General features: G+C 40.6%; 5 protein-coding genes across 8 annotated transcripts in view; 1 reads left to right on the forward strand and 4 right to left on the reverse strand.

Annotated features, from left to right (window-relative positions):
• Nucleotides 1-232: 232 nt before the first annotated feature.
• LOC148901230 (pre-mRNA-processing factor 39) lies at nucleotides 233-16,238 on the reverse strand. Its single transcript, XM_089021058.1, has 15 exons — nucleotides 16,096-16,238; nucleotides 12,583-12,728; nucleotides 11,517-11,642; nucleotides 11,323-11,441; nucleotides 9,960-10,127; nucleotides 9,712-9,892; nucleotides 9,519-9,623; nucleotides 5,810-5,927; nucleotides 5,593-5,732; nucleotides 4,278-4,401; nucleotides 3,901-4,172; nucleotides 2,657-2,838; nucleotides 2,492-2,566; nucleotides 854-1,031; nucleotides 233-773 (listed from the first exon to the last, which is right to left on the reverse strand). Exons 1-15 carry the CDS (start codon nucleotides 16,145-16,147, stop codon nucleotides 702-704), a joined length of 2,058 nt encoding a protein of 685 aa, XP_088877184.1. The 5' UTR covers nucleotides 16,148-16,238; the 3' UTR covers nucleotides 233-701.
• A 362-nt stretch (nucleotides 16,239-16,600) lies between these two features.
• Nucleotides 16,601-38,878, reverse strand: ganabb (glucosidase II alpha subunit b). 3 transcript variants are annotated; one of them, XM_089021035.1, is made up of 25 exons: nucleotides 38,827-38,878; nucleotides 37,535-37,636; nucleotides 37,312-37,420; nucleotides 35,599-35,726; nucleotides 34,190-34,369; nucleotides 33,975-34,040; nucleotides 32,030-32,072; nucleotides 29,895-29,970; nucleotides 28,309-28,405; nucleotides 28,023-28,203; nucleotides 27,770-27,890; nucleotides 26,733-26,968; nucleotides 26,229-26,355; nucleotides 26,038-26,117; nucleotides 24,529-24,669; nucleotides 24,261-24,357; nucleotides 24,051-24,152; nucleotides 22,655-22,898; nucleotides 21,221-21,285; nucleotides 21,001-21,077; nucleotides 20,834-20,908; nucleotides 19,659-19,772; nucleotides 19,476-19,585; nucleotides 17,824-17,924; nucleotides 16,601-17,742 (listed from the first exon to the last, which is right to left on the reverse strand). In XM_089021035.1, the coding sequence occupies exons 1-25, from the start codon at nucleotides 38,844-38,846 to the stop codon at nucleotides 17,633-17,635; spliced, it is 2,802 nt and encodes a 933-aa protein (XP_088877161.1). In that variant the 5' UTR covers nucleotides 38,847-38,878; the 3' UTR covers nucleotides 16,601-17,632. The 3 variants fall into 3 exon arrangements, with proteins under 3 accessions (XP_088877161.1, XP_088877152.1, XP_088877170.1); XM_089021026.1 differs by having other exon boundaries at nucleotides 27,770-27,923; nucleotides 38,827-38,877; XM_089021044.1 differs by lacking the exon at nucleotides 33,975-34,040 and having other exon boundaries at nucleotides 27,770-27,923.
• Nucleotides 38,879-40,941: 2,063 nt separating this feature from the next.
• Nucleotides 40,942-49,672, reverse strand: ints5 (integrator complex subunit 5). The gene is made up of 4 exons (XM_089021012.1): nucleotides 49,456-49,672; nucleotides 47,796-48,048; nucleotides 44,051-46,018; nucleotides 40,942-42,578 (listed from the first exon to the last, which is right to left on the reverse strand). Exons 1-4 carry the CDS (start codon nucleotides 49,530-49,532, stop codon nucleotides 41,871-41,873), a joined length of 3,006 nt encoding a protein of 1,001 aa, XP_088877138.1. The 5' UTR covers nucleotides 49,533-49,672; the 3' UTR covers nucleotides 40,942-41,870.
• A 1,637-nt stretch (nucleotides 49,673-51,309) lies between these two features.
• LOC148901233 (phospholipase A and acyltransferase 3-like) lies at nucleotides 51,310-56,767 on the forward strand. Its single transcript, XM_089021158.1, has 5 exons — nucleotides 51,310-51,380; nucleotides 51,842-51,877; nucleotides 53,210-53,318; nucleotides 55,997-56,265; nucleotides 56,496-56,767. Exons 2-5 carry the CDS (start codon nucleotides 51,857-51,859, stop codon nucleotides 56,607-56,609), a joined length of 513 nt encoding a protein of 170 aa, XP_088877284.1. The 5' UTR covers nucleotides 51,310-51,380; nucleotides 51,842-51,856; the 3' UTR covers nucleotides 56,610-56,767.
• Nucleotides 56,768-56,997: 230 nt separating this feature from the next.
• Nucleotides 56,998-70,478, reverse strand: part of scyl1 (SCY1-like, kinase-like 1) — a 16,099-nt gene continuing 2,618 nt past the window's right edge. The window contains exons 6-18 of one of the 2 annotated variants that reach the window (XM_089021114.1): nucleotides 70,011-70,166; nucleotides 69,719-69,877; nucleotides 68,682-68,789; nucleotides 67,714-67,827; nucleotides 67,462-67,617; nucleotides 65,854-66,042; nucleotides 65,687-65,762; nucleotides 65,357-65,551; nucleotides 62,837-62,976; nucleotides 62,672-62,761; nucleotides 62,292-62,591; nucleotides 60,912-60,990; nucleotides 56,998-59,590 (exon numbers count right to left, since the gene is read on the reverse strand). In XM_089021114.1, the coding sequence (XP_088877240.1) occupies nucleotides 59,466-59,590; nucleotides 60,912-60,990; nucleotides 62,292-62,591; nucleotides 62,672-62,761; nucleotides 62,837-62,976; nucleotides 65,357-65,551; nucleotides 65,687-65,762; nucleotides 65,854-66,042; nucleotides 67,462-67,617; nucleotides 67,714-67,827; nucleotides 68,682-68,789; nucleotides 69,719-69,877; nucleotides 70,011-70,166 (1,887 nt within the window). In that variant the 3' untranslated portion in view covers nucleotides 56,998-59,465. The remainder of the gene's footprint in view (nucleotides 59,591-60,911; nucleotides 60,991-62,291; nucleotides 62,592-62,671; nucleotides 62,762-62,836; nucleotides 62,977-65,356; nucleotides 65,552-65,686; nucleotides 65,763-65,853; nucleotides 66,043-67,461; nucleotides 67,618-67,713; nucleotides 67,828-68,681; nucleotides 68,790-69,718; nucleotides 69,878-70,010; nucleotides 70,167-70,478) is intronic. The other variant, XM_089021123.1, reaches the window with a different exon arrangement.

The raw sequence follows: 70,478 nt of genomic DNA on the forward strand, positions 1-70,478 counted from the left end.
CATTCAAAAAAGCCACATACATTTTGAATTTTATATATTGTATATTCTTTGCATTAGTAAATTCATTATAGATATTTCACATTATTTTTGGTAGGAAATTAATTGAAGCAAAACAAACAAACAAAAAAAAAAACGGAGGATTCTTTGAGAGCCGAAAGAGTCAATCTTTTGGTGAGCCAATCCAAAAGAATCGGGTGTCTATAAGTAGCCGTAATGCCCATCACTACAATACTCCTCGCCCGCTTATTCAAAAGGGGGAGTTTACCTGTTTTGACATCAACGGCCATCTAGTCAGTATCATCCAATCAAAATTGCGCTTTCAGCCAACTGCAGCCCAAACAGCTAATGAACAGCGAAAATACATACAGTATTTCATAGTTTTATCTGTGAGCCAGATGCAATCATCAAAAGAGCCATATATGGCTCGCGAGCCGTAGGTTCCCGACCCCTGCTCTAAGCAAATCTAAAAATAGTTCTGCCAAAAACAGGTCGACTTCTAACTAGCAACACACAGTTGTGTCAGGCTCCTCTGGCCGCTTTGCCACATGGAGCCTGACCCTTGTACCTTTGTGAGGAAAAAACTGAGATGCAGAGTGAATAGGGGGTGGGGGGATGATGGGTAACCTTTTGACTTGGGAGGACCGGCTCACTCAGTTTCTTTTTCCTGTCCTGGTGCCTCATTTGGTCGTCCATAGAAACTTTTAGCTGGGTGGATAGTATCCCTGGTTGTAGTTCCAGTTGTTTTGGTAGCCATAACTGTTGTAGTTTGGTTGCTGGCGGAAGGAAAAGCAAATTATTTACGCGACATTAGAAATCAGCTGAGATCCACTTTAGAGACGCAATTCATTCTAACCTGATACCAGTTGCTGTATCCGCCGTAGCCACCAGACTGGGCGTTACTATCCATGTTCATCGCTGGGGGAGGCGGTACAGTGACCGGGGCTTGGGGATCAGTGGGTGGGGTTTGTGCCGATGAGTCGTCTTTTGGGGCGTCATCATCGCTTTTGATCACCTTCCCTCGGTCTTCGTCTCTGTGGGGAACATAAGAAGAAGCGTGGTGGTGACCAGCGTACTGTGCTTCTTTATAATGAGGAAGGGCTGTGGAATCAGCAATTTTCAACCCAGAGACTGCAACTAAACAACTTTGGATTTAAACATTCAGTACAGCGTTAACAACCGTAGACTCTCTTCTTTTATCAGAAAAAAAAAGAGTTAATTCCTAAAGTATATAGGTTTGAAGTTATATGAGCTTGAAATGAGGGCGGCTGTCCAAAATACAATGCAATACATACATATTGGTTTATATAATTTATACATTAACAACAGCTGAAGCTGGAACAAATTGCCACCATGGAAAAAGGGAAAATGCTGCACCCTTGTGGAAAAGAAAACAAACATTGCCAGAAGCCATGGCTAGCGCTTTATCGGCACCCAAGCATGAAAAAACAAAACGGGAATGGCGCTCTTCTGCATATTTTCTATTCCCGAATAAATTTGCGAATGGCAGTGAATGAGTTAATAAAAATGAAGATGCTCGATAAAAGGCCTCTTCAAACACAAAATGGTTATCGGTACAGCAACGTTGAAATAAAGTAAAACTACTCACCATTTGATGACAATGCCCTGACCTTTCAGTGAAATGGGCATCTCTTTCCCCGAATCAATTATTCTTTTTGAGAATCGATTAATAAATTTGAGACCTACTTTAATTCAAAATTGTCGAAATCCTCAATTTCAGCCTCTCGACATTCTATTTTCTCTGATTTCTGCGGTTCTCAATCAGAGCGTGTGTGATTCCACTAAAATGTTTCGCGGGTGGGATTTTTGAAGATAACTTAAATCGATGTGTCCCAGCATTCGGAGGGTGGGATTGGAAATAATGAACAAAAAAGGATCAATTAATTAATCAAGGATCAATTGATGCATGTGTCGCTGCTTGGAATTGAAGCGGATTTACGTGGGAGAGGAGATGAAACAATATCTTTTCGTCAATGGATGCTACAACTTCGTGTTTGCTTTCAACAATTAGCTTGTAGCAGAAGTGCACCATTTCACCATGACGTCCCGGATCCATTGATGTAAAGGACGCTTTGATACTCTCCTTTTATTTTCTAGAACTGATTCATACAACAAAAAAGGTGCAGAAAGTACATGGAATGACTGTCTGTGTCTTTGTGTTGTCATATTTATTTTTTGGTTCATTTGTCTTCAAAATGGCGCCGTGAGAGTGGCTGCCTTTACAGCAGGTCCTGTATTTTGTTTTTCTACTTCTTTCTTTCCTTTCCTCCCATAACTTTGCTGCTGTGAGATGTAAATGTCTCCACTGCGAGACTAATAAAGGCTAATTTGGCAGATTCATTAATGATTATTGATTGCAAGAGAACTCTATAAACCGTTGGACCGGTGCATCCTGAAATTCCACACCTCTCTAATTTCCAGCAGTCTAAGTATTTAATGGTTGACTTCCTCTGTCTTATTACTCTATCCTTACCTGTTTTCTCCTTCTCGTTTTGTCCCGCCCAGCTCTTTTAGGAGTTTCTGGTGTTCTTCGTAAACAGACAGCACACTAAGTATGATACAGAGGCAGACTGTAAGCCATGACGACCATTAGGAATAAAAATAAAATCCCTTAAAAAAATGATGAGTGAGAATTGACCTCTTGACAGAGTTGCTGTACTCTTCCACAAACTGAAGGCAGCGCTGTGAGAGGATAAGTTTAGTGTGGGGCGCAATTGGCGCTGCCAGGGCTCGTGTCACACACTCATGTACAGCATCAGCCGAAGATGTATAGTTTGATGACTCCAACTCCAGCAGGTTCAGGTGCAACTTGTCATTACCCTGACAGGGAGAAGAACAATTGTAGAGCTCAGATATCATGTTTTCAGAGCACGACTGAGACTGGCTAGCGTTCTATAGGTCTTGCGCAAGTTAAGAGGCTAACCCGCATATTTTCCATTTGACAAATGTCGCTGCACATCACACAAATGCAACACAAAAAGTACTGTATATACACTATACACTTGACTAAAATAATCATAATCAGTGATAATCTTCATAATAATAATAATAATAATAATAATAATAATAATAATAATATTACATTTCTAAGCACCTTTCAAAACTCTCAAGGTCACTTTACAGTCACATGATACGTTTTTATTCTGCGGGTGAGCAGCGACAGCCACACGCGCCAGCGTTCACTCAACCCGGAAATAACTAAAATAGATATAAAGTTAGCTCGCTAGCTAATAGATAGCTAATAGATAGCCGGCGAGATAACCATCTAGCTAGATAGCCATATAGCTAATAGCTAGTTAGCTAGATCTAATGCAGGCTCTAAAAAGACCCGACTCAGTTGAAGTCCTGGACCCACAGAATATTAAGTTTTAGGACTACATAAACATTCAATAAAGCCTAAGAAACCTTAGACTCTCTTCTTTCATAAAAAAAAAAGAGTTAATTCCTAAATTATAAGCGTCTGCAGTTATGATTTTGAAATGAGGGCGGCTGTCCAAAAAACAGCCGAAGCTGGAACAAAGTGCTAACATGGAAAAAAAGGGAAATGCTGCTCCCCTTGTGGAAAAGAATTAACATTGCCATTGAGGCCATGGCCAGCGCTTTATCGGCACCCAAGCATTGAAAAACAAAAGCCGAACAAATTCGGGAATGGCGCTCAATGTCATATTTTGAATTCCCGAATAAATGTGAATGGTAGTGAATGAGTTTATTGTTGTATAACATTAGTCCATATAGATTAATAATCACTACAAAGGTTTGAGGAAGACATTTTTCTTCGACTTTTATGTATCATCGAAAATAGATTTGCGCTATTCCATGAATTGTTTCAGCTCTTAAAGCTGAAAAGTTCAGTAACTTACAGAACAAGTACTTGTCACTCACCGGACTGATCTCCAGTGCTTCCTGTAAAACGCTGCGAGCTCTACCGGGGTTTCTCCCAAGCTTCAGCAGCAGCCGAGCAAGCTTGACGGAGTAGAAGGCGTGCATGGTAGGCTTTTCTTTCGATTGGCTCACGGCCTCCTGGAGAAGAGCTTCCGCTTGCTCCAGTTTGCCCGCCCTCCTCTCTAAAGCGGCCCTGCGGAGACGAACTACGACCAATCCTGGCATGTTTTTATCCAGAGCCTCGAGTACCCGCCGAGCCTCAGCCAGGTCACCTGAGAGCCAAGATGAGACATGGTGAGAAAAGAGAGGACAAAGGAAAAAAAACAACAGTACTGAAAATGGACCAACGGGAGAAGTTAATGGGTTTTGCCGCATACCGTGTCTCTCCTCGAAGGTGGCCCTTCGCATGTGAAGATTCGGGCTGGAAGGCAGGTGAAGACAGGCTCGCTTGTAGACAGCCCGAATATCATCCACGCTGCGCGTCTCCAGGTATTGAACATACTGAACAAAAACACAAAGGGAAGGAAGTTTTATTGATATCGCACATTTCATACACATGATGAGGCTGGAACTACCAGGCAGGAGAACGAAAGGAAGGTTTAAAGAGGAGGTTTATGGATGTTGTCAAAGAGGACATGAAGGTGCAACAATGGCGCATGGGTGCGGCCCAGATGCATCCCTGCGCTTTGTAATACAGTGATACCTCAGCTTACGAAGGCTTTAGCTCACAAACCTTTCGCCTTACGAACATTAAGAATATAGTCTTGGCTGACAGTAGGTGGTAGACTAGTTTTCGTCAGCCTCTTTCTTTGAGTGCAGATGTGGTTTGTTATAGAATGGATACTTTTGCTATTATGGGACCGAAAAAGACTCATCCACATGCTAGTGTTAAGCCGAAGAGGACACAAAATAAAATTACAGTCAATCAGAAAAGGAGATCATCGAAAAACATGAATGAGGTGTGCGTTGGCGTGACTTAGCGTCCCAGTACCAGTACGCTAAGTCGACCATTGCTACGTGTGGCTAAGGGTGTTTCTGTGTTGTCTAAGCAACGGTCTCAGGCAACAGAAGAGGTTGAAAAACCTCTGTTGATTTTGATTAATGAAATGCAGCTAGCAGGGGACAGTGTGAGTGAGGGTATTATCGCCGAGAAAGCACGGCAAGTATCAAGGGGCAACTACATCCACAACCATCACAAAGGTAAATAAAACAACTACAGTACAGTATTATACAGTGTTTGTTGTTGTTAACTACAATACAATAGCACATTTATTATACATAAAATAAGGTATATTTGGTGTAGTTTTAAGGTTTATCTAATAGAAAATTATGTTTTATGGGGACCTGGGAACGGATTATTCTCGTTTTAATGGTTTCTTATGGGAAATAAATGTTTGGAAGACGAACTTTTCGCCTAACACACTTTCTGGGAACCAATTAAGTTTGTAAACTGAGGTATCACTGTATTGTTTTCTGGCTTGGTTTGGCATATTCTGTTGTCACCATGTGTTTGAAAAGTGAAACAAGTGACCAATCGCCATCCAAATTCAGAACCTCCCTGGGCTGAGGTTCCAAAAAAAAAAAACATCGAGAAAGAGCCCATTTTATAGAATGGATTTTAGTATTGATTCCTCTTAGAAATCAAGATGGTGCACCGAATGTTTTGGGAACTGAGTGTATTCATTCACTCACCCTAGTCCAGAATTCCTCATAGAGAGCACAGGTGATCAGACATCTCTCAAAGAGAACACGAACTCTGTGATCGTCAAGGGCGACATCTGTTTCCTCCATTCTTTGCTGCGGGCTCTCCGTGGTCTCGTTGATATCTGCGTCTGCACAAAGGCGCTAGTTTCAAAGAGGATGGTTCTGGTTTTACAGTTACAAGACAAGGCACGTGTTCGGGTATCACCTTTGCTACTGTGTACAGTGTCTTTGGTCAGTTGAGCGAGCTCCCAGTCCAGGTAGGAGTGCCAACCACGAAGCTGGATTTGATCAAGCGGCTTCACATGGAAATATGGACGTTTGATCTACATAAAAAAAATCGATACCAGACTATTTGAGCTCACTGAGACCATGTTTTTATCACTTTATTCCTGCTTCATGGTCAATGCGTATTTTTATAACAGGACTGACAGTTTTGAGTCTGTTTTGATTTGCACCGGGGAGTGTGGTAGCCATGTGAATTGGTGAGTGCTATCTGCATGCTAAATAATAGTATCAGTACAGTTGACAGTTGTTTTCTAGGACCCAGCTACGGTATCACTCTATGACACTCTTTGCCCGCTCCAGTAAGACAATAATCAAGGACATTAGTACAGAAATGTATTTTTAACAAAGAACAATCACATTGTACTTTATCAAAAGAATTAATACAGACGCTCCACAATTTCCGAACGAGATACGTTCCGAACTGAAGATGAATTTGTTCATAAGTTGCTTTAGTGCTATATGTTGTATGGAATGTATGTTTAAGGCTTATATCGGTATGTTTAAAGGATAACCGACGCCTCCGGACAAGTTGTGTCCATAATTTGTAAAATCACTTCAAATGACTTCTACTGAGCGTATTTTACAAAGATTCCGCGGCATATCGCGATATTTTATGTTTTAAGACTTGCGCTGAATATTCAGAAAGTTTTGTTTTCGAATTGACGACGATGCCTGACGTGATGTCACGTCTGGAACGCCTCTGACCGAAAAAGCGACACACAATGCATTTTTGCTTAATGGACACAGGTGGCGGTGCCTGACCTCTGCCATGATAGGTCTCTGCTCTAAGGTTGGGGGAGCAATACATTCTAGGACATATCCTAGACCAGGTATGGGCAAACTACGGCCCGCGGGCCACATACGGCCCGTTAGGCTTTTTAATCCGGCCCGCCGAACCTGCCCAAATTATAGTAAAAACAGCGTCTGAAACTCATGACAAAAAGTTAGCGGACAACAGGGCAGATAACTGAAAAGTTGCCTGCCCCATCTTTCACAACCTGAAGCACAATGAGACAACTAATCACATTAAAAACATTGTCACAAAGTATAACGTTTTCTTTTAAATCAAGAATGTACCTACTACAAATGCTACCTTGCTAATTTACGGTAAATGTGCATGGCTAGATTTTGCTGCAGTAGTCGATTGTCATTGTACGACGGTACACGTGTATTGTTTGCGCGTGAAGGCGAGGGCGTCAGTGAGGAGTTTGTTGAGCGCGCGGTCAGGACAAACCATCTATGATTTGACGGAATTTAACACAAGTAGGTATTATTGAGCTTGAATATTTCGTTGTGGAATAATATGTTTTGAATGTTGAAAGTGATTCCATTTTTCAATAAATGTTGATTTCTTTAACTTTGCCCCTTCAATGAAAACGTATTAAAAACAGACGCAATCTTGATGAATCACGTGCATATGTTATTTTAATCTATTTCCATTTCCTCCTCCAAGTATCTGCGAAATAGTATGTAAACGCCATATTCCTTGAGACAAATTTATTAACTGATCAGGGATATTTTTCACATTTGAAAGACAGTTAATAAATTGGGTTCTTACTGTGCTATGAGGTTTGTACACACTACATTTAAAGGACAATCGGCACCATTTTTTCGTGTTTCCCACTGACATTATAAAAACGTTTTATAGCGTCTATAATACCCAAAACAGGCAGGCTGATATTTTTAGTTAAATGAAAAACACCAATAAAAATGACTTCAAAATGAATCTGGAAATGGCCAGTTTCAGAAGGTCCCACCCCTTTGTTCGTGACGTCACGCCATGACGTCTTGCCTTGCTCGAGAATCAAAACAATGGCTTCAGATTCGGAGAAGTTGTTTTCTTGTTACTCATTCAGTTATGAATATGATTCAAATAGTTCTGAAGAGGAAAGCATAAATGTTTGCAATTGATTCAAGGAGTCCTCCTATATCAATTCGAGCCGCCAATGACAGCAATGTAGCACCCAGAAAATGCAGAAGATTGCTTAGAATATCTTGTTTTCTATCCTTTCACTCCCACCCCAACCCCATCCCTCTTCAATTGCTGCTGTGGACTGCAAATTTCCCCATTGCGGGACGAATAAAGGTATTCTGATTCTGATTCTGATTCTGAAGATTGCGCCCAAGCTCCGTTGGAAATGGGCTGATTTGTCAGCTGGGAATTTGTGTCAGCGAATATCAAATAGTTGTCTTGGTGCAACACACAACGATTCACCATGGCGTTATTTATGTGTTTTCCTTCTAATTTCGCCATCAACACGAAGTTTTCAGACCAAACAAAGTACCCAAAATGCATTGTGTGTCGCTTTCTCGGTCAGGGGCGGTCCAAACGTGACATCACATGGGGATCGTCATTAACTCGAAAACAAGACTTAGTGAATATTCAGCGCAAGTCTTAGAACGTAAACTATAGCTATATGCTGTGGAAAAATACGCTCAGTCAAAGTCATTTGAAGTGATTTTATAAATTATGGACATAACTTGTCGGGAGGCGTCGGTTGTCCTTTAATGCTTTAGGCTTAGTATTTCCGGCCCAAACACTCCCTCTAAATGCTCCTGGCCCGGCCCCTCTGTTAAATTTTAGAAGCCAATGCGGCCCGCGAGTCAAAAAGTTTGCCCACCCCTGTTCTAGACCATTAGAGGTCATCAGAGGTAACATTCTAGAACATGTACTTGAACATTAGGAGTCATCAGAGGTAACATTTTAGACCTGTTCTTGAACATTCGAGGTCATCAGAGGTAACTTATAGTACATGTTCTAGAACATTAGAGGTCACCTGAGGTACCATTCTAGATCTAGACAATGTTCTAGAACATTAGCGGTCATCGGAGGTAACGTTCTAGGACATTAGAGGTAATCAGAGGTAACATTGTAGAACATGTCCTAGAACATTAGAGGTCATCGGAGGTAACATTCTAGGACATGTACTTGAACATTAGAGGTCATCAGATGTGACATTCTAGAACATGTCTTAGAACATTAGGTGTTCTAGAGCATTAGACGTCATCGGAGGTAACATTCTAGGACATGTTCTAGAACATCCGGGGCCATCAGAGGTAACATTCTACTCCATGTTCTTGACTATTAGATGTCATCAGAGGAAACATTCTAGAACATGTACTTGAACATTAGAGGTCATCAGATGTGACATTCTAGAACATGTCTTCGAAAAATTAGGGGTCATCAGAGGTAACATTTTAGACATGTTCTTGAACATTAGAGGTCATCAGAGGTAACATTCTAGAACATGTTATAGGTCATTAGAGGGAATCAGACAGACCAAAAGAAGTAATCAGATTAGCTTCAGGGAATAGTCCACTGCTCTCCCAATCTTAGACCTATCAGAGCAGGGATATATATATATATATATATATATATATATATATATATATATATATATATATATATATATATATATATATATATATATAGGACCAGAGTCACCAGCACAACTTTAGATCGCTGACGAAGCTCTTCGGATGAGGAGCGAAACGTCTGACACGCTCAAAGAAGTACAGATAACAACTGAAGAAACCTTTTCATTGATCTTCAGGAACAATGGGCTTACCTATGAGTCAGGTTCCAATAAAGGTGTAAAAATCAAGATAACAGACCATGCATCACTCACAGTGTCTTCAAAGTCCCATCTCTTGCGAACTTCACTTTCATTCTTCTGGTAAATTTTATCCCGGCGAACCAACACCTGATCTCTTATCCTCTGCATCAGCTCCTCCTATGCAAAGTGAATGTGGACACAATCAAAGTCATTATGATCTCAGTTCAATGGGTTTTAAGTGTGACGTGATGAAAAAGTTCCTCACTGAGTCTGTGCCCTCAGGCGTGGCAGGTTCTTCCTCCCCGGGTGGCATCTCCTTTTCTTTCTCCTTGGCTTGTTCAGCACGCTCCACTTTCTGAGTCTCGCGACAAAAGGCCCTCACCTCCTCATACTCTTCCAGAGAAAGCACTTCTTTGGGCTCACTGCCGCTCAGATGGGCCTTGAACCTACGCCATGCAACAACAACAAAATTGATTTTTCTCAATCACGATTGTAAGCATCGATATGTCTTACTTTTCGTAGTGCGTGTTGTAGTGCTGGGTAGGAATTTGGAGGACTCGGTCTAGTACAGCTGTTGCATTTCTCAAGTTGCCTTGTTCCTTCTCCCATTCCACATACAGATCCCACAGCCGGTCTGAGTGGAAGTCCAGGCCTGCTGCTACAACCGCGTCCTCAAACACGCTGTAATTTGAAAATCAATATCAGGGAAGAAAAGGCAAATCCAAATAAAGGTACTGTGTTTTCCATGACAGCAGCAAAACATTTTTCCGTAATGAAAAGGTTTCTTCAGCCGTCATCTGCACTTCTTTGAAGGTGTCGGATGTTTTGCTTCCTCATCCGAAAAGCTTTGTCAGCGAACTAAAGTTTACCGGCACAACTTTATTAGTTTAGTTTTAGTTATCCTTTAAAGGACAACCGACACCATTTTTTTTGTTTCCCAACTGAGATCGGAAAAACGGTTCATCTAAACATTACCCAAACATACCCAAAACACGCAGGCTGCTATTTTTAGTCAAATGCAAAACACCAATAAAAATGACTTAAAGTGTCCTAAAACTGCCACAAAATGAGCTCAGAAGTGGCAAGATTCAGAAAGTCCCGCCCCCTTGTTCGTGACGTCACGCCAGGATACACAGTCACAAACTGCCCTGCTCGAGAATCAAAACAATGGCTTCAGAGTTCAGATTCGGAGAAGATGCTTTCTTGTTATTCATCCAGTTATGAATATGATTCAAATAGTTCTGAAGAGGAAAGCATAAATGTTTGAATCGATGAAAGAAGTCCTTCCGTATCAATTTGAGCTGTCTGGACTACAATGTAGCGTCCCAGAAAATGCACAAGATGGCGCACGAGCTCCGTTGGAAATGGGCTGATTTGTCTGCTGGGAATTTGTGTCAACTTAACACCTTCTTTATGCGTTTTACTGCAATCGGTAGTCTTGTTGCGACACACAACGATTCACCATTGTGTTATTTATGTCGTTTTCCTTCTAATTTTGCGATCAACACGGTTTTTTCTAATGAAAAAAAGGGCCCAAAATGCATTGGGTGTGGCTTTTTCGGTCAGGGGCGTTCCGAATGTGACGTCACTTCAGGCATCGTAATCAACTCGAAAACAAGACTTCCTGAATATTCAGCGCGAGTCTTAAAACGTAAAATATAGCTATATGTGGTGGAATCTTTGTAAAATGCGGTCAGTAGAAGTCATTTGAAGTGATTTTGAAAATTATGTACACAACTTGTCCGGGGGGCGTCGGTTGTCCTTTAACCCCTTATAAGAACCAAACCCTAACCTAATACATACATGATCCTCACCACATTTTATGAAATTAAAAGTACTAAATCAAAAACAACAGTAATTCTGAATGGACGCGTACCTGCGAACACGCTTGGGTGACTCGTGCTGGTTCATGTCCAGTGTTCCCAACAGGAGATTGATGTAGTGGATCCACAGATCAACACTCAAAGGGATTGACTGGAGGCCTTGAACACACACCTAACACAAAAAAAAAATCGAATTAGTACCATGGCTACACAACTTAGCCACACATACACGCATGCACACACGCACCTCCGCTGCTCTCTCATTATTCCCAGCACGACGCTCCAAATCAGCATATTTTTTCCAATAACCATAGCAGAGGGGATACCGTCCGAGGAAGGCCATTAGGGCTCTTTGGGATGCTGCATCATGGCCCTAACAAGAACCATGTGTTAACGTTCCATTACACTTGAAGGACAACCGACGCCTCCGGACAAATTGTGTCCATAATTTGTAAAATCACTTCAAATGACTTCTACTGAGCGAATTTTACAACGATTCCACGGCATATAGCTATATTTTACGTTTTAAGACTTGCACTGAATATTCAGGAAGTCTTGTTTTCGAGTTGAAGACGATGCCTGACGTCACGTCTGGAACGCCACTGACCGAGAAAGTGACACACACAATGCATTTTGCGGTAATTTATTTGGTCTGAAAACTTCGTGTTGATGGCGAAATTAAAAGGGAAAACACATCAATAACGCAATGGTGAATCGTTGTGTGTTGCACCAAGACTACTATTTGATACTAGTTGACACAAATTCCCAGCAGACAAATCAGCCCATTTCCAACGGAGCTTGGGCGCCATCTTGTGCATATTCGGGGACGCTACATATAAGTCCTGATGCCTCAAAATGACCCGTAAAGACTTCTTTAATCGATTGCAAACATTTATGCTTTCCTCTTCAGAAGTATTTGAATCATATTCATAACCGGATGAGTAACAAGAAAGCATTTTCTCCAAATCTGAAGCCATTGTTTTGATTCTAGAGCAAGGCAAGACATCCTGGCGTGACGTCACGAACAAGGGGGCCGGACCTTCTGAAACTGGCCATTTCCGGTTTCATTTTGAAGTCGTTTTTGGACACTTTAAGTCATTTTTATTGGTGTTTTTCATTTGACTAAAAATATCAGCCTGCGTGTTTTGGGTATTTTAGAAGCTATAAAACGTTTTTCCGATGACAGTTAGGAAACAAAAAAATGGTGTCGGTTGTCCTTTAATGCATATTCATGAATGCCTTCGGTCTTTGAGACCCAGACTGATATTAATCAACAATGTTTTTTTATTATTATTTAAACCTTAAGCTCTCACCTCTTGCTCACAGTATTGCAACAGGTCAGTCCAACTGGTGAAGTCTTGAGAGTTTTGATGTGCAGCATTCCACAGACGTTCAAAGTCTTCTGGCAAATCCCCAGCCTCATCTTCTGTGGTTGGAGGGAGTGAAATGGAAGCAGGGTCTGCATGCGCAAAGGTCACAGTTGCATTAACGGCCGCGTCTGTGTAGCCCAAAACTCATTTTTTTGGTGTGGGCCACATTGTAGTCACGGTTTCCTCCCGAGGGCCATGATGAATTTGGGGAAAGCATTAGAATGTTTCATCTCCTCCACATATTACAAACATAACACACAACAAATTAATGAATAACTAGTTTTCAAATCTGAAGTCAAGAATGATAACTGTTATTCTTCTTGTGGTTTACATACGACAGTTTGAAATTTTAGTTTGGACTTTGGCAAGCATCATGGTAGTTGTGTTAAGTTCATCCTGTCTACTTGATATCTAATTTACAACAGATTCTTTTCTTACAGTGTTTTTTTAGGTGTTCAATTATCTTACATGTTTTGGCGTGTTTCAGAGTGTCACTCTGACGAAGGCGGAAGTATACGCCGAAACATGTAAGGCAATTGAACACCTAAAAAACACTGTAAGAAAATAATCTGTTGTAAATTAAGCATCATGGTACTTGACATGCTCGATTTGGTTTCGCGGGCAGAATAAAATAATATTCACTGCAATGGCTGCCAACCTCAAACCGGACTACAACTCCCCCCCTGATGAACTTGTTTCCCAATACAACATGGACCTTGCACACATGCTCAACACCCTTGCTCCTGTTAAATCCCGGTCAGTCCAATTCACTCGATCCGCCCCTTGGTTCACCGCCCAACTCCGCTCCACCAAGGCGAAAACTCGGCAGCTGGAAAGACTTTACAGAAAGACCGGCCTCACCACCCACCAGGACATGTACACAGCTCACCTCACCCACTACAAGGACTCTATCACACGCGCAAAATCGGAATACTATTCTGGACTGATTGATGCTAACAGTGGGAATTCACGGACTCTGTTTTCCCTATACAACAAAATCATTCAACCCCCTATCTCTCTCCCCCCACACTTTCACTCCTCAGACACCTGCAACGCACTACTTCTGTTTTTCACTGAAAAGATCAACAAGATCCACCAGCACCTCGGCTCCTCTGTATCCCCCCCTCCCCCAACCTTCCTACTCCCTATCAACTGCTGTCGTCTTTTGAACTCCCTCATCCCTCCTTACTTTCTGACCTCATCACCAAGTCCAAGAATTCCACCTGTCAACTTGACCCCCTCCCTACTGTCCTCATCAAATCTCCTCCCTTTTATTTCAGCTATTATTCACTCCTCACTGCCCACTGGAATTGTTCCTGTCCCTCTTAAAACCGCAGCTGTAACACCAATCCTGAAAAAACTTGGTTCAGATCCCAATGATTTCAATAACCTACGTCCAATTTCGCATCTTCCATTTATCGCTAAAATTCTCGAAAAAAACGTCGCCTGTCAACTCCACTCTCACCTCACTCACAATAACCTCTACGAACAATTCCAGTCTGGTTTCCGTCCCCGCCACAGCACTGAATCAGCCCTCATAAAAATCACGAACGACCTTCTCATAGCAGCAGATACCGGCTCCCTCTCTATTCTCATCCTTCTTGATCTATCTGCGGCCTTTGACACCATTTCTCACCCCATCCTGCTCAACCGACTCTCCACTCTAGGCGTGACACACACCCCACTCAGTTGGTTTCACTCCTACCTCACTGGCCGCTCACAGTTTATCCAAATTACCTCATTCACTTCACGGTCCTCCCCTGTGTCTTCTGGTGTGCCCCAAGGTTCTGTCCTGGGGCCCCTTCTCTTTATTATATACCTTCTTCCCCTTGGTGATATCTTCCGCAAATTTGGAATTCATTTTCACTGCTTCGCGGATGACACCCAGCTCTACCTCTCCAGTAAACCCGACGCCTCTCTTCCACCTGCATCCCTTACACTTTGCCTCTCAGAAATCAAATCCTGGTTTTCTCATAACTTTCTCAAACTAAACAGCGAAAAAACTGAACTTCTCCTTGTCGGTACAAAATCCACCCTTCACAAAGCAAACAGTTTCTCTCTCACCATTGACAATTCTACCGTGTCCCCCGCCCTTCAGGTTAAGAGCCTGGGTGTCATCCTTGATAGCACACTATCTTTTCACTCCCACATAAATAACATAACCCGGTCTGCATATTTTCACCTCCGCAATATCAATCGTCTCCGTCCCTCTCTCACCCCTCACACCACTGCTATCCTCGTCCACAGTCTCGTCACCTCCCGTATCGATTATTGTAATTCACTTCTTTTCGGGGTCAATCAAAAATGTCTCCATAAACTCCAACTAGTCCAAAATTCCTCAGCCCGGATCATCACAAAAACCCCCTCATTTCACCACATCACTCCTGTCCTCCAACAGCTCCACTAGCTCCCTGTTAAACTCCGTATTGAATTCAAGATACTTCTGTTTACATTTAAAGCCATCCATAACCTTGCCCCCCCCTATCTGTCTGACCTAATTCAAATCTCCGTTCCGACTCGGGCCCTCAGATCCTCTTCCTCCCTCCACCTCTACACGCCCTCTGCCCGTCTCACAACGATGGGGTGCAGAGCTTTCAGCCGCTCCGCTCCTAAACTCTGGAACTCACTTCCACTCAACATCCGCAACATTGACTCCCTCCCTACTTTCAAATCTCACCTGAAAACCCATCTCTTTAAACTTGCTTACATGGTCTAATTTATTATCCTGTTTTATTATTTATTGCTTTATGCATGATTTTACTGTTTTGTGTGTTGTCTTTGTTGTAAAGTGTCCTTGAGTGTTCAGAAAGGCGCTTGTAAATTAAATGTATTATTATTATTATTAATATGACGGGACAGATTTTGCCTTGTCGTCTAACCATTCTCATCTGAAATCTTTGCAAGAGGTAGTGTGGGCCTTAGCAGCCTCCATTGCTCAAGAAAAGCGTCACAATAAATGGTAACATTTCATTTTTCCATCAACTTTATGTCTCTATTAGGTATCTGTTACTTTATTAGTTATTCAATTTCAAAACACATCAGCTTTAACCCGAGATGGAAAATAAGTCTATTGTGGCGGACAATAATACACAAGGAACACATATTTAAATATGTTGACCGCCCCCTCACTAACATGTTAAATTTGCGAGATACATAATTCAGAGCGAAGCAGAATGATTCCTCTCACTTGAGACCTCTGTAAAGAATTCATGGTAAACATAATCGTGATAACAAGCAAAAACCAAATGTAGCACTCTGTGTGAGGAGTTCATTAAAGTTAAGTCTTATTCCAATTGCCCATGAATGCATTTGAACCCAAGTTAGCCTAGCTTGCGCTCGTCACGGTTTTCTTCAAACCAAGCATCTCTTTCGCAGACGTTTCGCGTGTGGTCATGCAGAATAAACCATCGTTTCTAACATCACTTTGTGACTAGGATTCAGGTTTCTTCAAGGTACCTGATAGCTCTCCAAGCTTTTCTTTGCCGCTCCTCTCGCCTTCCGTCGCCATAATAGCAAGCCTTGCTCCTGCGTCATTAAATCGCGCCGCTGAAACGCACCTTGGAATGACGTCACCACGTACACCACGAATGTTGCAGGTAAAAATACCGAACAGTAAAAACTTCAGTCAAACGAAGGAACTTTAACTTAACTTTATGTGCAAAAAGTAAATACCTAAAAATATATAGTAAAGTACACACTTGGTAATATGTACTTCGTTCCTTCGCACCACTGCTCCCGGGTTTAAGTAACCTATCACGTGACCTAGAAGCGCGCCGACAAGAGCGACAAATTATCGACAATCCAATTTTTCAAAATAACATATTTTAGATTCCAAAATGAATAAAATTGATTCCGAAATAAATAAAACAGAAGTAATGAAAGTTATGAGTTCTTTCTCCAGTACCAATCCACGGCCCGGAGTTTGGGGCTCGATCAGATACATAACCAAACAATGATGGTCTTCTATCACAATTGGTCATTTTATTTTCACTTGGTCACATTTTTAAAGAATATCAGACAGCGAGTCTGTTGCTTCACTTCCACTGTATCAAGTTGAATCCCTGAACATTGCAGAAACATTTTACAATTATAAAAACAATACAAAATCTGATTGACACCGTTTGAAAGAACAGGACAAAAATCAAACTTAATGATCATTTAGTTTTGTGCACTGCAGCTGACATGGGGACACAACATTCTTTCTGGGGTGGATTTGGAAACAAAAATGTGTGTATCTTTCAAATTACAATTAAGATAATTGAGACATAAAATCTGGAAATGTTAGATTCAAGATGGAACTTCACAATCATGTTGTTACAAGCACATTAAAAATAGTCAACAAAAAAATAAAGACAACTTCAACATGATGACCCGAACAGGGCAGTGGTTCAGCAGCGAAAATTATTCCTATCACCAAGAAGTGCATTGTTTAAACGACCAACTTTTTGTGCATCATAAGATTGAAATGCTCCCTTACTATAGCAAATAAAATTACTTCCATGTACATAACTTCATATTTCAATCATGTATGAAAAGTCTGAAGAATGCTAACTGTAAACTGAAAAGGTAACAAGCAGGATTAATTGTCTTCATATTGTAAAACCTAAAAAAATCTAAATTACATATTGGACGAAAAAAAAAAATGTTTTTAACACATCAGCAGGCGGACCATTTTCTTTAACAATTGACTAGACTCCAAAGGCTTAATAGAGTATGAATTTACCTGTTCGTTATTAACATCAGAGGTTATCATTTATACAATATTACACAAAAAAAGAGGGCACCGTAGCCGTATGGACTTTCACTTCAGATAACAGTGTGCGGTGCATGCGGACACTTGACAAATGGAAGTGAAATATGTGTGTGAGTGTACGTGTAAATGTCTTTGGATGTGTTACACTTTTGTTCTAATTCACACAGTGGGGAATCCTGTTGCTTATTTCTCTTCAGTCACTTTTTCCCACCTGCTGCTACTCATCTGCTATCTCCACGGTTAATGTAGCATCACAGTCCAGTCAGTGCCAGCGTTCACACCAGGTTTACGAAGCGTCAAGACCGACATGGAGGCATCAAAGTCAAAATCAAGCTGGCTCGTCCGACCATCTATGAAAGGCACAACGAAAATCAAAGTGACCAAACAAAACGGATGCTAATAGCATATGAAAATGAAAGATAAGGACTCACCGGCTGTCTTCAGGGTTGCCTTGGTGGGCTTAGTGGCCCCCAGCATGACGATGCGTTCAATGGTGGAGTGGGTAGAGAAATGAGCCTCTGGAGCAAGGTTTCTGTCGGCCATGATAAATTATTTAAAGGACAACCGACGTCTCCGGACAAGTTGTGTCCATAATTTGTAAAATGGTTTTAAATGACTTCTACTGAGCGTATTTTACAAAGATTCAACCGCATATAGCTATATTTTACGTTTTAAGAATCGCGCTGAATACTCCGAAAGTCTTGTTTTTGAGTTGGTGACGAGTCCGCACGTGACGTCACTAAAGGACCGTAAAAAAGACGCATTCTCGCGGTCCTTCCATCACGTCAATGTATTTTGCTGTACTTGTTTGGTCTGGGGACCTCGTGTTGCACCCAAAAGCCGCCAAAAGGCCAGAAGAGGGTGTCCAAGCTCCATATAAGGAATTTATCAGCCTGTGGAAACGGAGGTGGCCACAGGGGGTCGCGATTTTGTGCCTCTTTTTTTGTGTGAGAGATTTCTCCCCAATGTTGCCTCAAAATGGCACAAATAAATTTTTTAATCGATTGCAAACATGTAAGCTTTCCTCTTCATAACTATTTGAATCATATTCATAACTGGATGTGTAACAAGAAAGCATATTATCAAAATCCGTCTTGGCGTGACGTCATGAACTGGGGGCGGGACTTTCTGAAAATGGCCAATTCGCAGCTCAATTTTTTTGCAGATTTTGGACACTGTCATTTTTATTGGTGTTTTGCATTTGACTAAAAATATCACTCTACGTGTTTTGAGTATTTTAGATGCTATAAAAGTTTTTCTGATGTCAGTTAAAAAACAAAAAAGTGACATCGGTTGTCCTTTAAAATAATATTTACATTCAGCAGTGTTCCAAAGCTTTTTCACAATTTGCAAATTCAAGTAATATCAGTCGGTTATCAATAGACGCACTGTACAGGGATAAGAATGACAAATGAGAAAAAAGTCTGGAAAAAAAGCTAAGCAATTTTAGCAATTTAATAACCACAAAACCAAGAATTTCATCACTGAAATTCAACTGTATTTGTGAAAATAAAGTCCCTTTTTTGGGTGGGCTACCACTATGGCAAAATTGTTATCAGTTTCATTTTTTGCCATGTTTCAAATATTGCATTTGTTCGTTGTAAAGTTTATGTAAGAGTTTCACCATTTGTCACACTTCATTCTTCAATATGTATTCATCATTATATTGTCAATTTAAAGGACAACCGACAACATTTTTTTGTTTCCTAACTGACATCAGAAAACCGTTTTATCGCATCTAAAATACCCAAAAGTCGCCTCCCCTCTCCCAGCAAATTGGCGTTTTCATGTTTATTATGTTTGTTAAAGTCATTATAAGTGCCTTGCATGCTGGGTCCGAGAGGACAGTAATTTCATCTGTGCTGTATGTCATGCATATTAGCACATTTGACAATAAAGCTGACTTTGAAAAACACAGGGTAATATTTTTAGTTAAATGCAAAACACCAATAAAAATAAGTTAGTGTCCCAAAACTCCTTCAAAATGACCCCGGAAATTGCGAGAAATTGCCATATTTTTCAAAACTAACAGCAAGTTTATAGTCTTCTAATATGTTGCTGTTTTTCCACTAGTGACACTCACACAGAGGAGAGGTTGTTGTTGGCAAATGACAGCCTCCTATGAATGAACTCGCTCTTCTCAAAGTTGAAAGTGTGTCCATCATCAATGTAGAGTTCACCCTCTGCCGCTCTCTGGGAAAACCGAGACACTTATTTGAATACAAAATGGCAACCCGTTTGGCGTGGTGTCAATGATTTGACGTACCTGATTGCTAAGAGCCACATACAAGGTGTATGGGTCGTTCTCCATACAGGTGGAAGATCGACGTACGCGAAGCTTTCTGGGAATAATGGAGCCACCACGCTGGAATACCGGAATCTGATGTGAAGACAGAAAACTGTCGGGAACTTGTGATGGAGGAACAAAATGCAGACTTTTTAACTCATTCACTGCCAGACGTGCAAAAATGTGTCCACTCCAGTGCCAGGGATTTTATCATTGTCACTTCAATTCCAGGACCCACAGAATATTGAGTTTTAGGATGCCATAAACATTTAATGCAGCGTAAGAAACCGTAGACTTTCCTCTTTCATCAGAAAAAAGTTACTTCCTAAACGAGAGAGAATTGACAGAAAAGAAGTAATCATATTTAAAAGTTTCATGCTGCCAAACACAAGGCCCACAATAGAAGCACAGAAAATCTGTGGTCAATCTGAGTTGAACAGACACAGCCTGTTAAAAATAATCATCTTCATGTAGGAGATCTGGCCTTAGACTAGTTTAGGACTTGGTCAACTTCACAGGAAGAGGTTATTAGCCGTGTTACAAATCTATTGGTTCATAGAAATAACAACCAATGAAAATGTCTATGTTCTGTTGTTTTATAGTTATTGGTGCTTGGGACGCCCAGGGGCATGGTATTCAAATCAAGAAGACTATGTTTTACGAATGTATCACTTCAATTTGCATATGCTCTCAATAAATAGTATGGCTGCGTCCCCTGCCGGCAGTAAAAGACAATCTTTCTGTGTTTGAGCCTTTGTTCACAGTGTCCGACCGAACATCTCTGACACTAAATTATATGGGTCTGGAGTTATACGAGCTTGAAATGAGGGCAACTGTCCAAACTACACACTACATTACATACGTATTGGTCTATTTAGCGATTGAACAACAGCTGAAGCTGGAACAAAGCGCTAACATGGAAAAAAAGGGAAATAATACCCCCTTGTGGAAGGGAAAAACATTGCCAGAGGCCATGGCCAGCGCTTTATCAGCACCCCAAAAAAGAAAAAAAACTAAACCCAAACCAATTTGGGAATGGCGCTCTACATCATATTTTCAATACCCAAATAAATTTGTGAATGATTTAAGAAGCAGTCACGGACAACGTTTATGAAGTATAAGTGTGTGTGTGTGTGTGTGTGTGAGTGACTTACAGAGCTCATAGTAACAGGAATGTAAAGGTTTTGGCCGCCGTTGTGCTTCTGGAAGGTGTGGACATCAAACCAAACCTGACGAGCACATGCTGCAGGTAAGACTATTTACATCACGGGTACTAACCAAGTTGACAGGAAGTGCTTGCAGGCTAAAAACGCTCTCGTACCTCTTCTTTTCCTGGCAGGTAAGCCGTTACACCGGTGGCTCCTTCTTCAGTGACAGGGTGCACCAACAAGTCTCTGCCTGCAGTAAATTAGGTATGATACAGCTAATTTTATAAGAATCCAGAAAGATTGACTGATTTGGGGTCAATATTAGGACAACCGGGTGAAAGATACTGACTTATTTTAATGTTTTTAAAATTAAGTTTTGCCATTTGGTCTCACCAATCAAGAATTCATCGTCCAGGCTATAAGTAGCAGGGTCCTGAGGATATTCCACCCAGAGTGGCCTGTAAAAAAAAAAAAAAAAAAGCGAGAATGTCAAGAGTCATCTCACACTACGGGTCCCATTGTCGTTTGGCTACACAGCAGAGAGCTGCATGCTCGATGCAGCTATTTGCATACCTGCCAACTTCTGAAACCATAAAAGTCCAGTATTATGCCAGGTTCCACAGGCCGCATGACATCGGTCCAAGACAAACGATTTTTAACATTATAGCTACTTAAAACGAGGTTTAAAGGACAACCGACGTCTCCGGACAAGTTGTGTCCATAATTTGTAAAATGGCTTCACATGACTTCTACTGGGCGTATTTTAATAAGATTCCACCGCATATAGATATATTTTACGTTTTAAGACTCGCGCTGAACATTCAGGAAGTCTTGTTTTTGAGTTGGTGACGAGTCCGTACGTGACGTCAGAAAAGGACCGCCTCCTCACCGTAAAAAAGACGCATTGTAGCGTCTTTCCATCACGTCAATGTATTTTGCTGTACTGTTTTTTTAACCATGTCTTATACCCAAAAGCCGCCAGCAGAGGGAGTCAAACTGACCACGATAAATTGATTTTGATATCAGCTAAGATCCACAAAATGAAGCTATCTAATGATATTAAAGACAAATGTTACAGTATTGATAAGCTCAAATATGTTTATTTTGAAGGAATTGTTTTGATCACTTTTTAAGCAGTATATACCGAACCTGAGTCCTTATTGAACCACATTTGGTCATTGAATAAAATATCTCACTATTTACAAAATAAAGTCTGTCGCTGATTCCTCCATGTCCAATAGAAAAATCTTGCTGACACGCACTGCGGTTCGCATCATTTTCCCCTTTTATTGAGCGAAGTATAACTCCTGGAAATGCTTGGGAGTATTCCCCATGAAACGACTAGTTTTATTTTACATATCACACTTTTTGTCACCTTTTCTCCGGGAGATGAAATTACGTGACAATGATAAAAATAATGCTAACTTTTGACTCTCGATTCCAGGAATGACCATAGCATGCGCTATTCACCTAAAGGAAGCTAACAGCTAGTATTGTGCCGATCGCCTGTTGTAAATTTAGGTATGAGCCTTATCGATCCCATGTTTTGTATGTTTTGTATCCCATGTTGGGTATTTACTATTTTGGAGATTTTCCACTTGTTGTTTTTATTGGAAATTGTAATTTTCATTAATATACCGTAACCCGGAATGGGATAATGAAAACCGTACTCATTACGGCAAAACCGGAGTAGTTGGCAGGTATGTATTTTGAAGAAGAGATGTTCAAAAAGTATATGCCTAACGCAATACCCAAACTAAGCCATGATGATAAATTAAAATGTAATCAGGTAGTGTATGAGTATTTAAAACCGTACTAAATGCTCACCTCATGACTGGATACCCAGTCTGATAGGTGTGGTAGAACTGCTGGTACCAATACGGCAGGAGGCTATAGCGCTGGCGCACAGCGTCTCGAATCAGAGCGGTGTTCTCTGGGCCGAAAAGCCACGGCTCACGACGGGTGGTGTCCAGGTGGGCGTGGGCCCTGAAGAAGGGCTGGTAGGCTCCTGTCTGGTACCAACGCACCAACAGCTCTGAGCTGGGAGACTTGAAGAACCCGCCAACATCAGCTATAGGGACAAGATGAGCAAAGATAAGTGAGACTGCGAGACTAATAAAGGCAAATCCAATCCAAAGTCATCATACAAGTTAATAATAATGTTGTGTGTGTCCAAGTTCATTTTTTTTCACTCACATTGTGGCTTCATTTACTTCCACTTCAGGTAACATTATTCCATTTCAAGGACAACCGACGCATCCGGACATCCATAATTTATAAAATCACTTCAAATGACTTCTACCGAGCGTATTTTACAAAGATTCCACGGCATACAGCTATATTTTACGTTTTAAGACTCGCGCTGAATATTCAGGAAGTCTTCTATTCGAGTTGATGACGATGCCTGACGTCATGTTTGGAACACCCCTGACCAAGAAAGCGACACACAATGCATTTTGCGGTACTTTGTTTGGTCTGAAAACTTTGTGTTGATGGCGAAATTAGAAGGAAAACAAATACGATGGTGAATCGTTGTGTGTTGCACCAAAAATACTACAGTAAAGTCTCGTTATATCGATATTCAAGGGAGTCCGAAAAAATATCGATATAACCGGGACTATCGATATATCCGACCCTGTTTGCATGTAATTTTCTCCGTGCGTGCATAGAAATAGTATCGATATAACCGGGACTATCGATATATCCGATATCAATATAACGAGACTTTACTGTATTTGATACTAGTTGACACAAATTCCTATCAGACAAATCTGCCCATTTCCAATGGAGCTTGGGCGCCATCTTGTGCATTTTCTGGGACGCTACATTGGAGTCTTGACCCTCGAATTGAGCGGGAGACTTCTTCATTCGATCGCAAACATTTATGATTACCTCTTCAGAACTATTTGAATCATATTCATAACTGGATGAGTAACAAGAAAGCATCTTCTCAGAATCTGAAGCCATTGTTTTGATTTAGAGCAAGGCAAGACATCCTGGCGTGATGTCACGAACAAGGGGGCGGGACCTTCTGAAACTCGGCATCTCCGGGGTCATTTTGAAGTAGTTTTGGGACACTTTCAGTCACTTTTTTTGGTGTTTTGCATTTGACTAAATATATCAACCTGCGTGTTTTGGGTATTTTAGATACTATAAAACGTTTATCTGATATCAGTTAGGAAACAAAAAAATGGTGTCGGTTGCCTGAGACGGAGGCACTTACCACCGCAAAAAGCGATTCCCACCAGACCCATACTCAGACACATCGGGATGGAGATTTTTAGATGGCCCCACTCAGCAGCATTATCTCCAGTCCACACAGCACCTACAGATGCATAAACAACATTGAAGCACACAAGCACTGACTCCTGTTGCCTCCGGAAACAGTCATAGACGATTTAGTTAAGGGCAATGAAAACAAATGAAGACTTACCGTAGCGCTGTGACCCAGCGAAGAAGGCGCGAGTCAAGACAAAAGGTCTTTCGACCCCTCCTGATCTGTAGATCAGGCCCTCCGCTGTGGCCTTGTGCTGCAACAAAATATTCAAACAGTCAAGATTAAAAACGTCACCTGCAAATCTTCAATCACAAGTGATGATCTTGCTCAATTAATATTCGATAAGCTTTAAAGTGATAATTTTGCTAAGCTAATGTTTGATAAGTCTTATTTGGAAGTCAATTATGCAAACAATGATGCTCACCACGTAAAAGCCATAAAGGTTGTGCAGGTCACGGTGCTCCCACTCTCCGTGCTTTGAGTCTTTGTGCATGGTGATCTCTGGCCCATTGAATACTGAAGGTTCATTCATGTCATTCCATGTATATAAATTCTCCATCGTGCCCTGCAGAGAACAGCGCCTCAGTAAACCCACTCATCAAAATACTTGACCTACGCAACCTTTATTATTAAATGTATAATGGTAACTTGACTCATTTACTACAACTACTATCTGTATACTTTGTTATTTCACATCACAACTAGTGGTAGCAGTTCAACAGATAATGAAGAATAAAATATATACGCCAGAGTCCAAGATGGCGCCCGAGTAGGCAGCCGTTGGCAAGTGCTCTCACATGCATTTATTTTGTTGTTGTTGTTTTGTGTTATTTTTGTGTTTTGTTTTGTCACTCTGTGTTTTGTTGCGTCATGAGGACTGAATGTAGATTGTTTTTCAGGATTTTTGGCCACGTCATTCATCAAGGATGCTTTTGTCAGAGATATAATAGACACTCTGGACAGAGACTCGGAACCAGAAAGATTGTCCCTACTGCCGGCAGGAAATGCAGTCATCAATGACATACGTCTGAATTCTGCGTTTCTCTGCCAAGCTATTTATTGAGAGTACATGCAGATTAAAATGATACATTAATAAAACATAGTTTTCTTGATTATAATGCCACGCCTCTGGACGTTCTGAGCACCAACAGCTGTAAACAATGAAACATTGTCCTTTAATTGGTTGTTTTCCATGAACTGATAAATAATTACCAAGGCCAGATGTTCTAAATGAAAATAACAGTTTAACTGGACTATGTCTGTTTCACTCTGATTTACTGTGGCCATCTGCGCCTTGACTGTGGGCCTATTGTTTAGTTGGCCAGCTAAGCACGCCACTTTTAAACATGATAACTTCTTATTCTCCATCAGCTTTCCTCTTCAGAACTATTTGAATCATATTCATAGCTGGATGAGTAACAAGAAAGCATCTTCTCCTAATCTGAACTCTCTGAAGCCATTGTTTTGATTCTGGAGCAAGGCAGTGTGTGACCAATAGTGACGTCACGAACAAGGGAGCAGGACTTTCTGAATCTGGCCAGTTCCGAGCTCATTTTGTGGCAGTTTTGGGACACTTTAAATCATTTTTATTGGTGTTTTGCATTTGACTAAAAATATCAGCCTGCATGTTTTGGGTATTTTAGATGCTATAAAATGTTTTTCTGATGTCAGTTAGGAAACAAAAAAATGGTGTCGGCTGTCCTTTCAGAGTTCGGTTAATTGTTCAGCCTTACGCTTATTGCTAACATATTGCTAAATTTTATTTACAGACTAATGAATCACATCTATGTCAGTGTTATAAACATATACACATTTAGGCAAACATAGTCATTGGTACTTGAGCTTTATGCCATGTAATAAATTGGGCTCATTTTACTGTCAAGACACCCCTGTTACAATTTGCCTACAGCGAGGTCACGGCCATGGGTCTTACCTCATACTGGTCGTAGGCAAACATGCTAGCCCACCAAGCCCTCATGTCTTCACGTGTAAAATCTGGATAACCGGCACTGCCTAAGCACAGTCATTTGAGTCAAAACAGGGCATGGTTAATTGGCAAGATTCATCACCAAATATCTTGTGTACCGCAGCCAATTTTCATTCAATTTCATTATTGTGTCTTACCAGGCCAACACCAGCCTTCATAGTCACCGCCATCTTTATTCTTTGTGTAGAAACCTTTAGACTTGATTTCATTGTGGATCTTGTAGCTGCTGTCCACCTTGATATGGGGGTCTACAATGGTTACCATCTATTACACAAAAAAAGAGGGAAATGATTGTTAAATGTTGAGCAAAATCACTGTACGATGCATTGAGATGATTGCAGTCTTTTTAACTCTTTCGCTGCCAGACGTGCAAAAATATGTCCACTCCAGTGCCAGGGTTCTTGGCATTGTCACTTGAATTCCAGGGAGCACAGAATATTGAGTTTTAGGCCTACATAAACATTTAATACAGCATTAGAAACCTTAGACTCTTTGTTTTCATCAGAAAAAAAGTGTTAATTCCTAAATTATATCGGTCTGGAGTTATTTGAGCTTGAAATGAGGGTGAATGGGGGAAATCACTAATATCTAATATACTCCAATAAGAGTTCCGATTGCCTTGTCGAGCCAATTACCCATACCTTGCGTTTCTTATCCATGAGACCCTGAAGCATTTCCTTGGGTGTGGGAAACTTGTTGGTGTCCCAGGTAAAGTAGCGTTTTCCATCTGTGTGCTCAATATCCAGCCAGATGAAATCATAAGGAATATCATGCTCGTCAAAGCCAGCATCCACTGACTCTACGTCTTCCTGATCGTTGTAGTTCCAGCGGCATTGGTGGTAGGCCAGGGCGGCGAGAGGAGGCAAGGCCTGGGTGCCTGACCAAAGTTACAACATATTGAGGATTCAAGTGAAAATGGATTAAAACATGATTGATACAGCAAGGATGCATCTGGGAAATTTAAAAAGGGGGCTAGGTGGCCCCCTTGTGTCTGAAAAGGGGGGCAAATTCTAAAATGGATGGGCCTGATTCAACTAGATTGTTGAAGTATACAAAACTGATTGACATAAACCAAAATTCATTCATTGGAGAATGATATTTCTAAATTACAAATAAAAAAACATTTGAGTAAAATCTATTTCTACGATGTCTACTTTAACAAATTTCTTTGCTTTTAAGATTTCCAACGTGCTGCAACAGCTCTAAAATCATCAACCACTAAATTCGAATCATTAGCAGCAGTTTGCTGAAAGGAATTGTCACTACCCTCTGTTGTTTCTTAAAAAAATGAAAATATGTTTGTTTGCTGCTTGTTTTAAAGTCTTTAAGAGTTTTACTCCTGTTTTCTCGCTCCATATTGCGACTGTCGATGTAAATATTGAAATGCACCATGGGAATAATCGATTATCTCTTTTGGGAGTTTCTGGCAGATCACAACGAGAGTTAAAACCTCTGAAGGAAAATGATCAGTTTTCAATTGCTATTTAACTACATTTGTTTCTTTAGCTATTGTTACAGAAGTATGGCACAGATCATGTAACAATATGCGGCAATCGTAATAGTCGTGCGCCGGTGCTAGCGCAGTGGAGTTACGAAATTCCACCAGTGGCTGTCAAAATGCGAAAATGGCGCAAGGGTGCGGCCCAGATGCATCCCTGTTGACATCATTTTACAGTACCTGTCAGGGAAGCGTATTGCGAGAAGACATCTTTTGGTGATGGCCCAAGCATTAAAAAGACGTCAATGATGCCGCTTTCAGAGAACCAATGCACATCAGTCTGCGGGGTCTCACTGGAGCCCTGCACGTAATCCAGCATTTTTCCAAATACAGTCTGAAGAAAACCAAATGAACGAATCTGGCTAAATTGGCAACGAGTTCATCAACATTCACCAACCAGTAAATTGAGTTAAGAAAAACCTCCAGTACAAACCTTCCCTGCAGTATTGGAGCTAATGTCAACCCAGGTTTCAGCAGCATTGAGCCAAAACATTCCTGTTGTCCGCTGTGTGTTGTGTGCCAACATAACAGGTACGGAACCATAAAGTGCCATAGGAATTTCCAGCTCATATTGAAAGACATCCAAATTATAGAGCCGGTATGGATCTCCATTACTGAGAAGTGGAGAAACAAAATATATTTAGCCCCCACAGGAATTCCAGTACTGAATAAGCAAAGCCAATTACATATTCAGATAGATTTTGTTTTCAACTCATCACCTTGTGGTTTTAAGTCGGAGGCTGTCTGCATGTTCTGGAATGCCGTAGACGTGCTCCACCCCGGGCAATGAAAAATCTAGACCGACAGCAGTTGGACCTGTAATATGATTGCAGAATAAAATAAATAAATACAACATTGAAAGAAGAAATATTTAAGAGGGTCAACTATAAAGTTTAACTTACTAGGGTTACTTTTTATTTCATTTAGATTTTTTTTTAGAATTGAATTTGTCTCAACTACTTTTTCAAGCATGTGTGTTGCCTCTTTTAGTTTTTTATTAATTGTAGTGTTATTTTAAAGGACAACCGACGTCTCCGGACAAGTTGTGTCCATAATTTGTAAAATGGCTTCAAATGACTTCTACTGAGCGTAATTTAAAAAGATTCCACCGCATATAGCTATATTTTACGTTTTAAGACTCGCACTGAATATTGTTTTTGAGTTTGTGACGAGTCCGTACGTGACGTCACTAAAGGAACGCCCCACACCGAAAAAAAAGACACATTGTAGCAGTCCTTCCATCACGTCAATGTATTTTGCTGTTTGGTCTGAAAACCTTGTGTTGCACCCAAAAGCTGCCAGAAGAGGGTGTCCAAGCTCCATATAAGGAATTCATCAGCCTGTGGAAACAGAAGTGGCCACAGGAGGTCGCCATTTTCTGCCTCTTTTCTGGTGATCCGTTTCTCCCCAATGTTGCCTCAAAATGGCATGGAAAAAATTCTTTAATCCATTACAAACATGTATGAACATGTCGAACTATCTGAATCATATTCATATCTGGAGGTGTAACAAGAAAGCATATATCTGAATCTGAAGCCATTGTTTTGATTCTCCAAAAATGCAAGACGTCTTGGCGTGATGTCACGAACTGGGGGCGGGACTTTCTGAAAATGCCAAATTCGCAGCTCAATTTTTTGCAGATTTTGGACACTAAGTCATTTTTATTGTTGTTTTGCATTTGAATAAAAATATACTGCGTGTTTTGGGTATCTTAGATGCTATAAAACGTTTTTCTGATGTCAGTTAAGAAACAAAAAGTGACATTGGTTGTCCTTTAATGGTGTTTGTTGAGTGTAAGATAACAAAAGGGTCACAATCAGCATTATGTGATAAACTTCAATGGCCCATTGACTGTTTGTCCTTTCTTCCCTATACAGCCTGACAGTAATACCCACCCCCCACCCAAAAAAAATCCAAATAAACCAAAGGACATTTTCATCATAATTGTAGTTCATTTTAGTTGCATTTATCAACACAAAATGCAGTTCATTTGGTTTCAGTTAGCCATCTTTATTTAAACACTTCTTTTGATTGCATTATGTTAGTGAAAAACGTGTTTTTAATTTGATTCGTATGTTTGTTTTGGCTACAATTTTACATTGGATGCCCTTCCTGACACAACACTCTCTCTGTATTTATCCAGTATTGGGACCAGCATAATCAGGTACTGCCTTGTGTACACTTGTGGCTACATCCAATTTTAATTTGCAATTTGATCTTTTTTTTTTTTAACTCTAGCGACATTTGTGTGTGAGTGTGTATATCGGTATGGTGCTCTGACTCACTACAACAATTTGACACTTACCATTTGGTTTGGTGTCTGTAAAAGATTTAAACGTTTCTTCCCACATGCCCTCTTCAACCTTTTCGTCCATCATAGCCTGTAAGGTGAGAGGAAAAACAAGTACCATCTTATTCAGATTTTTCCCCCCCAGATAAAATTGCAGGATGGGTCATTCCATGCTAAATTAGTTTTTAAAAATTATAACAATCGAAAGATAATCTAGATTTTAATTAAACTCTTGTTTAAAATGATGATGCAACTCTGAATCTAAAATTTGAGGTCAAAAGGAGCCGGAGTTTAAGAGTGACAACCGGCCCAATTTTGACATTTTCGGCAAAAAGGGAGGCAACCTCTTTCCTTTGATCCCTTTTACCATATGTCAGGACCTGGGTCAGGCGGTCTAATGCACTGGTCGGGAACCTATGGCTCGTGAGCCATATATGGCTCTTTTGATGAATGCATATGGCTCGCTGATAAAACTAAATACATATTCTCGTTTTTTTCACCGTTCATTTCCTGTTGGGGCTGCAGCTAGCGGAAAGCGCAATTTTGATTGGATGACACTGACTGAGGTTGGCGGAGAGCGCGATTTTGATTGGATGATACTGGCCGTCATGTTGAAACAGGTAAACGCCCCTTTAAATGAGCCCGACGAGTACACTTCAGCTTGAATGCACCGGAGCATTCGCCTTTGAGGAGATAAAATGTTCTGATTTGCAATGAAACAATACAATCGATGAAATAGTCGATTGTAGGTGACATTTTAACAAGCCCCATGTTAACGTTAGCATCAATATACTTCTCTGAGAAGTATATTGCAGATAGCAAGTGTGGAAGCTAATGAGCCGTGTGCAGGCTAGCTAGCAGTAACTTCGCCTATGGACCGGCAAGTTGACTTTCATTCCGATCGTTTGGCTGGATTTTTACCAATCATGAGGAATGGAAAACCATTCATGTTAATGGTGAGTACTATCGCAGTTATTTTAAATATAGTAAAGTCTCGTTTATAATATTCAAATGAAAAAATATCGATTCTATTGATATATGACATTTTTTGCGTGCATGAAAAGTGGACACGCGTGCGTGCGTCTTTGCATGCGTGTGTGTGTGTGTGTGTGTGTGTGTGCGCGTGTGGCTCTTACTGAAAAACATTTCTAAATATTTTACTTTTATGGCTCTCTTAGTCAAAAAGGTTCCCGACCCCTGATCTAATGGCTCAATCTTCACAAACCAGGGGTTTAACAGATTTCATAAAAAAGGATTCCAAACCTGCGAAACATGACCAACGCTGGTGCAAAACAAAGATTTCAAATGTGTAAATCGTTGAGAAACAATTAAGAGTCCAAGTATCCTTAACATAATTTCACTCAATCAATATTGCATAAAAATACATGGATGGGTACTTTGACTCCCTATTGCAGCTCGACCCAAAAAAATACATTTCTGAAACTTTTGTTTGTCATATGTAAGAGATTACTCACACTTTGGGACAATTTCGAGTGTTCAATCAGCCTGACATGCATGTTTTTTTGACTGTTGGATGAAACCGGAGTACTCGGAGAAAACCCACGTAGAGCCAGGAGGAACATGCAAAGATTGAACCCATGACCTCTGCATTGTGAGGTTGGCGTGCTAACCACTGGACCGACGGGTCACCTTAAGATATTCTATTCGATGAAAAATGTCATATACAGTAAAGTCTCGTTATATCGATATTGGATATATCGATAGTCCCGGTTATATCGATACTATTTCTATGCACGCACGGAGAAAATTACATGCAAACAGGGTCGGATATATCGATAGTCCCGGTTATATCGATATTTTTTCGGACTCCCTTGAATATCGATATAACGAGACTTTACTGTATATGTACACTAATGAATTATGGGCCAAACGGTATAGATTCTAAAATATGCAATAATCGTGCAAACAAACACCATGTTGTGAAGATAGACCCAGTAAACCCCTTTTGCCAAAATTGTTAAAGTTCGGCCTCCTAAACCCCTGCTCTGTTTGACCTAAAATTTGACATTGAATCATTACTATCAACAAGGAAACCAAATTTCACTTTAAATCAAAATCTGCTTAAGTATATTGACTAGGAGGTTTAGCATGGAAAAACCCATAGAGATGGCTGGATTTGTGTGTATGACCTCATCTTCCAAATTTGCCTCCTCAGTCTCTTGATCCGCATGTCTGCTCCATGGTACAAGATCCAACAGTATAGAAAGGGATATGACAAAAAAAAGAGAAGCATGTCACTTTGGAAAAGGACATTGTTCTGAAGATTTACATAACGGTGTAATTAAGTTGGGGAAAATGGGTCAAATCACAGAGGATGACAGTGTACAGCAAGTCAAAAAGAGTGCTCATATAGTAAAAGGTCTTCAGAAAACCGTGAGGATTCTTCCTGATATGTACAGTATTACAGTGCCGTGTATTCAATATCACACTAAGACAACCCAAGGAAATACAAACTCCAAATCATAGGTGTCAAAGTCAAGGCCCGGGGGCCAAATCTGGCCCGCCACATCATTTTATTCAGCCTGTGAAAGCAAATGAAGCATGTAACGTGCTATGATGCCTGCTAAATCCGGAAGCAAATTTTCAAATTGCTGTATGTCAACCACAATGACAGTCATTATTCTTGACTTCAGATTTTGAAACTAGTTATTCATTAATTTGTTGTGGGGAAATACTATTTCACGTCACTGTACATGTATATCTACTCAATGTGGGAAATTAAGCCTCGTCTAAATTCATCTTGATGTGCTGCTGGAAGTATCCAAGCAACAGATGATTTGTAAGATAATTTACACATCAAAAGGGGATGCAGATGCTGTGGGTTAGGAGCCAAGTCAGCACACTATTGCCGCTATTCCATTAGCCACTAAAAGCCCCACTAACACACCATTCCACTTGGCCCAATGCACCACATCTCACTGCTTTCCTTTGCTTTTCCATAACATCAGGCACCAAACAAGATGGGGGCGGCATCAACTTAACTGTGTAACCCTCTTGCCACGAGTGAGGTTCTGCCATAATACAGGTAATATCTGAGTTACGACCGGGTTCGGTTCCAACAAAATGGTCATAAGTCAAACGGTCGTAAGTCGAAATCCATTCAAAATGGCTGATGTGACATTTACACGACAGGATAGTATACGATGTCAATCTGTTGTTTTTAAGCTACGTTTTCTGTTTAATACTCATATACCAAACTGTTTACAGTTCATTTCTGAATTTTATAACTTTTATTGTCATTTCTATCATTTTATATTTCATATTATCGAATTTTATTACTATATAACTGTACCTGTAATGTATACAAAACTGTTCACAGTACAGTTCATTTATACATTTTATATTTACCTTTTACTCTCATTTTTATCATCATATTTCATATTATTGATTTATATTTTATGTAGTGGGTTAAAGAAAACACTTACAAGTAAAGAATACAGCTGTTAAAAAAATCGCTCTCCCTGCTAATGCCCAGAAAAGGTCGACCAACACACACGCTCGGACTGAGGCGGACGCCGAAGGATAAAAGTAGTGTACAGTACTACAGGAGATGTTGCCGAGACGGTATCTGCACCGTATAACTACTGAGTGTAGTCACGCAGTAGATTGCTGTGCGAGTGTGTGACATGCTGGCTGGCCAAAATTGTGGTACACGTTGCCGGCTGCTTGCGCGTTGCGGTGCCAGGCATCGAATAAAAAATAAAACACAATTTTTAAAACCGGTCTTGATGTCATAGTCGTAAGTAGGGGTGGTCATGAATCGCGCCGGTCGTTACTCAGATGTTACCTGGATTATAAATGCGTCTGACAAGATGTAAAAAAAGATCACGTTATATAGGTCTTAAATAATATCACCTATGCTAAGAGGGAAAGGATTACATTTTGAAGCAAATTCCATCATCGGCCAAATGCATTGTACTCTGCCACATAAACACCACCCATCACCATTGTCCAAACTTTCCCATTCACCTCATTTATCTGAGGGGTCAAATTTGACTTTTCTTTCAAGAGACCATGAGTATGTTACTATTTACAGGTTAGTACAAGGAATATGATACACAGTATTTTCTTTACCTAGAGAAAACACTCTTGACATTATTCCACACACTAGCCAATGTGCTAGTTATTAAATAGAAGAAACTAGGGCGATAAGGAGAAGAGGATAAACCGAGTCAGACAATTCAATAAAAATGAAAGTAATCAAAAGCAGTGATTGAAGAATCTGTGTGATTAACAAAATGAGGGCAGGCATTTGTAAAAATAATGTGCGTGTAAGCGTGGTCTCTCACGTGTCCTTGCGTATCCTTAAATGTTCAAACGCCAAAAGGCCACGCGAGTTTAGCGAGAGCAGCACGTCTCGCCCCTCCATAATGTCCAATCGGAAGGGCAATGCACTGACAATGACCCTTTGAGACTCCGCCCCCAGGGACAGAACCACTCCATTTTCATCCTGAGACAAGAGAGACAGACTGGGGGGGAAAAAAGAGAACGGTAAGAGAATGCAGGCATCCAGTGGAGAGAATTTGGCTGGGATCATGAAACCACAATTCACAAGCGGAATTGAAATACAGTAAAGTCTCGTTATATCGATATTCTCGGGAGTCGGAAAAAATATCGATATAACCAGACTATCGATATATCCGATCCTGCGGCATGTAAATTTTCTCCTTGCGTTCATAGAAATAGTATCGGAATAAGCAGTACTATCGATATAACCGATATCGATATAACGAGACTTTACTGTATTTATATATTGAGCATTTAAAGGACAACCAATGTCTCCGGACAAGTTGTGTCCATAATTTGGAAAATGGCTTCAAATGACTTCTACTGAGCGTATTTTAAAAAGATTCCACCGGATATAGCTATATTTTACGTTTTAAGACTCGCTCTGAATATTCAGGAAGTCTTGTTTTTGAGTTGGTGACGAGTCCGTACGTGACGTCATGAAAGGACCGCCCCCCCTGACCGTAAAAAAGACACATTATAGCGTCCTTCCATCACGTCAATGTATTTTGCTGTACATGTTTGGTCTGAGAACCGTGTTGCACCCAAAAGCCGCCAGAAGAGGGAGTCCAAGCTCCATATAAGGAATTTAATAGGCCAGTGGAAGCGAAGGTGGCCACTGGAGGTCGCCATTTTGTGCCTCTTTTTTTCGTTGCGACCTCTCCCCTCAATGTTGCCTCAAAATGGCATGGAATGAATTGTTTAATCGATTGCAAACATGTATGCTTTCCTCTTCAGAACTATTTGAATCATATTCATAACTGGATGTGTAACAAGAAAGCATATTCAGAATCAGAATCAGAATCAGAATACCTTTATTCGTCCCGCAATGGGGAAATTTGCAATATATATATTCTCCGAATCTGAAGCCATTGTTTGTATTCTAAAAGCAATGCAAGACGTCTTGGTGTGACGTCACGAACTGGGGGCGGGACTTTCTGAAAATGCCCAATTCGCAGCATAATTTTTTGCAGATTTTGGATACTAAGTCATTTTTATTGGTGTTTTGCATTTCACTAAAAATATCATACTGCGTGTTTTGGGTATTTTAGATGCTATCAAACATTTTTCTGATGTCAGTTAAAAAACAAAAAAGTGACGTCGGTTGTCCTTTAAATTTAAGAACGCTGCGACACCTCCATGCCAAAAGCTCCCACTAATCATAAGAGATAGCGACCCATGAGACACTTACGGCTCTGTAGGCGGCTCTCTGATGAGCACATCCGGGACCTCAAAACGAGGCTTGAGCGGCTTCAGCTCATTAATCTTCACCCTTGTTATGTTTCCTTGGAGACGATAGAGCTCCAGGAGAAGACGCACCTACAAGCCAGCAAGAGAGGAGATTTGAATGCTATACTGTATGTGTAATGCATTCTGATTAATGTGGTTCCATTTGGCAACGAAGAACAACACAATCTGACCTGTTGTACTTTTATTCATCTAAAAATAAAAACTATGCTAGAAAAATGCTATCTAGCTAGCTACCTAGCCGGCTCCCTATTAGCCATCTGGCTGGCTACCAAGCTGGTAATCTATTAGCTATCTACTAGCTAGCTAGCTGGCTATCTATTAGCTAGCTATTTTTCTATCTACAGGGTGACCCAAAAAGATGCGTACCCATGAAAATTTCAATTGTGGCTTCGAGTAAAAAGCTATTTATTTCAAATTACAACCGGCTTTCTATTAGCTAGCTAGCTTTCTATCTACAGGGTGACCCAAAAAGATGCGTACCCATGAAAATTTCAATTGTGGCTTCGAGTAAAAAGCTATTTATTTCAAATTACAACCACACATTATTCAGTTTATGGAAGACCATTCACCAGAGTTTCAGCTATTTCTGTCAATTTTTCACTTTTACACACTCCTCTTTCGAAAGGGTGACCCAAAAAGATGCGTCCTACTGAGTCTGTCACTGCAGCAATGTTTTCTCCCGAAAGAGGAGTGTGTAAAAGTGATTGACAACTTTGTCAGGCAAATACAGGTTTGCTTGCAATAAAATGGTGGACATTTGGAACACATCTTGGGAAAGCCATAAATTGACTAAAAATTGACAGAAATAGCTGAAAGTCTGGTGGATGGTCTTCCATAAACTGAATAATGTGTGCTTGTAATTTGAAATAAATAGCTTTTTAATCAAAGACACAATTGAAATTTTCATGGGTACGCATCTTTTTGGGTCACCCTGTATTTGAGTTACTTCTAGGTTGAGTAAACGCTGGCGCGTGTGGCTGCCGCTGCTCACCCACAGAAAAACTTATCCTGCGATTGAAAAGTGGCCGTGAGTTTTGATAGGCGCTTATAAATGAAATGTATAATTATTATTATTATTATTATTATTATTATTATTATTATTATTATTAATGTTATTACATAAGGGTTAGCAGATATGGCAACAATCACTTCAATCACATTGGAGATGCAAAAAAACAGTCCTTTCAAAGATTGTATTATTTTAGTTGTGTAGATTTGAGATACAATACAATACATATTGATTTATATAGCGCTTTATATCCAGCTTTATTTATTCTCATTTTAGTCATCCATACGTTCAGCGCTCAAAAAGTGCAGTCCAAGTTTACATGTTCTTTCATGAATTACAGATTGAATTCGTCTGTATTATTTTTGGAATCTGATTCAGGACTGAGTGACTTAACTTTATGAGACGCTTGTTTGAGAGAATAAGTCAATGTGAGTATTACATTTCATGCTACTTTGAGCCTTGACTGATGAGTTTCAAGCTGTCAATAGACTCATGCAAACTCTCAATGAAGTTACAGCTCATATTGGTAAATGAAAACATGACTGCGTTATTTTATCACAAGGGCATTGTTTCCTAGCATGTGTGGCTCGTGTAATGGCCTGGCTACAATGTCTTGACTGTGTTGCTGTACTGTGAGCGCTTTACCTTATTCTTGTCATTCTTGAGCTGAAGGGTGAGCCTACTGTTTGTGAGCTCCATGGTTTCTAGTAGGGCTCGATAAGGCGACTGACCAGGGTTCAGCGCTCGCTGACGTCTATTAAAAGTAAAAAACAAGGTACAAATGTCTTACTCAAAAGGAGCGACGTGTATTTAACTGTCAGTCAGTATATACTGTGCTTTCATAATTCTATTATATTGTTGAACTCACTTGCAGAAGGCACTCTGGTCACAAGATTTGAAGTTGTCTCTCTCCACAGTCAGTACTCCACTGAGACACGCGGCAAACCATAGTGTCAAGATAGGTCCCATCCTACAAAGGGAATGGAGATAAAAAAAAAGCACCAGATGGATTCAGCGCTGAAATTGATCAAGAAGCAAGAGCAAGCAAGACAGATTTTCCGGTCTGCTTTATCCGCAGTGGGTCCTGGAGCCTATCCCGACTGTCTTCGGGGAGTAGACGGGGGACACCCTGAATCAGTTGCCAGCTCATCACAGAGCTCACAGAAACGAACAATCATGAGTCAATTTTGAGTGTTCAATCAGCCATTGGAAGGTAGGAGGAAACAGCAGAAAAACCACACAGGTGGGGAGAGCACGTCACCTCCCCAAACATGCAAACTCCACACAGGGAGGTGGAATTGAACCTGGTATCTCTGCACTGCAAGGTTGATGCACTAAGCACTGGACTCTCTGACCTTTTCTCTCCCTGACTCCCCCCCCCCCTCCCTCATAGTGAGGCTAAGCAAAGCAGTTCGAAGAATAAATACATGTACTTTTCTTTTATGAATTCACTCCCAAGTACATATTTCTAGATCTGAAACCACCACATATTCAATCACATGTACTTGTTTATGTTTTTTTTTTCAAAGTCTATGAATAATTTAATATCAATACAACATACTACACCGGATGTGAATGTTGGAATGATAGTGAACATAATCCTTCTCGACGATTTGACCACATCAAATCAACTTCGCATTTTAAAACAAAACCAAATTCAAACATAGCCCCCTTTACCGCCACAATGAACGCAACACTTTATAAACCACAAACAATTCAAGAACGCTTCGACGCTTTTAATTCTATCAATGGAGTTACAGTAATGGCTATAGCTAGCTCCCGATCTTCGAACTTCTGGGAAAGTATTACCAAAATGATCACACGTATGAGACCAATTTGATACAAAGACAACCCCAAAGCATTGAATGGATAGACGGTTCTTGGCTTCGATTTTTGTCTTCCAAGTGTTGTCTCTGCTTCGTCGTGCTGACTCGTTAGCAAGATTCTTAGCAAAGGCGCAGGTTGACGCACGAGATGTTAATTCAATTGCGAGGCTCTCGCCTATAAGCGATGGATTGTCCCTCGTGATCTGTAAATGGACAGAAACTAAATGTGCTATTACTCCTCATTCTACTATTCCACTCGTCTTGAAACTACATTTTCGTAAAATAGGACACATAAAAGACGGTGACAACGATAATGCGCTACCGCTAGTGTTACCTTTGAGTGAAGGCGGCCATCTTGATAATGCCCCTGGTCAACTCCGCCTCTTCGAATGAAAGGATTTTCTATCACTGCCCAAAACATCCACCGGGGTCATGGATGAGAATTAAACATTGAAACGCCAACAAAGCTTGTTTAAGTAATGACAATACACATTTACGTTCATTTCATTACTTTATTCGTGTCCGAGTTTTCCCCCAGTTTGATGAAGCCGCCGGTATACTGTCAAGGACCGACACGTCATCACAAGGTCTCGTGCCCAAGCAAAGACTGTAAAATGTGCTCTGTCAACTAACTGAAATATGGCACTTGCTGTCACGGGTGTGCTTAACCTTGGTCAAAAATCAATAGCCTCAGGCTCCAATTTTGGAATTGCAGTTCAGTCGTTGTACAGTAGTTTGCGTGTTTGAATGTTTTTAAGTATCTACTTCTCACTTTCACAATTTTGCTCAAAATTGGGAATTTCTTCAAAGTGAGACAAACCATTTTTCTTATATTTATTTCAATGTTAATGAATATATTAAAATAAATTATTTTACTGTTTTGTGTGGATTTTTACACACGGGTAAAAATGACCAACATAATCGTGATTTTTTTCTCAACATAATATGAGGGTTAAATCCAGAATGCAAGCATGCGCCTCAATACATCTAAATAAGGTTAATGATTAGGTTTTTTTCTATTAGTAATTTTAGAAACCCATTTTTATTTATTTCCAGTTAAATGTCGTGTGGCGTCACCGGTGCGCACCGCGTTTGGTGTCTTTCATGCCCTTCGATCTCCTTGATTTGCGTCTCAGCCTGACGCATTTCCCACCCATGAAAATGGGTATAAAAGTAGCCGTCGCGGGACAGAGCGAATCAGAAGCACACGGACTGTCAAGTAATCAGAGAATCGCAGAGACCCGGATGGGCACGACCGGCCCACGCCGGTCATCGGACGGAAGTCACAGCACCGAAGAATGACTTGCTCGACTCCACGATCTGACAACGAACCTACTTACGAATAAAGAGAAACATCAAACTTTAGTCGTCTTCTGCTTAAATGGTGTGAACCTATGTTGTATTTGTAATTTTAGTAAGATACTTTTGTTTTCTCTGATTTGATTCAGTATGTCACTACTTTTTGTTTGTAAATGCTTTTAGGGGCTTTCTAAGCTTCTGTGCAGTGCATTGAGGTGCCCTGTATATGAAATGGGCTACATATACTGCCATGCCTTTCCTTTAAAATGCTTGATCTATCATAACAGTTTCAACCGTAAAAGCAAATTCAGTTTTATCATGAAATATAGCAGAGGAAGCGACAAGAACGTGTTTTTTTTAATAGAGAGCAACAACGGTTTCAACCTCTTTTAACAGTGACGCAGAACATCCGTCTCGACAACTGAAAGAGCCAGATGCCTTTACCAGTTCATATAGTGCTGGTGGTGGTCTTAGCGCAGTGGTCTCAAACTCGCGGCCCGCGGGCCAAATGCGGCCCCCGAAAGAATATTTTGCGGCCCGCCTTTATATGAAAGATTAATGTTAGTGCGGCCGCATGATTGATATGAATTAAACTTGTGTGTGGAGCTGAACAGGTATGCAAGATAAGCAATGTTTAGGACAGTTAATGTTCAATATTTTCTTTATGTTAAGAAAGTTAAAGGTTAAAGAACTGTGAATACAGACATTTGAAACTTTATTAAAATAATTACTTTTCCTGTGGTTTTTTTCAGTTGTCTGTAACTGCCTTGTGATCATTATTTTATTTATTACTGGTTCATTTATTTTTTTTATTCATTTTTCCATTTATTTGTTTAATTCATTTTTTGTATGTTAAAAATAATGATTTTGAGAACATTGGAATGTTTCACCTGTGATTTTCTTGTGGAAAAACCGATGCGGCCCAGCCTCACCCAGACTCTGCCTCCAGCGGCCTCCGGGTAAATTGAGTTTGAGACCCCTGTCTTAGCGGATGACGCAGTCAAGAGGAAATGGAGTCTGAGACATGGGTTGCTTATTCACAAAGATGCAAGCTTTAAAGTGTTGTTTTACAATCTTATCAATTACAACAAAAGGGTTGGAATGATTCACTTGTTAAATAATACTCAAGAAAGCTTTTGTGTAATTTATTTAGCTGATGAAATGGGGAAAAAACATGTGAAATTGATGCTATTTTGTTTTGATAAACATTCAGCGTTTCACTTAGGAGTCTTCGCATGATGTTAAAACGCAAACAGCATCATAGAGACAGCTCTTTAATTAAATACCGGTTCAAATTGAACTGGACATGGTATTGATTTATTGATAAAAACCTGTTGCGAATTCTGCCTTTGATTCCTTGTTACAAAACATCAAGTTGTACAGAAAGTACTGTAGTAACGTAGTTGTGCACAATTGACATAAAATACTGCTAAATTCTTAATACAAATGTTTAGTTCTCAAGCAAAAACATTCCAAAAAATAGATCAAAATAAATAATCACAAAACAAATAGCCTTGGCCAGACTAGTTTTTGGTAAGTTTTATTTAAAAAAATGAAATGTATTAGTCTTTCTGGAACGCTCTTTTTGCCTGATTCTAAAGGAAAAACTATTAATGTATCACATGTTTAAAAGATTATCAAAGTCAGTTAGAAAACAGTCCCAATCATAATTTTGTGTTCCCTCTTCATTCGAGGTGTATATGAGATGTATTTTTTCCAAGAGGTAAAAACACGAATTTGCACTTTGAGGCATATAAATAAGCCTTTGTTTGAAAGAAGGATTAATTTCAGACTGATATATAACATATAATAAGAAATAGTAATTCCGGAAGCAGAATGATTTAAATACACCATTCTTTTTGGATTAAGTGCAGGTGAGTCAATATCAGGTGCACCCTTTTTTCACAGAAACAAGGCATTAGAAAAGTATAAAGTCTAAAAATATAGTACAAAAGATATACATCCATGCACACAGCTACACGTAGGTAAATAAATTCCAGTGATAGGAGTACTGCAGTCCACTCATAGAGCAACAAAAGCGTTTATTTTCCTCTTTTTATGTGTGCCTCATTGTTTCTCTCAGAGCTGAAACCTCCAGCAGAGATGTCCCAATCTGTCAATGTTCTTATGCAGGACACTGTGAATCGGTGACACGTATCGTGCCACATCACCATCCCGGGAGAAATCTCTGCAAAAGAGACCCTTGTCCGAGTTGAAGACAAATTTCTGAGGCATAGGCCCATTGGCCCTGACATACTCCCATACTGCTAGCAGTAGGAGCCTCACCTCAAAAGGCGCGAGGTGCGAGAAAGCCTCGTGGACGTTAGCCAGCACAGGAGGCAGAAGCTGGCCCTCGCCCATGCACGACACCAGGAGGCAAGAGGCCCGCAGATGCCACGGGGAGTCTGCGGATGAGGTCTCGCGAGACGCCTCCCAATGAGCCAGCAGGGTGGCCAGGAGGCCTCTGAGAACTGCCGAGCAGTAACAAAGAGCTGGGCGTCCTGCCGCCACTACCTGGAGCAGAGTGAAGAGCACAGGGTGGGCTTCGAAGCAGCGCCGTATGTGAATGTCTCGTTCCACCGTGGTGCGGGCGTGCTCCTCGGGAGGCCATGACAGCTCTCCATTGGCTACGTCCGGACAGACATTTTCCACCAGGGTGACAGCGACAACCTTGGCTGCCTCAGCATTGATGGGCGGCGGTTCGTCAGGGTCTGCGGGTGGTCGTGATCCGTTGAGACCGGAGGAGCTGCAACACTGGACCACGACAGTCAGCAGTGTTTGGATGTTCTAAAGAAAGAGACAACAACGGTGATGTGCATGTTCTGCTGTCAGGGGGAACTCATCTGAATATTTTTGTTGTCTTTAGGCACTAAATAAACCACATTCAGGCAAGCAGTATGGTTCAAATTGGTTAACTAATTCACTGCCAGACATGTGCAAAAATGTGTGCACAGTTTTTGGCAATGTCACTCGAATTCCAAAACCCACAGAATATTGAGTTTTAGGACTACATAAACATTCAATACAGCGTCTGAGACCTTAGAGTCTCTTCTTTCATCAGAAAAAAAAATCCTAATTTATATGGGTCTGGATTTATATGAGCTTGAAATGAGGGCGACTGTCCAAAATCCAATGCCACACATATTGGTTTATATAGCGCTTTAACAACAGCTGAAACTGGAAAAAAATGCTAACATGGAAAAAAGAGAAATGAGGCTCGCTTGTAGACGGGAAAAAAACATTGCTCGAGGCCACAGCCAGCGCTTTATCGGCACCCAAAGTTGGGAATGGCGCTCGACGTCATATTTTCAATTACCGAATAAATTCATGAATGGCAGTGAATGAATTAATCCTGGTCAGACTGGCGTTTACTGTGGTGTGTATAAAAAAAATCACGTTCCACATTACACATGGTTATGCGCTGGAGAACCTTTCAAATTACAGTAAAGTCTCGTTATATCGATATCGGATATATCGATAGTCCCGGTTATATCGATATTATTTCTATGCACGCACTGAGAAAATTACATGCAAACAGGGTCGGATATATCGATAGTCCCGGTTATATCGATATTTTTTCGGACTCCCTTGAATATCGATATAACGAGACTTTACTGTATAATAAAAGTCAAGCGAAACATGACATAATTTCACTTCAATTTTAACTCATTTACTGCCATTCACAAATTTATTCGGGAATTGAAAATATGACGTATGACGAACGTATGACGAACACCATTCCCGAACTTTTGGGTGTTTTTTCATGCTTGTGTGCCGATAGAGCGCCGACCATGGCCTCTGGCAATGGTTTTTTTTTTTTTCCACAAGGGGGCAGTATTTCCCTTTTTTCCATGTTAGTGCTTTGTTCCAGTTTCAGCTGTTGTTAAAGCCCTATATACTGTATTGCATTGTATTTTGGACAGTCACCCTCATTTCAAGCTTATATAACTCTAGAGCCATATAATTTAGGAATTAGCTCTTTTTTCTGATGAGAGAAGAGAGTCTAAGGTTTCTAATGCACTATTTAATGTTTATGTAGTCCTAAAACTCAATAATCTGTGGGTTGTGGAATTCGAGTGACAATGACAAAAACCCTGGCCCTGGAGTGGACACATTTTTGCACATCATCTGGCAGTGAATGAGTTTATACTGATCTTAACACTGAAAAATAATATTGAAATGGCCTAGTACAAATTTTGCTGTTTGGTGGAAATGGGATTTAAGGCATTTTTTTAATCCTCAGGAGTGACTTTACTCACCAGAGTGACCCCAGACGGGTCAGGCTGAGGGGATTCAGTACGCATCTTCAATCCCTTGCCGATCACCCCAGCATGAAACACAGACCACACGCTTCCTGAAAAGTTGACCGTCGTACCAAAGCGACAGTTGACGTCCAGCAAGGAGGCTCCGAGATCAGTGGATCCCGACTGGAAGGACACAGGAGTGCCCGACATGTCCGCTATCTGCCCTCCGAAGAGCCCCGCGTTGCCTTTATGCAGCACCCCCTCCACCAGCTGCTGGAGGACTGCCTTGAGAGTAAGGGTGGAGTATGCAGCGAAACGGGACAGCAACTGGACGGAACAGCTCACGGCCTCGGCCGCCTGTCCGCCGTCTTTCCCCACTTCCCCTCGCCTTCGCAGAGCGAGGAAAAAATGAGCGACAGCGGCACGAGAGAGCAGGAGGAGGTGCGCCGGGGAGGCCGCGCGAGGAAGCGGACTGGCTGACAGGAGCCGCACCGCAGCATAGGACACCGTCGGGTCGCCGTGCAGAAGGAGCGGGCTAAAGTCGTGGAGGTGTACGGATACCGCGGATCCCAACTGGACCGCCATGGTGCATTGAGCGTCCGGTGTTCCCTTTCTGTCTTCATCTTGACTCTGGAGAACAGTGGCCAGGTTTAGCAGGAGCTGCCTCAGCTGCCGAGGTCCTAAGGTGTGCGTATGGATCTGGGCCACGCAGTAGGCCACAGCCGAAGGAATGAGCCCTGCCAAGCAGGACGAGAGTGTGTTGTGAAGCTGCCAGGCCAGAGCCAACTCCTCCGGGTTGCGGGCCTGAGTGAGGAGCTGACAGAGGGCTTCGGTGGCCACGCTGGGGCCACCGTAGACAGACAACAGACAAAGCAACTGATGCAGCCAGAGGTGCCGCTTCCTCTCCAGTCTCAATGTTTCGGCACACAGCTCGCTTACGTGCGTCTGCAGCTCGTCCAAGAATGGGATGACGACCTGCGGCTGAGGGGAAGCCGAGTGATGGGGATGTCCGTCCGCACTGTCCGAGCGGTTGTACACCAACTTGTGGAGGTGTAGGAGCAGCATTTGTAAGAGGCTATCGCAACCTTCTCTGACGCCTTCGTGAGGGGATGACGTAGAACCGGAGATGATCACCGAGGCCGGCGTGGCCGTATCCGCCAGAAAGCGGAGGACCCGAGCGCCCCCGGATGGGCTTTGGCATATAAGATGGACAGCTAGGCCCAACATGTTGTCCAATTCTTCTCTGGGGAGTCCTTGTAATAAACTGTGCAACTGGAGCAGGAGAGGTGGGCGCAGCAGTTCCACCAGCTCAGCAGACACGGCGCCAAAGAGGTTTGGAGACATTGCTGCCAACTGAAGAAGAAAGGGTACCGCCGATCGACGTAGCTGAGGGGAACCCTCCCAGGAGGTTGAAGATGAAGTGGGAGACATGGGCGTGGATGGGCTTAGGCTCTCCTGGAACATCCTGAGCAACTCTTTCCGGATGCTGTCAGAGTGGTGCGCGGCCAGATGCCCCAAGATTCCCACCACCGAGCCGATCTTTGGCACTCGGCTGCCTTTTTCTACCCCGTTCACAAGCAGACCTTGATCCTTGGCGCCGTGGGAGCAGAAATCTTTGAGTCCACAAGCTAAAACTCGGCTGATGATCGTTCCTGGGAAGGCAGAGCCAATGTGAGCAACCACCCAGTCAAAATGCGGGGAATGCTGGACGGAGGTGTCTAGTAGAGCGTCCACGCAAGCGTCAGGGCACCAGGCCAGCATTGCAGCCAAACATTGAGAGTAGGCTTCCATGAGGGAACGAGTCCCGGCGCAGGACATCCAAAGTTGGAGAACCTCATTGAGGCTGGAGGAATGGGGGGCTACCCTTCGCCCAGCATGTTTGCTGCTGAGCTGACCCAGTAAGTCCACAGCCCAGCTGGACACCAGGGGAGCCCAAGCCCGTGGGTTAAGGCGAATGAACTCAGAGAGAACACCGTGAACCTCCTAAGACAAACAGAAACCCAAATTCAGATTGAGAAAACTTGATTGACTGAAGTTGGAGAGACTTTGATCTGAAATACTAAAAATTAAGATATACTTATGATACTTATGTCTGTGTAAGTTCACAGTCGTACAGAAATGGTCCATCGATGAGAAGGTTTCTTCAGCCGTCATCTGTACAAATTTGAATGTTTCGGACGTTTTGCCTCCTATCCAAGAGGCTGTTCGCTGATGTAGGCTCTTGGATAGGAGGCGAAACGTCCAAAACCTTCAAATTTGTACAGATGACGGCTGAAGAAACCTTCTCATTTATGATACTTAAGCACAAAATGTACAGCTAGGATTCCCCTCCATTGCTTTGCTACTGATCGACTCGTACATTGTCGTACTTCCGGAGGCACGGTGCGGGCCTGAACAATTTCGACCATAATAGCAACAAAATAAAGGCAGAGTTTGAGGCCAACAGATTGAAAGTTGATTGTAAACAGTGAAATTGATAACAGTTTGTTTGGTCGGTGATACTGCCAGTTGCATATGTCGGGCAATATTTGCTGACTGAACGTTTGACAGATGAAGTCGGAACATTACAGTTGTTTGTTTCATTTCTTATTAAAATTATTTTTTCTGTTGAACGAGACATATTTGTAATTGGTATGTTTATACTGTATTAATTGTTCATGTATTTACAGCTCTCTATTCATACCATATCTATCTATCTATCTATCTATCTATCTATCTACCTACCGATCTACCTACCTACCTATCGTATCTATCGATGAAAAGGTTTCTTCAGCCGTCATCTGTACTTCTTTGAAGGTGTCGGACGTTTCGCTTCAATCAATCCATTGACACTATCAACACTAACTATCGTATCGACCTATCTACCTACCTACCTATCTACAGTATATATCTACAGTATCTATCTACTGTATCTATATATCCACAGTATCTATCTATCCACCTATCTACTGTACACAGTGAGACCTCATCAGCACCAGAGGTTAAGTTATCAACAGTCCTTATGGAAGGTGACTCTCCTTCCATAAGCCATCAACGACCATCAAAAAGGTAAATAAAACTTTATTTTACAGCACAGTTTATTTATTTAATTACAGTCCTCATGCAATTCCCTTTGACCTTCAACCTCGAACGCCATTCCATCAAGCCCTAAATGACCATCACAAATGTAAATAAAGTGACTTTATGATACAAAGCAGTGTATTTCTTTCACAACAATACAATAGCACATTTATTAGACATAGAATAAGGTATGTTGTGTGTAGTTTTAAGGCTTATTTAGTTGAAAAGTATATTTTATGGCAACCCGGGAACGGATTATTCCCATTTTAATGGTTTCCTATGGGAAATTCATTTTTGAGATACACACTTTTCGCCTTACACACTCTGTCTGGGAACCAATTAAGTTCGTAAGTTGAGGTCTCACTGTATCTCGAGCTATCTATCTCATAGTTGGCAGCCATTTTGTCAGAAATTATTCCAATGAAATACTGTTATAACATACATTATGTCTTTGCAGGCACGTAATATTGAGGTTCGATTGAAAAAGCTTGTCGTTACTTACATTTTAATATCCATTTGTATATTTTTCTAACAGTCTTGTCATTTCACTGTAGCCTGTCCCATGAGGCATTTCAGTTACAGGCTGGTATCGGTTACGTTGTTTCAGTGCATTTTTTACAGAAATGAGCACAGATGTGCAGTATCAGCGCATTCAAGATGGTGATGGAAATGTTCAATAATAACTTGGAGATTCTCCCACCTGAATGATGTCTTCCAGATTCGAGCTGATGCAAGAGCTCCTATCACCCTCGGTCTCCAGGTGAAGCAGGAAGACAGAGACATGCTCGTCATAGACGCCCCTCAAATGCTCCAGCACGGCTCCTCGACAGGCCGGGACGGAACGCAGCAGACGCACAGCGCAACGGGCGTGTTCCCGGATGCTGAGTTTGCGACCTTGGACTGTGTCAACGCCACTGATGAAAGACTTGATCTCCTGAGACAGTTCCTGGCCACTAAGTGAGAAATTGAGTAAGAAGTTAGGTACGAATAAATGCAAGTTTTGATTAGGAAAATGATGAGGCAAAAGAATTAATGTCATACGAAGCATTACAAAACAGAAAAAAATTGTTTATTTCCCCAGAAAATTCATTATATATTTTTTCTTGAGTTTTTTTTTGTTTTAAATTAGTTTATATATCATTACAGGAAAGCACTGTTTCGGTTCTGCACTCACTCAGTTCTTCACTTACATTCTTGACATTTTCATGACTCACAGGATATTGAATTTAATGACTATATAAACACTGAATCTACCAAACGGAACAATAGACACCATCCTTTCACCAGGAAAAAAAAATCGATTCTGCCTTCTTTCCATTGGATTGGATTGGATTTGCCTTTATTAGTCTCGCAGTGGAGAAATGTACATTTCACAGCAGCAAAGTAATGAAAGGAATGAAAGTATAAAAACAAAATATAGGAGCTGCTGGAAAGGCAGCCACTCTCACGGCACCGTCTTGAAGTCAAAAGAACAAAAAAAAAAAAAACGCAATAACAAATTCTTCATTCCTTTGTTATCAGCAGTAGAAAATGGAAAGTTGCACAAAATGCAGTTCCTTGTCCCAGGTCTGACAATCTGTCCTAATTTCATTTCCAAAAAAGGAAATCAACTGGTGATTGTGAATCAGTAACAACGTTTCCAAGTTTGATATTTACAGTGGGGAAGCATCAGTAGCACGCCCACCGCTCCCCAATAAAAAAACTGACAAGTATAGCAGGGAAATGAGTTATAAAGTACTTCTAATTGTTCAAATATAAAGCCAAAACACATCTTGCATTTTCTTAAAAATGCAATCACATAAATGTTTGCAACGATAAGGAATTCCCAAGCCAATATTTATATCAGTCCAATATTAACCAAAAACATTGATCAGATTATATCAGTCTACATCCAAAATGTACAATAGTAGTAGTTCTATATAATCAACTCATTATATTATCTGTTCTCACAATATCTTGAATGTGGACAGAACATTTTAGGAAATAAGACAGTTCATTTCATTTAATAAACAGAAGTCTCGATAATGTATGCAAGTAATAATAATATATAATATTGTATACCGTTGTAATAATGTATGCATTCAAAATAAAAATGAACAGGTTTCCCACATGTAAACGACGTATTATAATGTATGTGTAAAACGTATACCCGACCAAACACACATTTTCTTAGTTTGTGGTGCTGTTTACGATGAAATAGAAGTAGTATTATGATAAAAACGAACAAATGAGGCATTCCTAAAATGTTTTGGTGGTGTTAGTTAAGTTGTGTTTGAAAAGTAAATGCAAAAGCGGTTCTTGCGTGGAGTTGAAACCCGGCGAGGCAGGCACCCAGCCGGTTCCGAGCGCCACTCACTCACCTCAGGACAGTCAGCGTTGTCTGACTATGTGAGCTCTGCATCGCATTCAGCGGACTACCGTCAAACACCACGGACATCGCTTAGTCTCGTAATATTGGGACTTTATATCAAAAACCTCCCGGCGTACTCGATGCTTCAAGGTGACCAATGATGAGACGTTTATCAGTTATTTTCTGTCAAATTGCGAACGGACGAATATGCCGAAAGGGGTGCTCCTTTACCGGAAGTTTCTTCTTCCTCGATTGAGCAAAGTAAGACGACGGCGTCAAGTGATATCGTTGGCGACATCTTGTGTCCATTTCCACGTACTTTCGTTTTTTTTATTAACCTAAAATTGAATTTAATTCAGTGCGTCACTTGTATAACGTAACAATCTATCGACATATGTATATATCCCTAATCCGTCAATGTATACGTTTCCCCCGTATTTTATGTGTCATTTCAAATAATGTACTGTTACACCCGCGCTGCAAGAAAGAGTTACCGCCGCTCGTTCCTACCACCTGCTGTAAGGCTTCTTAATAATCACACCTGCTTCCTCTTCTTCTTTTCCTTCCGGCTTTTCCCTTCATGGGCTCACACCTGAATAATTAAAAATCAGAAAAAAACTGGATTCTTGTACTGTATTGTACTTGTACCTTATGTAGACTCAATACAGTTTCATATATCAAATGTGCTTTTTTTTACACTTGCACCATGTACACTTCTTTGGGAAACATTTTAGTCCTCTGACATTTCAATTACTCATACACTACTTGGTTTTTATCTCCCCCCCTTTCAAATTGCTGCTGTGGATTGCAAATTTCCCCCTTGTGGGGCTATTTATTAAAGGCTCACTACAACTGTAAACGTTTATGTCAAACGATTTTACAAAGACAATTTTGGCTCGAATCCAGGCTCGAATCAACTTCTGGTAGCCAACGACAATGCCACCGCTGATCGCTACTATTGTCACAGCAAACCAGCAAAAGTAATTTTCAATTATGGTTTTTATCTTTGCGTACAGTCGGCTTGACAAAAGCATAAAGTGCGCATGCGTAGTAAACTGTGCTTTTCCGCCTGTGTTCGCGTTTTTTTATCATTTCAAATAATGTACGGCGTACTGCAACTTTTATACGGCAATTATAATTATTTATAAAGGCAGCGATTATTTGTCAAGATTGACAGGTATGCTTATCATTTCATCCACCTTGCGTTCATTTTGGAATCTGCCTATTCCCGCGGCTGACTGGAGACTATCGCAGCTGGGACCAACCACCTCACAATCACAACCAGAGCGAGAGAGAGCGAGAGAGCGAGAGAGCGAGAGAGGGAGAGAGCGAGAGAGCGAGAGAGCGAGAGAGCGAGAGAGCGAGAGAGCGAGAGAGCGAGAGAGCGAGAGAGAGAGAGAGAGAGAGAGAGAGAGAGAGAGAGAGAGAGAGAGAGAGAGAGAGAGAGAGAGAGAGAGAGAGAGAGAGAGAGAGAGAGAGAGAGAGAGAGAGAGTGTAGAGTAATAGAGAGGCATATAGAGAGAAGGCAATGCCGACCGAAAAATAAGTGGGTATTCGCCGTATACCGGCATACACCCTCGACTACACCGCAGTCTACCGTAATGCACCGTGTTGTCAATCGAAGTGGCGGCTCACTTGACTTCGATTATGCAAGTAAATTTTGCGGTACAGTGGGACCTCAATTTACGAACTTAATTGTTTTTTCATTTGATATTTCCATGATGACGGGTGAGGCACGGCCTCAGCTGACTCCCCTGACTTCACGTCACTGGTGCTTTTATACAATGTAGTATTTACTGTATTTTAACTGGTCGCCAGCCTCCAGTCTTGTGACGGGGTGGAGCGATTTACCTGATTTACTTGCAATGACTTTCGGTTACGTTTCCACAACCACAGAGGTGTCAGTGGACAGTTGACTTAACCCCGGAGACTGAGGTAAGGGCACATCCATCGTTAAAAGGACACCGAACCAATATGATTTGATGTTAATTTATTAAATCTATTTTATGGGATTATCTGCAGCAAATTTAGTTTAACCGTAGAACAAATAGTCTTTGGATGGATGGCAGCGACGTAGGACGCTTGATAATTTATAATAATTATATATAATTATTATAATAATAATTATTTGTATTAATTATCGTGATAACAGCGATCTTAACTATAATTGTAGCGACCGTGTAACAATCGCATAGTGTAATTTAAAATCGACGTAATAGCGCACACTTACATTTCCGCTTCGTTTCATTTCTTCTGAAATGGTCACGAACACACACATCAAGTATTGAGCTGGCCAAGTGCCTCTAAGTCATCTTAGTTGACATTCAGGTAATACGTGTGTAATGCAAATCGTTAAATAATTTGAGTTGATAAATAATTTAAGTCTTTTTTTACAGAAAACTTCAACAGACATGGCAGCAGCAAGGTATCAGGTAAAATAATCCTCTTAATCCTAAAAGTAGTTATTTTGTCTGATTTCATCGCCAAAACCTCAATGTTTTTGCTTGTGGCAATAATTTTTATCTCAATGAATGCTCAGTAACTATTTAGCGAGTGCCATTCTATTTTCATTTGATCGTTTCTATTCATGGCCTGGGTGCTTTTATACAATGTAGTATTTACTGTATTTTAACTGAGTTAATAGCTCAGGTGGATGTAAATTCTAAATCAGGGGTGTCAAATTCATTTCACATGGTGGGCCACATTTGATCTCGGTGGGCCGGACCAATAAAATGATACCATATGTGACGGGTGTCACAACAGTGGCACAACTCCGTTGCACATACATGCTATAAATAACCAAATATCATTCCTCTATTCATTTATTTTTATTTATCTAGCTATCCAGCGATCTAGTTGGCTATCTTGCTAGCTGTCTATTAGCTATATCGCTATATAGCTATCTATTTACTATCTATTAGCTATCTAGTTGGCTGGCTAGCTAGTTCGCTTGCTATCTATATATATATATATATATATATATATATATATATATATATATATATATATATATATATATATATATATATATATATATATATACACCTATCTAGCTGGCTAGCTATTTAGCTAGCTACCTATTAGCTAGCTAGTTTTCTAGCTATTTGAGTTAGTTCTGGATTGAGTGAACGCTGGCGCATGTGGCTGCCGCTGCTCACCCACAGAAAAACATCCCGTGACTGTAAAGTGACCTTGAGAGTTTTGAAAAGCGTTTGTAGATGAAATGTATTATTATTATTATTATTCAATACGGAAACGTGTTGAACAAACACACCAAGCACAAAGGTTTCCCACGCATATCTGTAAAACAAATGACACGGGCCAATTTTAATTGAAAATTCTACACTCTTTATCCACTTTTCTGCGTTTGGATAATGACATTTTGGCTAATGAGGGTATTAAAACCAAAAGACTGCATTTGAAAACAAAAAACACCGCTGTTTTCTTCTACGTTGATCGAAACAGCGACACTCTTCCCCCTAGTGGACAATTCTTGAATTGCACCCCATAAAAATATGAATTCCATGTCGTTTTTGCATGTTTTCAACTTTTAAATTATCATGCGGGCTTAATCAAACCTCTTGGGGGGGACAGTTCCGGCCCGCGGGCCGTATGTTTGACACTGCTGTTCAAAATGCTTAACTCATCTTTAATTTCTACACATTATCTCTTTCACAATGATGTATTGATTAGGGTTATGTCAAAACCCAAGAAAAAAATGAAATTAACACATTCCTGTTTCCCCATTTTGTTTCCACTCAAAGTACGCAGAGAAACCAAAACCTGGTGACTTGATAGAAATCTTCCGTGGGTTCTACCAGCATTGGGCCATATACGTCGGAGACGGCTATGTTGTCCATTTGGCCCAATCATGTGAGTTGTGGTAACAAAAGGCTTGTGCTGACACTTACACACCCAGGAATCAAATTGTTGATAGATAAAGTCAACACATTTACACGTTTACAAAGAAGAACTAAAAATAAACTGAGATCATGTCGCTGCCTCAGACGTGGGTATGCTCAGAATTAACCGATTGCATTCAAAGTCATTTTAACGTATTCACTGCTAGACGATATACAAAAATGTGTCCACTCCGGTGCCAGGGTTTTTGTCATTGTCACTCGAATTCCAGGACCCACAGAATATTGAGTTTTAGGAATATGTAAACAAGAAATATAGCGTTAGCTATCTATTTGCTATCTAGCTCCATGGCCGGCTATCTAGCTATCTATTAGCTATATAGCTCTCTAGCTATATAGAGAGCTATTAATGTATTAATAGAATAATAAATTTCCTTTCTGCTCACCCACAGAAAAATATCCTGTGACTGTAAAGTGAAGACGCTATATATATGCTTATAAATGAAATGTATTATTAGAAACCTTAATAATAATAATAATAAATTTCATTTCTAAGCGCCTTTCAGAACTCTCAAGGTCACTTTACAGTCACAGGATACATTTTTCTGTGGGTGAGCAGCGGCAGTCCCATGCGCCTGCATTTACTCAACCATTAAAGGAGAACCGACGTCACTCAGAAAAACGTTTTATAGCATCTAAAATACCCAAAACATGCAGTATGATATTTTAGTCAAATGCAAAACACCAATAAAAATGAATTAAAATGTCCAAAATCTGCAAAAAATTGAGCTGCGAATTGGGCATTTTCAGAAAGTCCCGCATTGCTGGAGAATCAAAAGAATGGCTTCAGATTTGCAGAAGATGCTTTCTTGTTACTCATCCAGTTATGAATATGATTCAAATAATTCTGAAGAGGAAACCATAAATGTTTGCAATCGATTAAAGAAGTTATTCTGTGTCATTTTGAGGCATCTGGATGAAATGTACTGTCCCAGAAAATGCACAAGATGGCACCAAAGCTCTGTTGGAAATGGGCTGATTTGTCTGTTGGGAATTTGTGTCAACTAGTATCAAATAGTTGTCTTGGTGAAACACAAAACGATTCACCATCGCATTATTTATTTGTTTTCCTTCTAATTTCGCCATCAACACAAAGTTTTCAGACCAAACAAAGTACCGCAAAATGCATTGTGTGTCTCTTTCTCGGTCAGGGGCTTTCCCTGCGTGACGCGACGTCAGGAATCGTTACCAACTCAAAAACAAGACTTCCTGAATATTCAGCGTAAGTCTTAAAGGACAACCGACATCTCCGGACAAGTTGTGTCCATAATTTGTAAAATATCTTCAAATGACTTCTACTGAGCGTATTTTACAAATATTCCACAGCATATAGCTATATTTTACGTTTTAAGACTCGTGCTGAATATTCCGGAAGTCTTGTTTTTGAGTTGGTGACGAGTCCGTCCGTGACGTCACTGAAGGAACGCCCCTGACCGAAAAAAGAACACATTGTAGCAGTCCTTCCATCACGTCAATGCATTTTGCTGCACTTTGGTCTGAAAACGTCCTGTAGGACCAAAAAGAGGCATAAGAGGGCGACAAAGCTCTGTGTAAGGAATTAATCAGCCTGTGGAAACGGGCTGATTAATTCCTGCTACATTTCCCGTCCCCAGATACCTCAAATTGGCACGGAATAAATTCTTTAATCGATTGTAAACATGTATGCTTTCCTCTTCAGAACTATTTGAATCATATTCATAACTGGATGTGTAACAAGAAAGCATATTATCCGAATCTGAAGCAATTGTTTTGATTCACTAGCAATGCTAAGACATCTTGGCGCGACGTCACGAACTGGGGGCGGGACCTTTTGAAACTGGCCACTTCCGGGTTCATTTTTTTTTGCAGATTTTGGACACCAAGTCATTTTTTATTGGTGTTTTGCATTTGACTAAAAATATCATACTGCGTGTTTTGGGTATTTTAGGTGCTATAAAATGTTCTTCTGATGTCAGTCATGAAACAAAAAAGTGATGTCGGTTGTCCTTTAAAATGTAAAATATAGCTATATGCGGTGGAATCTTTGTAAAATACGCTCAGTAGAAGTCATTTGAAGCCATTTTGTCCAAAATACAATGCAATACATACATATTTATATCGCGCTTTAACAACAGCTAAAGCTGGAACAAATCGCTAACATGGAAAAAGGGAAATTCTTCCCCCTTGTGGAAAAGAAACAACATTGCCATGGCTAGCGCTTTATCGGCAACCAAGTATGAAAAAAATAAAACCCGAACAAACTCGGGAATGGCTGTACATCATATTTTCAATTTTTGAATACATTTGTGAATGGCAGTAAATGGGTCATCTGATTAACACCATCTGAAGTTCAGATGTTTTCGTAGGCTTGTGTGACATTTTTCTTTCATTTCAGTCATAATTCAGGAGGAATTTTAATAACTTCATGAAATCATATTTTCATGTTCGCCCAATCGGCGACACATTTACTGACAATTTTATTAGGCCATTATTGACTCAAATCTAACTTACTCCCCTCGGAAATTGTAATTACACCCCCCTCCGTAATTTTAACTGTACTATTTTTTACAATATGACATGTTCAATTTTAAAACATACATTCCTGACATTAATAGAGGTCAGCTTCTCCCTTTGTGTCGCCCTTAACTGTAGGCGAAGGTCTGGATGCAAATGCAAGCAGTTTGGTGTCTATTCTAACAAACACGACCATCGTGAAGAAGGAGGAGCTGTGGAAAGTGGTTGGTTCCGATCGCTGGGAAGTAAACAACTTGTTGGATAAAAAGTACCAGCCTCGTCCCGTCAACTTGATCGTGAGGGATGCCCACCGTTTGGTGGGCGAAGATTTGCCATATGACATTTTAAGTCACAATTGCGAGCACTTTGTCACCCAGCTGCGTTATGGCAAGCCCCAGTCCCGGCAGGTTGGTGGAAACATTTATATACAGACGCTCCCCAACTTACGAACAAGATACGTTCTGAACGGTCGTTCGTAAGGTGAATTTGTTTGTAAGTTGCTTCAGTGCTCTATTTTGTATGTGATGTATGTTTAAAGGACAACCGACGTCACTTTTTTGTTTCCCAACTGATATCAGACAAACGTTTTATAGCATCCGCCCCCCCAAGTAGATAAAAGTGTAACCTCTTTTTGCAGGTGCGTCAAGCAGAAGAAGCTGCTCTGGCTGCAGGTGCAATAACTTTGGGTGTTCTTGGCATTGCAGCTCTGGCGCTAACTTGGCGCGGAGACAAAAACGAGCGCAAACAGTAATACAAACATCTGGCTCCTTCAATTCAGTGACTCACCAGCAAAGTTTCACACAAACTGTATGTCTCCTAACGGGGATTCAGACACACTAAATAATGTTATGCCAATGGGAAATGACGTACTATTACATCATCAATGTTGAGATTTGTACCGTTTTTTAAATGTAAATAATTTGACAAGAATTGTAAATGTTGTACTCTGATTTAAATAAGAACTGTAAACCTTTTTATCTGTTTGTAATTCAAAATAAAAATCCATGTAATTAACTTTCGAGGACAGTGGTCTATTTTCTGTTCTTTCCATGATTTGTACGTATGTTCTCTTCTTTTAAGGTATAAATTACTTTAACTTACACCCTTGCAAATTTGCCTCAACAAGAACACTGACGTCATCAAAGACGCATGGATATGTTTATTTCAGAAGAGATCATATGCATGCTACATCATTTTTACTCTCTTTTTAAAGGCATAATTTCTTTCCGCTTGCTAATGTGTCAACTCTTTACATCCACCATTGATGGTCCCAGCATCCATATCATCCTGAAGCCAAACCACCCAGCAGACCCATGATTTTTTACATATTTTACTGGGAACATGGAATGTTTTTCCAGACCATTCAAAACAGGGATGTGAGCCAACAGTCTTGTCCAGCAAAGTAAATGAAGGCACACAAAAAAAAAGAAAGACAGACGTGTATTTCTTTCGCTCATAACCAGCCAGGAGGTTAAAAAAACAGCTGAAAGTTTTTTTTTTTATTTGCTAAAAAGAAAATACAGTGATACCCCAGTTTACGAACTTAATTGCTTCTCAGAAATTGGGTGTAAGTCAAAAAGTTCGTCTTCCAAACATTTATTTCCCATAAGAAACCATTAAAATGAGAATAATCCGTTCCTAGGTCCCCATAAAACATAATTTTCTACGATATAAACTACACAAAATATACCTTATTTTACGTATAATAAATGTGCTATTGTATTGTAATTAAATAAATAAACAGTACTGTATAATCCGTCTGTGTAAGATCTCAGTCATACAGGAGTGGTCCATAAATGAAAAGGTTTCTTCAGCCGTCATCTGTACTTCTTTGAAGGTGTCTGACGTTTCGCTTCTTATCCAAGATGCTTCGTCAGCGAACTAAAGTCTTACTGGTAATGAGGTTACAATCTTAGCGGAAGAAAATAGATGGCTTGAAAGGGGAGTAAAAGAAGCTATTTTCATAAAACAGCCAACTCCTTCACTAAACCGCCATGGTGGGGCGAGGTTCAAGTTGGATCGTTTGTACAAGAGACAGCTTAGGCAACATAGGCTTAGTTATGCTGATGAGGTGATACCAGATCAAATAGGGCAATCAGGCCAGTCGTAGACCTCATACCCAGGCAAGACAATACAATACAAGTAATCAGTCAGGACAATAGAAGTAATCAGTGGAGCCGCATGGAGTAGTCCTCTGCTCCCCCCAACTTGAGAGCAGGGACCAATCATAGCGTCCTGCTCCGCCACGTCTGGACAGTAGGGATATATATAGGGCCAAAACTACCAGTAAGACTTTAGTTCGCTGACGAAGCATCTTGGATAAGAAGCGAAACATCCGACACCTTCAAAAAAGTACAGATGACGGCTGAAGAAACCTTTTTGTCGATGTACCGTATAATAAAGTCGTTTTATTTACCTTTGTGATGGTCGTTGATGTAGTTGCCGCTTGATGATATCCGAGTGAAGTTGCCGTGCTTTCTTGGCGATAATACCCTACTAATACTCACTATGTCCCCTACTAGTTGCTTTTAGTTAATCCAAATCAACAGAAGTTTTTCAACCTCTTCTATTGCCTGAGACCATTGCTTAGACAACACAGAAACACCCTTACGTAGCAATGGTCGACTTAGCATCCTGGTACAGGAACGCTAAGTCACACAAACAAACTCTTTGTTTGTGTTTTTCGATGATCTTCTTCTGCTAGACCGTAATTTTCTTTGTGTCATCTTCGGCTTAACACTAGCCTGTGGTGGGATATTTTTCAGTCCAATAATAGCAAAAGTACTCCACTCGAAAACAGACCACGTCTGCACTCAAAGAAAGTGGATGTGGAAAACTAGTCCGCCAGCCACCATGGCACTGATCGGCCGTGTGATTTGGTGTTCATCCGCCGAAAACTAGTCCGCCAGACACCGTGGCGCTGTGTGGTTTGGTTCGTTTGCCGAAAACTAGTTTCTATGCTAACGTTATATTCTCGCAAATTTAATGTTCGTAAGGCGAAAAGTTCGGGAGCTAAAGCGTTTGTAAGCCGAGGTATCACTGTATGCGTATCAGGCTGCGTGCACTAAATATTAAAGAACACAGCCTTTCAAAGGGAAAATGTCACATGACACATGTCACATGTACCTTGAACCTATCAAATAACTGATTCAAATGTAACTGGTCAGCCAATTTCTTGATTGGCCCCTAAAATTACATGCACGAACCAGAAATGATGAAACTCATTTCTATAAATATTTTGCGTACATGGAAAAAAAGTGTATTTTTAAGACAAGATGCTCCATTTTATGTACATTTACTTTACAACAGCGGTCCTCTTATCAGGAGGAAACTGTATATTGTGTCATCCACTCCAATTGTGTTTTTTTCCTATTCACAATAATACAAGGCAAGATAAACGAATTATTTCTGCACTGTCAACCACCTAATCAAGTCTCTGTGATGATCAATGTCGATTGATCATCACAGAGACTTGATTAGGTGTTTGTCCAAGTGAGCGCCAGTTCAAAAAGGAAGTTTCAACTCTTGTTGGATTCGCAATGGGAATATGGAGTCTCCATCTCAAGGGCCTTGTTCAACCAAGGGTGCTCATGGCTGTCTGTACCTCTCAGTCCAGTTTGCGTGCACCCAACTTGAGGGGACCTTTCGCAGCTTTGCGTTCTGCCCGTTTGGCCTCCAGCTCTTTCCTCCTCTCATCGCGTTTCTTCTTGGATAGCTCGGCTTTGCTAAGACCTGTTGGGTAATACACAAAGCAGTCTCTATGAAAAGTGTTGTCGGAGAATAGCCAAACGCAATGTTTGAAAGCTCGTTATTTTTCAGATGTATTACTTGTATTTTGCATACATGATCAATAAAAAGCCGGCAGAGACTGCAGAGGTCAGGTTTCAGTTAAAGGACAACCGACGCCTCCAGACAAGTTATAGTGAGACCTCAACTTACAAACACCTTATCTTACAAACTTTTTGTCTTACAAACTTCAAATTTATGAAAATTAAACCTTATAAGAAGGACTATTTTCATAATACACACCCACCACGGCTGGCGGAGTGATCTTTGGCGGAAGCACACAACCGAACAGCATCAGAAGTCAAGTTACCAACAGTCCTTATGGAAGGTGACTCTCCTTCCATAAGCCATCAACGACCATCAAAAAGGTAAATAAAACTTTATTTTACAGCACAGTATATTTCTTTAATTACAGTCCTCATGTAATGTGCCTCTCTTTCCAAACAGCAATTCCGTTTGACCTTCGACCTCCAACGCCATTCCATCAAGCCATCAATGACCATCACAAATGTAAATAAAGTGACTTTATGATACAATGCAGTGTATTTCTTTCATTACAATACAATAGCACATTTATTATACATAGAATAAGGTATGTTGTGTGTAGTTTTAAGGCTTATTTAGTTCCAATGTATATTTTATGGAAACCCGGGAACGGATTATTCCCATTTTAATGGTTTCCTATGGGATTTTTTTTTTTCAGATACACACTTTTCGCCTTACACACTGTCTGGGAACCAATTAAGTTCATAAGTTGAGGTCTCACTGTATTTATTTATTGATATTTTTATATACATTTTTATTCATGTATTTATTTTCAATGTTGCTGTGCCGATGACTATTTTGTGTTTTGGAGCTTTTTACTGAGCGAGTTGCTTATTCTGTAGCCACAAAGGGACATAAGTCTTCTTGTGCCGGTCCCAAGTCCGGATAAATACAGAGGGTTGTGTCAGGAAGGGCATCAGACGTAAAAGCTTGGTCAAAACTAACATGCGGATCAAACCTCTGAAGATGGAGGATTTGCTGTGGCGACCCCTTGAAGGGTTTTTTAGATTAAATGTATCAAGACACAAAATGAAATATAGATGTATCTAGATAAGAAAGAGAGAAATTGAGTACACAACTTGTATTTGGATGTGAAAGCCAGCTCAGCGAGTGGCCAACTGGTTAAAGTATTGATGAAGTTATCAATTAATGGATGTTGACTACAAGGAAGCGTAACCACAAAAGAATTGGAGACAGTAGGAAGACAAAATAGTCATGTCACCTTGATTTTCATCCAATGCCTCCCAACTTTCTTCAGTGCCCCAGTCTCCCGTTGCGTCTGTACCCCAGCCGCCTCCGAGCTAAAAATACGAAAACACCACATTCATCAAAAACAATCATTGATTTACCATCATACCCGGTAAATAACATGAACCAGTTTATAATACTGTCTTTGTTCAACAGTGTCAACTAACATCCAGATTAATTGTCTGCAATTTTTCCTCAATGTTCATGAAAATTTGAAAATCCGGAATTCCAGGAAAGACCAGACGACTTTCATCACTGGAGGGATGCATTTCATTTCCAACAAGCTCCTTCAGCCAGAGACTGTTACACCCGCGCTGCAAGAAGGAGAGATACCGCCGCTCAATCCTACCGACTACTGTCAGGCTTCTTAACTCATTCACTGCCATTCCCGAATTTATTCGGGAATTGAAAATGACGTGGAGCGCCATTCCTGAATGTGTTCGGGTTTTGGTTTTTCATACTTGGGTGCTGATAAAGTGCTGACCATGGCCTCTGGCAATGGTTTTTCTTTTCCACAAGGGGGCATTTCCCTTTTTTGTTATGTTTGCGCTTTGTTCCAGCTTCAGCAGTTGCTAAAGCCCTATATAAACCAATATGTATGTACGTCTGTGTAAGCTCTCAGTCGTACAGCAGTGGTCCATCGATGAAAAGGTTTCTTCAGCCGTCATCTGTATTTCTTTGAAGGTGTCGGACGTTTCACTTCTTATCCAAGATGCTTCTTCAGCGAACTAAAGTCTTACTGGTAGTTTCGGCCCTGACCAATCATGTGGCTTTAACCGAAGACTGGGGCCGGGGAATAGAGGACAAAAACAGTGGGCTGCCATTTTGTTGTTAGAAGACGGCACTTCATTAATGAATGACGTGCCAGCAGCCATTACTTTTTGTTATGCATCACGTCCTCCTGGAGCGTCAAATGGCAAGAAGGATTTTCTAACTGTCCACATACTCTACGCAGCCAACTCGTCGGCAAGACTTCAGCGCTGATTGGTCATCCATCCCTTGAAACCTCCAATGTGTCTACGTGTGCGTGAAGCACAGTACGCAGCCAATAGCACGCAATACAAAATCTAACTTAGAGCATCTCTGTCCAAACATTTTTGGACGTATAGTATCCACAAAAATGTTTGTATGTACTGTTGTTCGTAACTCAAATGTTTGTAAGTCTAGGAGCGTCAGTAAATCTAGCGACAAAGTCAAATGCAAACACAGAGCAGCAGTAGTGTTCTAAGAGAGTTTGGTCGGTAGCAACCCACAGGGCACCTGACTTTTGAAACCTGAAAAAATGCGGTCAAAGAAAAAAATCATATGATTCCACAATAAAATGAAATGGTTTGATATGATTCTACATGCTCACCGTGGGGCCTGTGGCGTTTCTCTGTGCCACGCAGGCAAACAGGTCATTTTGATTGGCTCCTTTGCCCAAACTGCCACTATCCCAGTTGTACTCGCTGGCTAAGCGGACGCCCTCAGGTAAGGTGGAACCGACAACGTCCGTCTCCTCTTCGGTCCATTCGTTGCCCCAGCCCTCCTCGCCAGCTGAACTCTGACCTTGGCCTTCTTTCTCATTGGACCGGCTGTCATCTGCATTCCAGCCTGAGCTAGTCCAGTCTGAGCTTTGCTTTTTTACCGTCGTCGTAGACAATGACCTGCCCGCCTGCATGTGGTGCATGACGGTGGTCACGGTATCAGTGAGTGAGTGAGTTTCAATTTTAAAAAAGCTAAAACAAAACCTACTTCGTGTCCACCAGCGTTTTTTTGGGATGAAGCCATTCCTGACCAGTCAGTATTCCAGTCATCCTTCTCAGCTTGACCTTTCTCTGAATCCTTATAGTGGGGGAAACAACTCCCAAGTGTTAAAATTGTAACACTCCTACCAAATTACACATACAGAGACCCTACCTCTAAACTCCCCCAATCCTCCTCATCATCCCAGCGCTCTCCTGACTCCTCATCATTTTCCATCCCTTCAAGTGTTTGTGATCTGTCAACAAGACTTAAAGCAGAAGGACTGAGGGCCTGGGATGGATGTGGACCTTTATCTACAGAAGAAGAAGGAGAGAAAATCATGAAATGGACATTGTTTAATTCATATTGAGGTCCTTCATTTGCACGTTGCTTGAAAGTGGGAATTGATGGGGGATTCTCCCACTGGGTCTTGTCACTTTTTAGCAACAATATCCTATTCCTGACTGGCATTCGCTTTTTTTTTCGGTTTGCTACTCACAAACTTGTTTAATGTGTAACTTAACCTCAGTTATGTGCTGAAAATTTCACTTGGGGGGGATCATAATGGAAACAGGCAGGAATGATAATAATACTACTACTAATAATAATAATAATAATGATAATACATTTCATTTATAAGCGCCTTTCAAAACTCTCAAGGTCATTTTACAGTCACATGATAAGTTTCTCTGTGGGTGTGCAGTGGCAGCCACACACGCCAGCGTTCACTCAACCCGAAAGTAACTCGGATAGAATAGTAAGACAACTACAGTACTGTAGATAGAAAGCTAGGTAGCAAGCCAATATATAGCTAATCACTAGCAAGCTACATAGCTAGCCAGCCAGCCAGATAGCTATTGTACGGTATTACAGGAAAGACAAAGAATAAAGAGTAATTAAGACTTTAGAGAGCTTGAAGAGGATGTAAACAAGTATTATTAGTTATAAGTTAGCCACTTAACATGTAAAAGGTTTGCATTTTATTTGAAATTCACTCAATTGTCATGTTTGACATTGAGATGCACCAAAATGGACACCGCCTCTTGTAACATATTCCAATAGCCTACTAAACAAAGTTGCTTATTTGAGCCCAGTTCTTAGCATGTGACTGCTTCAAACGACATTTAAACATAGGGGCCAGTTGGCCCCGTTGTGTCTAAAAAAAGGGGCCGATTTTCTAAAATGGATGGGCCTGATTTAACTGCATTGGCGAAATATACAAAACAGATTGAAATAAACCAAAATACATTCATTGGAGCATGATATTCCTAAAAAACCTTATTTGACTAAAATCTATTGGATCAACAATTTTAATTCAAGTCAAATAATTTATTCATACATAAAATTAAAAGCTTTCTATTTTCTTGAGTGACGACACAATCAATCCTGTGCTATTTTGATATTGTACGGTATTACAAAGAAGACCAAGAGAATAGACTTCGCACAATATTTCTTCCGACTGTTTAACAAATTTCTTTGCTTTTAAGATTTCCAACGTGCTGCAACAGCTCTGAAATCACTCCCATTGGCCACTAAATTCGAATCATTAACAGCAGTTTGCTGAAACAAATTGTCACTACTCTCTGCAGTTTCTTCAAGAAACAAAATTGTTTATTTGCTGCTTGTTTTTAATGTCTCTTAGAGTTTTACTCCTGTTCGCTCACTCCATATTTGCAGCCATCGACGTCGATGTAAATACTGCAATGCTTCTTGATCTTCTTTCGGCTTTTCCCTTCAAGGGGTCGCCACAGCAATGTTTGTTTTGGCCAAGCTTTTACGTCGGATGCCCTTCCTGACACAACCCTCTGTATTTATCCAGGCATGGGACCGGCACAAGAAGACATATGTCCCTTTGTGACTACAGAACAAGCAACTCACAAAATGGTAATCGGCACAGCAACATTCAAAAAAGCAAAAACTTTGCAATGCACCATGGGTAAATTAATAATTGGTTATCTCTTTCGGCAGTTTCTGGCAGATCACGTCAAAAGTTATAACCTCTGAAGGAAAAAAACAGTTTTCAATTGCTGTTTAACTAAATGTGTTTCTTTTGCTATTTTAACAGAAGTATGTCATATGTGGTGCAGATCATGTAGCAGCAAACGTAATAGACTTGCGCCGGTGCTCACGCATTGGAGTTACAAAGTTCCACCAGTGGCTGTCAAAATGCGTAAATGGCGCCAGGACGCGGCTCAGATGCATCTCTGGGACATTCAATGGTGAAATCTCTCCCATTTGGTGAAACATGAGGTGCATTCAAATACACTTGGACCTTTCAAACTCAAACAGAAAAGTCCATTGATGCAGTAAACATCCATAGCTATAAATCTCTAAATAATGTGGTCTTTCTATCAATCTATAATCAGTAATTTATCTAGAAGGATGATGTGGATGAAATTAGTTATTTTACTTAATTCCTACAATACAATACATAGATTTATATAGCCTACCAATGGTTGACTAATACTTGGTCTCTTTCCTGTCACTGTAAATTGCCCTTGAGAGTTTTGAAAGGCGCTTATAAATTAAATGTATTATTATTACTATTATTATTATCCTTTCCATTTTTTCTCATGAGCATTTCTATTTTTTTGCAGGGGCGACAGGCTCAACGACTCATTGCTTTTCCCTATTTGCAGCCGAGCCCGACCTCTCTCGGGGTAGAGAAATGTTTCATCATCATCTGCGCCTTACCAGGGCTTCCGCCTGTGCGAACGGGCGTCACACCGGTGGCATTTGAAGCCATGCCGCCCTCGGCTGTCACGCCTCCCACTGTCCCTGGTGCGTTACGGATCAATTTGGATGTTAGGGAGGACATGCCAGTCACAGCCCAGCCAGCCCAGCCGGAAGAGGCGCCAGGTGGCTGAGCACACGACCCAACATCCTTTTCTGTTAAACACAAGCAATTCGATCATCATCATGAGTACATGGTAATAATAATAATAGTAATAATAATAGTAATAATAATAATAATAATAATAATAATAATAATAATAATAATTTAAAAAACAAACTGGTTTGTACCAATCTCAGCAAGCTTGGTAGGATCTTCTGATACAGTTTCCAGCTTGGAGATAAAACTCTTGATGGCTTTGAAAGACTGACAGAGAAATAACATGGGGAAAAAATGGAAACGACTGAATCAAGCATGAAGCATAAAATTATGTGAACTTAAAAGTCAAAAAAAGTACCTGCTCCCTGACACTCTTATCAGGGTCGACAGTAATAGCACAGAGTGTGGGCAAAATCCGGGCAGCAACCTCACTTAGGCTGTAATAGTTGTGTGTGGCAGCGAAGCCAAGCACACCGGCAGAACGCGAGGCTGCGAATGGGTCTTTTGTTGCCCGTGAGAAGGCAGAAATCAGAACTCTCTGTCTGGTCTGTAAAAGATAGTAATAGTAATAATAACAGTAATAGTAATAATACATTTCATTTACAAGCGCCTTTCAAAACTCTCGAGGTCACTTTAAGGACCAGTAAAGTTGCTTGGTATCATTTATTTTTGAATGTCTTCAATGTGCCTGAAAAAATACATGATGTGTAATTGTCTAAATTGCTTACATTACTCTATTTTATTGCTAGACACTATTTTTATTCTTTATATCTTGAACAGAATTACAATGGTTTCAATGACAATACAAAACAACTACATTTTCTCGAAAATAAGTGATATTGAATTAATGAATTCCGGGGCTTGGCCTTTCGCCTCACCATATATGTTAGCTAGCAACTAACAGCTTGCTCTCGCTAGCAACTAACAGCTTGCTCTCGCTAGCAGCTTGCGACAGCTAGCAACTAACAGCTTGCTATATATATATATATATATATATATATATATATATATATATATATATATATATATATATATATATATATATATATATATATATATATATATATATATATATATATATATATATATATATATAGTAAAGTCTCGTTATATCGATATCGGATATATCGATAGTCCCGGTTATATCGATACTATTTCTATGCACGCACGGAGAAAATTACATGCAAACAGGGTCGGATATATCGATAGTCCCGGTTATATCGATATTTTTTTGGACTCCCTTGAATATCGATATAACGAGACTTTACTGTGTATATATATATATATATATATACACACACACACACACACACACACACACACACACACACACACACACACACACACACACATACATACATACACACACACACACACACACACACACACACACACACACACACACACACACACACACACACACACACACACACACACACACACACACACACACACACACACACACACACACACACACACATACATACATACATACATACAACTATAGAACTCAGTTGCCTAATTAATACTAGCTAACAAACACCTGTTCCTGTTAAGTACTTAGTTGCAGCTTCAGCTGTTGTTAAAGCGCCATGTAAATCAATTTGTATTGTACCTGAAACATTAAAATTATGAATGGTTTGTTTCAAGTATTTCAGTAAAAGAAATGCAAGTAGTTAATTGTGACCAAAGTGCAAAAACAAGATGCAAAAATAAAACTGCTTTGAGGTGTGTGGCAAGCTTGACCTGACTCACAGGTCAACAGATGGAAAACAAGCAGCTAAGTTATGTCGTTTTTTTCTTGTTTTCAAATTCTTGATTATTATTAAATTCGGGACTTCAACCTGAGTTATGATCTCGAAATACAAGCTATATCGAGGAGAAGAAGAAGAAGATCAACCGCCAAATCTTTTGCACTCAGAGTGTTGACTCTTATCGTTTTGCAATCTTTGCTATTATGACTTACACCAGCATGGAGGTAGGAGGCAATCTTTCCCAGGCAGACAGTGGTGTTGCATCGGATTGGGCCTTGCTCATCCCTGGCCTGCAACCTTGCGAAATGCCGCATGAGCTCCTGGTTCAAGTTGCTTTCGTTCAGTTTGGGAGCCAACAGCAACATAGACTGAGCAGAGGAGAGGGAGCAGGGGGGAGTTGCTGCATCAGACAAGTCTGTCAACGTCAGAGTACAAATGTGGTTGAATTTGGAGTGAGCACATACCTTAACAGTTTGCTCTCTGATGGCAGGGTTGGTGTCCGTAAAGCCGTGAACAACATGAGGGAAAATTTGGGAATTCACAGCTGCTTCGTTAAGATATTGAATAAACTGCTCCATCTATAGGCAGAAAGAAGGGGGGGAGGTACAGTGCTGCCTTGAGCCATTTTTGAAATATAAGCCACCATGTTGACTTTTAATATGTGCATTGAATGGTGGCAGTTCATTCAACTTATTCACAATAATGACAAGTTTGGCAAATTATGAACAACAGTTTGTTGTTCGTTGCCAAACCCGGTTCAAGTTTACTGTCAAACTAAATACAGTGAGACCTCAACTTACGAACTTAATTGGTTCCCAGAAAGAGTGTGTAAGGCGAAAAGTGTGTATCTCAAAAAAACACCAAAAAAGACCAGTATTGGACTGAATGGAGCAAGAGCATCATGTCGTAACAAACGGCATAATCAGAATTTTACAAAACTCAGACATGTAAAAGAATTTATTATTTAATGAGTTAGTGACAGAATAGAAGTTATCATATTTGAACGTTTCATGCTGTTGTATGCTTAGTTGGCTGAACACAAGGCCCACAATGGAAGCACTGAAAAAGACTGTTTTTTTAATGTATCACTTAAATGTACATATACTCTCAATAAATAGCTTGGCAGAGGGCTGCAGAGGTTGGGCGTCGATCATGAAAGGCTGCATCCCCTGCCGGCAGTAAAAGACAATCTTCCTCTGTTTGAGCCTTTGTTCAGTGTCCGAACAAACATCTCTGACAGTTAGACATTGGTGTTTAATGGGCATAAAAGCGTTGACATATCAGATTTTTTTTTTATAAAGGCCTAAAATTGCATGATAAATAACAGCTGACCAATTCATCGGTCGCACTGCGATTCCGCAAAATAGTTGGGACTCAACTATTAGGTTCGCATGAAGGAAAGATTTTGCTCCTGTGAACATGCATCAAGTACCTGCTGAAGCAGTCGTATTCTCATGGCCCTGTCTGTGGAGGAAAACATCTTCACAATGACGGGGATGATCTTTTGTTGGTATTCTTCAGCAGACAGGAACTTCCCCACCTAGTGGAGATTTTTGAAGACATGTAAGCTAAAAGGCCATTTACAAATGAGTTTGATGTTGGGAATATATTTGGAAGTATCATGTTTGGTATTAGTTGAAGGCTCTTAATGATCATCCTGGCAGTGTGCTGACTGTAAATTCCTGCACAGGGCATAACTGGTTTTTGCAAAGAAATCTACATTACACATACCTGCCAACTTCTGAAACCAGAAAAGCGTACTCCTGGAAATGCTTGGGAGTATTCCTCATGAAACGACTGTAGTTTTCTGTTACTTTTCATATTTTTTATTGATTTTTCTCCTGCAGATGCCATTACACGACAATGATTTAAAACAACGCTAACTCTTGAGTCTCGATTCCAGGAACGAGCAGTCACTCTAGATTCCAGGAAAGACCTGTACCATGCGCATGCACAATTCATCTAAAGGAAGCTCACAGCTAGCACTGTGCCGATCGCCTGTTCTCGTGTTTTGGTTTAAAGTTGAGTACAGTACTTACAATTTTGACGATTTTGGATTTATTGTTTTTATTGGAAACCGTCATTTTCATTATTAACCCGCAACCCGGAATGGGATAATGAAAACTAGTTTTTACGGCAAAACTGGAGTAGTTGGCAGGTGTCATATGTATATATCACTACAAAGCTTGCTTCTGTCATTGAAAAGGTCATTACAGACAGACAACGTTGAAACCTGGTATGTTTTTATGTTCATAGTGGGGGGAGGGGTCATCCAGCCACAAATTAAAGGCCTGAATGTATTTCAAAGGGCACCCCTATTTGACAAAAGATGGCATTAAATTTCCAAAATTTGAGCGACTGCGGCATGAACAAGTATTCAAAAGAGATATAGAGAGATATTGCCAATTTCCCCACTGTGATACTATTAAAGTCTTTCTGATTCAGATTTTTTTCGGACATAGGACTGACCTTGAAAAGTGGCGTGAGGACTACCGCTCCAGCATTTCCAAATTCAAAGGCAGTGAGCAGTTGAGGCAGGACTTTATGTTTACAGAAGTCTTCTGGGAAAGAGTCCAAATTGTCACTCAGGTCCTGGAAGAACTGCTGCTTCTCCGCCGGCTCTTTAATCTGAGAAAGTTACAATCCATTGTTATTCGATAATTTGTATCATCGACGAATCAACAATTATATATATGGAATTTATGTCAAAACAAATTACTGTTCAACGTGAATGGTTGTATTTTTATGTGCGAATATGGACCTGGATCTCCTCCAGGAAGAGGTTGCTCTCCACAAAGCTGTTACTGAGGAACCCTCCGGGGCTTCTGCAGTTTTGCAGAAAGCGGGCTGGATTGGGCCGAGCTCGTGGATTGGCACCCACAAGCTCACAGTAGTGAGGAACCAGAGCCTTGGGGATCTGAGAGTACAGAGATGACCGTATTAGCATTTAACTGGACTGTCAGTTATAAAGCGCTTTTTTATCTTTGGTACTAAAAGCACTTTACACTGTGTCCTCATTTACCTACAGATAGTGCAGCATAGGAGATAATAAGTTTTCACTATCTGGCTAAAGGACACTTTGACAAAGTTTCAATGTCTGAGGATTGAAACACCAACCTCTAGGTTGGTGTTTTTTGTGTATTAAAAATAAAGCTTTTGAGAACATCGGAATGTTTTATCAGTGATTTTCTTGTGGAAAAACCGATGCGGCCCAGCCTCACCCAGACTC

Source organism: Hippocampus bargibanti, linkage group LG02 (assembly GCF_051943395.1).
Source record: "Hippocampus bargibanti isolate YZ-2025 linkage group LG02, ASM5194339v1, whole genome shotgun sequence".
Classification (NCBI taxonomy): Eukaryota; Metazoa; Chordata; class Actinopteri; order Syngnathiformes; family Syngnathidae; genus Hippocampus; species Hippocampus bargibanti.

What these genes read in the sequence shown, in the direction of transcription:
- LOC148901230 (XM_089021058.1), bottom strand. Translation starts at nt 16,147, where the DNA reads ATGGCGACGGAAGGCGAGAGGAGCGGCAAAGAAAAGCTTGGAGAGCTA. An exon ending in AAAGCTTGGAGAGCTATCAG is followed by an intron (nt 12,729 to 16,095) that starts GTACCTTGAAGA and finishes TTGCGCATGCAG; the next exon opens with ACCCTGCTTCCATTTCACTC. An exon ending in ATAATGAGAGAGCAGCGGAG is followed by an intron (nt 11,442 to 11,516) that starts GTGCGTGTGTGC and finishes TTTTTGTGTTAG; the next exon opens with GTGTGTGTTCAAGGCCTCCA.
- ganabb (XM_089021026.1), bottom strand. Translation starts at nt 38,846, where the DNA reads ATGGCCGCCTTCACTCAAAG. An exon ending in TTAAGGATACGCAAGGACAC is followed by an intron (nt 34,041 to 34,189) that starts GTGAGAGACCAC and finishes TTATCGCCCTAG; the next exon opens with TTTCTTCTATTTAATAACTA. An exon ending in GGCAACCCTGAAGACAGCCG is followed by an intron (nt 17,743 to 17,823) that starts GTGAGTCCTTAT and finishes TGCCTTTCATAG; the next exon opens with ATGGTCGGACGAGCCAGCTT.
- ints5 (XM_089021012.1), bottom strand. Translation starts at nt 49,532, where the DNA reads ATGTCCGTGGTGTTTGACGGTAGTCCGCTGAATGCGATGCAGAGCTCA. An exon ending in ACAACGCTGACTGTCCTGAG is followed by an intron (nt 48,049 to 49,455) that starts GTGAGTGAGTGG and finishes TTTCTCACTTAG; the next exon opens with TGGCCAGGAACTGTCTCAGG. An exon ending in ATCTGGAAGACATCATTCAG is followed by an intron (nt 46,019 to 47,795) that starts GTGGGAGAATCT and finishes TGTTTGTCTTAG; the next exon opens with GAGGTTCACGGTGTTCTCTC.
- LOC148901233 (XM_089021158.1), top strand. Translation starts at nt 51,857, where the DNA reads ATGGCAGCAGCAAGGTATCAG. An exon ending in TGTCCATTTGGCCCAATCAT is followed by an intron (nt 53,319 to 55,996) that starts GTGAGTTGTGGT and finishes CCTTAACTGTAG; the next exon opens with GCGAAGGTCTGGATGCAAAT. An exon ending in GCAAGCCCCAGTCCCGGCAG is followed by an intron (nt 56,266 to 56,495) that starts GTTGGTGGAAAC and finishes CTCTTTTTGCAG; the next exon opens with GTGCGTCAAGCAGAAGAAGC.